The 72,089-nt window shown below is 41.2% G+C and overlaps 3 protein-coding genes and 1 long non-coding RNA gene across 7 annotated transcripts; 2 read left to right on the top strand and 2 right to left on the bottom strand.

Moving 5' to 3' along the window:
- Nucleotides 1–1,627: 1,627 nt before the first annotated feature.
- Nucleotides 1,628–2,345, top strand: LOC147894228 (uncharacterized). 2 transcript variants are annotated; one of them, XR_015542163.1, is made up of 3 exons: nt 1,628–1,831; nt 1,958–2,034; nt 2,189–2,345. It is a non-coding gene; the product is annotated as an uncharacterized LOC147894228 (long non-coding RNA). The 2 variants fall into 2 exon arrangements; XR_015542164.1 differs by lacking the exon at nt 1,958–2,034.
- Nucleotides 2,346–22,859: 20,514 nt separating this feature from the next.
- LOC147894227 (GDP-fucose transporter 1-like) lies at nt 22,860–25,894 on the top strand. 2 transcript variants are annotated; one of them, XM_087384992.1, is made up of 3 exons: nt 22,860–25,003; nt 25,161–25,222; nt 25,384–25,891. In XM_087384992.1, the coding sequence occupies exon 1, from the start codon at nt 23,608–23,610 to the stop codon at nt 24,640–24,642; it is 1,035 nt and encodes a 344-aa protein (XP_087241118.1). In that variant the 5' UTR covers nt 22,860–23,607; the 3' UTR covers nt 24,643–25,003; nt 25,161–25,222; nt 25,384–25,891. The 2 variants fall into 2 exon arrangements, with proteins under 2 accessions (XP_087241118.1, XP_087241117.1); XM_087384991.1 differs by having other exon boundaries at nt 25,161–25,894.
- A 3,725-nt stretch (nt 25,895–29,619) lies between these two features.
- On the bottom strand, nt 29,620–32,676 carry LOC147894226 (uncharacterized). Its single transcript, XM_087385428.1, has 3 exons — nt 32,312–32,676; nt 30,299–30,361; nt 29,620–30,154 (listed from the first exon to the last, which is right to left on the bottom strand). Exons 1-3 carry the CDS (start codon nt 32,615–32,617, stop codon nt 30,038–30,040), a joined length of 486 nt encoding a protein of 161 aa, XP_087241554.1. The 5' UTR covers nt 32,618–32,676; the 3' UTR covers nt 29,620–30,037.
- A 14,269-nt stretch (nt 32,677–46,945) lies between these two features.
- On the bottom strand, nt 46,946–51,241 carry LOC147894225 (light-harvesting complex-like protein 3 isotype 1, chloroplastic). Of its 2 annotated transcripts, none has more exons than XM_087384599.1 (4): nt 50,701–51,241; nt 47,929–48,066; nt 47,542–47,830; nt 46,946–47,339 (listed from the first exon to the last, which is right to left on the bottom strand). In XM_087384599.1, the coding sequence occupies exons 1-3, from the start codon at nt 51,176–51,178 to the stop codon at nt 47,577–47,579; spliced, it is 870 nt and encodes a 289-aa protein (XP_087240725.1). In that variant the 5' UTR covers nt 51,179–51,241; the 3' UTR covers nt 46,946–47,339; nt 47,542–47,576. The 2 variants fall into 2 exon arrangements, with proteins under 2 accessions (XP_087240725.1, XP_087240726.1); XM_087384600.1 differs by having other exon boundaries at nt 46,947–47,292.
- Nucleotides 51,242–72,089: the final 20,848 nt, after the last annotated feature.

Genomic DNA, 72,089 nt, shown 5'->3' with positions numbered 1-72,089 from the left:
TTTTCTTCATATCATTCATGATTTCACAAATGGCGAAAGCCTCATCCCATTTGTATAACTAGGTCTCTATGATATCGTAACTACGGCCAAACGTCTGACCAGAATACTTTTTTGGCCTATAATTGGCAATATTAGGCACCTTAGCCCTCCTAGGCTTTCGTGGTCTTCTCCCGCATCTCCCGTGCTAAGCTTCTATTAAGTAGACATATAAACAAATCTCCACCGCCTCTCCTCCTCCAAGATTTTGTTACATCAACGCACAAAGGAATCTCCCAACGTTCTGCCTCAGAACAACTCCCTTGATCTTTCACTCTAATACCAAATGAAATGGTTAAAACCACTAATCCCAATTTCACTTTCAATTCACGGGTGATGGTTCTAAGATAACCTCCCAGCCTATGTCTGTGTCAGCAAGCTCATGAGAATTGTTTTTTTCACACATTCAGGCTCTTGCATGCTAATCCACAAAGCCCACAAATCCCTAGATGGATCTAGTTTGCCACATGTCATCATTCTAGGGTACCTCTTAAATGCATCATTTACCCCTCTCTTGGGATCACATTAAATTCATTTTCCCCTAGACACTTTTACACATTTAATGCATTTAAGACCCCAAGCCTTAGACCTATCTAGTCCATGCCATATCACCCTCATCAAGGACCTTGACATTGTTTCCTTTGACCATTTGCATGAAACACTGATATGACAATTGGTCCACTAAAGGAAAATGTCCACTGACCCCTCCGAGGTCGTGTTATCTCAACTTGAGCATAACAAGAAATAGAGCTTGATTTGGGAAAGCGCATAGAAATAAGTGGCCTCAGTATCAAAGCATGCTTGACCACCATGGAAGAAGTCCACAAAATGGAAAATACAGATATTGGACACCTATAAAAAAAGCTCAAGGAGAACAAGGATATTATGAATTCATGCGTCTCCATGCAAGAGGAAATGGACAAGTGGAAGGCAAAAATGTAGGTGCACAATGGATCTCAACTAAGCAAGATGCGGAAATGGCTCGAGTGTTGGATGCAACTAGCCACCGTTCCTCACTAATCAAGGAGATGGAGACTCAACTTGCCACACTTCAAGTGGAAATGAGACCTTAAGGACACATACTCAATTCGAAGAAGTGAAGATTCAGCCACCCCTACGATTACCATGCCCTATCTAGAATCCTAAATCTTTGGGAGACCTTACCAACAGTTTATAAGATGCTCCAAATGAGCCCACGCCTGCTCATAGGACACGCTTGGCCCTACTAAATCCACACTATTCTCCACATCAATATCCAATGAAGGCTCTTTAGCAATAGTTGTTTCATCTTTCTTCTTCACCATTGCTCAATGATAGGATAGAATGATCTATCGTGCTGTGAATTTAATCAATACCTCCTCGATCAAAGATCACATCCCTAATAGTAAGGATCTTTCTTAATCTTGTAAGCCTTTTGATTATCACTGTAGCCTATAAATGTATATTTGAATGATTTAGTAGGAATGCATGCGTAAGTTGTGCAACAAAGTATCCTTAGGTATGCTATTTCAGTTTCAGTTTATAAATAGTTCGGTATATTTTGGGACTACTTTTCTCACCTAACGTACGATTCATTCGTTTAGCAACACTGTGTTGGACCTGCGTTGATCTATCCGTCAGGGATGCCCCTTGGCGCCGTTAATTATTTACAGGATTGGTGCCACTAGTCCACTTGCTAAAGCACAGTATGGATGTTGGTGAGATTAGTCGAGTCAACCTTGCGTCGATTGACCAGTTGTGTGTTCAGCTCTTCGCCGATGATATCATGTTGTTCTCCCAGGAAGACGGAGAGAAGGTATGCAGGTTGTTCTATATTTTGGAGAAATTATGTTGTGCCTCCGGTTCCAAGTGTAGCTGGTAGAAAACCTTCACGCTGAGGTCGCAAAGTGGCCAACCACCGGATTGGGTCGGGAATTTGCAGGTGCAGTTGATCCGTCATGGACAAATGTTGCGGTATCTAGGTGCCTTGCTTAGATTGGGGCTCACTGTAAGACAAAGGTTTGAGTGCCTAAGCTCAAGAAATGGCATTGCATTGCATTGGGCTGGAATTCCCGCGTATTGATCATTCAACATGTGTTGTGGGACGTCTGGAATTTGAATAAGAGCCTCAGGTGTGAAATTGAAAGGCTGTTCTGTGCTTTCTTATGGGCAGAAGGAGGAAAGCGCCGGATGCACCACAGTCTTGGGATGCCCTGTCATCCTTAGCTATGTAGCTTTGTGCAGCGTTAGCCTAGGGTTCCCTGCCCAAGTCATGGGCCAGCTTTCGAATCTGGTCTTTTGTTTTGGGATGACCACCCTTTTTTAATAAATTCGGCTTTAAAAAAAACAAAAACACTATTTTGCTACGGGTCTCAATGAATTTTGGAGACTTCTATTCTCTCCTAAGAGCCCTTACATGTTTGTGAATTTTGACAACCACATATTCTTCAAGTATTTAAGGGTCTCATATTTTCCTTTCAGGCAATACATGGACTACAATTTATCCGAATGTATTAGTTCAAGGATACCGATTTCCCTTGAATCTTTCTTTGGGAGTGGTGTTTTTCCATGATACGTCCCTTGCACATCATCTTCTCTTGTCGAAGATGAGATAGCTATTGACAAAGCCTTTAATGTTCATGAAGAACAAGGCTTTGGATGTGTGAGTGTCCTAACGTTTCAAGCCACATGACTTGTTTCTTGTTTATTGGAGAGTTGTTGGATTTGCAACTTGGTATTGAAGATGTTAATTTTCACGAAACTTCTTTCTTAAATTTTTTTGGTATGATCTTATAATCATCAGTCTCGTCTATGTCATATTTAGCCTATTTGTTTTATAATGGCACTATTGGACAAAAGGTTCTTCTTACGGCTTGGAATGTACAAGACAAGATGTACACTTGTAGTATTGGTATCTTAAAAATACCTTTGATTTGATGAAGTGATGTCGAGACAAATCTTTATCAAGAGCGAAATTGCTAGAAGCTTGAGTCAATGGTCCATCACTCATCAACATGACTAACTTGTTTGGTTTCGATATTAATAAATCTTTTTCAATACTAGAAGTTTAGTTATTGCAATGTTTAAAGTGTCTTTATTGTTTGATTTAGACACTTTTACACATATGTTTGCAAGGATATTATCAAGTTTATGAGACTATGAGCCTATTGGCTCCTCTCATCATAACTTGCACTATTTTTCTTTCTCCCTTCAATCATTTTCTAGCTTCGAGAATGTTCTCAAGCTTGCATTTTGGAATGCCATAATTTGATCCATCCAAATGGGTGCTTTTTGAACTCATTGGTCTAACTCAATGTGACTTTCCAGGCATGTAGTACAAATTGAGTGAGTATGTTTTTGTTTTAATTGGGACAAATGATTAGTGCCTTTCCAATTGAAAGAACAACTGAATCATAATTTAGGCCTTAGCCCTTATCTCTTTGTGAAGTTGTTAGGTAATGAGGATGCTCCCCTACAATCTTGCAGTTGTCACCTCGCAAGAACATGCTCTTATCCCAGTGTGGGAAGGTCTTCTAGCCATTGTAAGCCCTTCTTCCAATATGAGAGGATATCAAGGGTGGGAGATTACAATCAAGGAACTTTTGATCTAAGGTTTCAAGTGAACAATATGAGGCCGATGTTACAATCGGTAGTAAATATTGATTTTCTTTGTAAAAATGGAGGATTAGCTAAATAATGAATTAGGGTGAGCACGTACAAGAAGTTGGCTCTTAATGCTAGGTTAAGCAAGGCCACTTACATTGTAGTAAATACTATCCTTCTTCATCAAGAGATGGAGGATAAATCTTCCTTGACTAATAGGCTTAGGGATTGATTGATGCCTTATTGCTTGTTCTTTGGTCGAAGTTGCAAAGTTTGAGCTAATTTTTGCTATATTATATTGTTTACTTACACAAATTCAACCCCTTCCACATACTAGGGTTTTCAATCGAGTTCAGTCGGTTACATGTTTTGGATTTCTTAGCTACATAAGATCTACTTTGCATAGAGAAAACATTGATTGCATGATTGCAAGCTTATTGATTTGCTAATTGTCAATGCTTTTATCACTTCTAATTTGCACTCCATGCTGGTTGAATCTCTCAGAGAAACACTTGATTGTAAGTCCATGATTGCTTTGTTCAAGTTGCATGGACAATTCGTTGCCTGTGTATAGATGCTTTGCGTCATTAGATATGCCAATCCACATTAAAAAGACAACACAAGAAAGCATTGTTGTTATTGTGCTTTACGTTGATGACTTGATCATCACCAAGTCTAATAGACACCTTATTTCCTTTGTCGACATGGATATGGAAGAACTATATTATTTTCTTGGCATAGAAATATGGAGAGATGACTCTTAGTTTATTGGATCAAAACTCCAATAAGGCAAGGTTCTCAATGAACTTGCCAGTAGCTTAACCTCAACAAGTCTTCCACAGATTATTGGCAATATGAAGTTCCTATTGGTCATATTGACTTCACTACGTACTAAAAAAAATGGTATTTTTTCATAAATTGCCAAGCTTGATGCTCTATAGTCAAAGAAAAATGTGTCAAATTGTAACTTTTTTGGGACCACAATGGTGAGCCTTGATAGAAGTGGGAAGGGGGATATTTCCATTTTTCTCATATGAGCTTCATGGTTATTAAAGGTAAGGAAATGATCCTTAATCTAATCCTTAAGGTATCATGCAACTGTAAGAAAACTCCTCTTGGTAAGTTTATTTCTAAATTGTTGCCTCCTCTCCCTTTGAAAGATGATTTTCCCTTGGATTTGGAAAACCACAAGGGGTATCATAATTATGTTTCTTCATTTAAGATTGTTAAAAGGCATCAAGTCAAAAATGACTCAAAAATCATGTCAACATTTTATTAAGAAGGTTAAATGACTCAAAAAGTTTACATGAGTAGGTCTAGGTATGGAAAATGATTTGCTCTTTGCCAAAATGCTATCAAATAGTGTCTCTTCCTTCTTATAGTTAACATTGTTATGGTTATTCAATGGAGTCCTGATAGAATCTAGCAAGGTCAATAGAATGGCTTGGATATTTTTTTTTGAAGGTGGTTTCATTGAAATTACAATTTCTTTGTTTCAAGGCTATCAAACAAAAAGCTTGCTCATGTTTGATCAATAAACTTAGAGTAGGTATAGCCTATTTCCAACAAACAAAGCTAGATGCCTAACAAGGTCTTTCGCTTAGTTATTTTTTCAAAAGATTTCTCCTATACGTTTTTTATTTTTTGTCACAACAATCTATAGGAACAATACATCGGTAAAAAGGGTTGCATGCTGGCTAGATTTTGTGGACCACTATATTTTAGTGACTATTACCGAACAAGATCAAAATTTTGCTTTAGCAATTAGTAGATGGGATGTTGGAATTAGAGAAAATGTGGGCTGTGCATCAGTTTTGGTAAAGAAAGGGCAAGGTAGTTCAAGGCATCCTTTGTAAGATTAGCCAATGCTAAGGAGTTACTTTGGTATGCCCAAAGAACTAATGATGCTCTACATCTTGCTAGATAAAAATATAAACATTTCAACTTTCTCATTCTCTCTATCTTGCTAAGATAAAGCTAGTCTTAGAGGTAGATTATGTTCTAATTACAATGGCTTCAACTTGGGGATTTATCTTCCAAGATGTTTTTGGCACTTAAATACAAACATACCCAAGAAGGACACAATTTGAGGCCTAGATGTTCATCTCGTTACTCAAGAAAGTAGCATATCAAAGATCTTTGCTAATTACTCAAAGAAAATTTCAATCTTGAACCCATTAATTAACCAAGCATGAGAGGAGAATTGCCTATGTTTGTTCTATCATATTTTTGCTCAATTGTCTAAACTTTGCAATTATGCGAAGCTTTATGAGAACATGAGCTTTTAAATGCCCTTTTGGTTATGCAAATTTAAGGGGTCTTAATGGTTTACTTTGATGAGCTAATAAAAAAGTATTGGTGCTTAATATGTATGAATATCACATAAATGGCCAATGTAGCTCGAAGGTAACAAAATCTTTTAATATATCTCAAGTTAGGACTTGTTAGTTCGCTCCCAAAAAGGCACACAAAAGCCAAGTGAGTGGCATGTTATCACGATGGTTTCTCCTTCCTATAAGGTTTTAGCTAAGCCTTGTCATTGCAAATTAAATGGATTTTGTGTAAGCTTGTTAGTCCTAACATGGATTCTTACAAGGAAGAGATATCTTTGATTGAAACTATTTACAAGTTAGAGATATCTTTGAAACTATTTAGAATTTGTTTTTAGGCATTAACTATTCTTGCTTGAAAAAGGTTAATATGTTCTTGTCAAGATAAGGTTCATGATAGGGTTCTCTAGGATTTCATTGTTAGGATACTCAAACGTGTCTATTTTGGGTAATTTTTTGTGAATGCAATCTATGATTTCTTCCAAAACCTTGTTGCAACTGTTATGCTAAATGGAGAGGTAGTGAGATGCATGGATTTGAAACTCTCTACTAGACAAGGATGGCCTCTTACCACTATACTGGATGAATTGGTTTATTGAAATTTTGTTCAATGTTATTAAATCTCTACAAAGGAGAAATTAAAGATCACAACTACGAGTGAATTGCGAGAGGTGTCATGCGTGCATGCATGTACTACATGTAATGGGAGAACTCCAAACTCCAAAGTGAGTGTAAACTGACATAGAAAGGAGGTGGGTTTTAGGGAGTGTTGTGAGGGAGGTTCGATGAATCGCTTGAGTTTCTAGGACAGGACAGGGCAAGGGTCGGGTGAGGAGGTGTGGAATGTTGATTTTGAGTAGAAACCTTAGGGAAATTAGATCCTCTTCCAAATACCAACACAGTGGTGGCCAAGAAGTTGCAAGGAGGTTTTTTCCCACTTGCCAAGGAGGTGGCTTGGAAGCTGCTGAGCAAGTTGACATCCTATGTTGTGTAAAAGAAGCTAAAATAAAGGGTTGTCCAACATACTGCTACTTGTCAGGTACAACTATACATGGTCAAGATGGAATAGAGATGTTCACTGAAGGAGAGGTGTATCATTTTTCATGAGTTGGATCAACTCTTAGCCTTTGAGTGTGAGTATCCTTCACATGATACATAGCTCGATTTTTGGTTAAAGGCTCTTTTTTGCTTAGGTATGTGTTTGAGTCTCTTAATGATCTATTGGGTCCATCATTCTTTACAGCCATTTAATCAATGTTGACAAGATTTTGTCTCATGACTAACATGTGTGGATTGATTGTTCTAATTTGCCTCCGTAGCTAGGTGGAGCATTGAAGGTTTTGGCGAGTTCTTTGGGAAATTTGTTTCTTATTTCTCAATCAGCAAGATCGATGTTTGGTGCTAGAAGGGTGTGGATCCTTTGGGATAGAGGACAAGAGATTCCCAATTGCATTGACGTTAAGTTGTTGAATGATGTGGTCCATGTTTAGTAGGTCCATTTTGGTCCACTCCTTGATGCTTATTTTATCTGTAAGAAAACGTGACATTTTGCATGGAACTACCCATCAATAGAGGACAATGTTGCACTTGCAAAGGGAGATAAGATACTTGGCATGCAAGAAGATACAATTGTGATGGTACAACCTCATGCATGTGGCATGTAGCAATCTCAGGAGTCAAAAATCAACCTCTATGAAGATTGATAAACCTCCAATGGACTTGAAGGAAGAGTTGTGGGGGATTGAGGGTAGCAACATGAAAGAACCTAGTGGCGATGGAGGAGGCATGGGTAAAAGTAAACAAATATCCCATAACCACCAAGAGATTGTAGCTTCTTTACCTCACCTAGATCATGGCCAACCTCAAGAATAGTAGTTGTTGCCATTGAATCACAAGAAGCAACTCCATGAAGAGAGAACCAAGAAGCCTCTCAACGAAGTGCATTTGTTTCGAATATTAGGTTGGCCTGTAGTATTTCTAAATGCCTCAAGCATGTAGCCAAGTGCTCCAAATGAGGTAAAGAAACCAATTTCACTTTTTATGGAATGCTTTACAAGGTGTTAACATAGTAGTACATGAAGAGGAAAAGGGGACTAGTGTTCCCTTTCCTATCATGGAACATTTGGAGTTATTGTGACAAAGGCAAACAAAAAGGGCGTGTTATAGTGATTAGAGATTGGGAGATGGATGTGGTTCTACTGCAAGAATTCAAATGTGATAAGGATGATGGGCTATGGGAAGCCAGATGTTGTTTTGTTGAACATGCAAGAATCAAAACGTGATGAGGATGATGGGCTATGGGTCACTCAATAGTTGGGTTTTAATGCCAATTGTCGGGGGTTTGGGGTAGCTGGTGAGAGGATCTATAGGGTCTGAGGAGTTGTTTTGTGATGAGAAGGGTTCTATTAGGGACTATCCCTTGAGGCTATCCCTTGAGAAGGGCTCTATTGAGAATTCTCCCTTGAGGCTATCTTTTTATTCTATCAAGAGGAAGTAGGTCAAGGAAATCATGGATGGGGTGATCGATTCCAAGGGTAATAATTTGGTTATAGATTTTTGGCATATTGATGAAGTTTTAAGGACTAAGCTTGGGGAATTTTGTGCACACCAAGAGATCAAGACTCAATGTGGAGGGAGAAAGTGCAAAATGTTCTGGCTTAAGTGGGATGATGCAGGGTCTCTGAAGTTTAGCAACTTGCTCTGGCAAGGCCTTTTATAGAGCAAGAGTTGTGGGATGCTGTGAATGGCATGGAGAAAGACAAGTCCTCAAGACCACATGGTTTGATTATTGAATTTTGAGTGGCCTTTTGGAATGTCATCAAAAGGGACTTAGTGGTTATGGCAAATGTTACAGTGCAGAGGGGGTACTTGCTAGAAGATGTGAATGTGGGGCTAGTGAAGTTGTTTCCTAAGTGTTAGAATAGGCTAAAGGAAGGGGATTTGAGGCAAAAAATAATGTGAAATATTTCATACAAGGTCATTGCCAAGGCCATGGGAATGAGAATCACATGAGTCCCCATGTCTATGTGGTTGATTGTTAATAGAATGGTTTTATCAAAGAAAGGGACAATTTTGAAAATATTTTAAATGTTTTTTGTCTGTACTCGACTACATGTTTCCCTTAGTTCAACATTGCATTTTGTTTAGATAGGGCTTATGATAAAATCAGAAATGAGATTTCATTCTTGTTATGTTTGAACACTTGGGGTTTGGCCGTGTGTATGATAAGATGGTAGTCATCTTGTTTGGAAACGCTTCAACAATTTATGCCTCAATGGAGGGGTTGTGGGTTATTTTGAGCTTTGGAGGTTAACCAAATAGGGATGTCATTTGGCTGTGTAGATCCTCTAATCAACATGCTAAATAATTGACTGGAGAAAGGGTTGATTAAATGTGTTACACTACTGTTGGGTAAACAGATATGCTCACACTTGTTTGCTAGTGACATTACAGCCTTCTTGGTGGAAGGCTGACAGAGCGTGGCTAATTTGTGTGATGCCTTTAGTAGATTATGCAATTTGTTAGTATTTTGTCCATGGTTTTCGCACTCAAGATTGACCAGAATGCCTTACTAGAATGGATGGAGGTGCTGCTGTGGTGAAGTGGGTGGAGAGAGGTATGGCTATTAGATAATTGGGAGCTCCTTTGGGGCTGGGCCTTTCCCTTAGGCAATTGAGTGTTTCAAAAGGAAAATCAAGAAAAAAATTAAGTATTGACATGGTTTATACTTGGGTTGGAATCCCCAAAATCTTGTGTTAAGAGTGGCTACCACTTACTTGGCCCTGCTATGGAATTTCAAGAGGAGCCATTGAATGAAGATTGAGAAGCTATTGTGAGCATTCCTTCAGGTAGAAATGGGGGGGGGGGGAAATATGTTATATTTTTGTTGTATGTGGAGCTTACTCTTTTTTTAAAGGTTGTTTTTAGCCGTTCTTTGGACCAAGGTGTGTTTATACCCATTCTATGAAGGGGGGTATAGGGGGGCAATGTCCCGCCTATGGCTATCATCGAGGGGTTTAAAGGTAGGCTAGTGATAGTCCTAGGGGAAGCCAAAAATATATGAAAATTGGTGCATGAGTTGTGTGGTCAAAATATTAAGATAAGGGTGTGGCTCACATAGCAGGAGAGTAGTGGATATACTACTTGTATCTTGCATCTTCTCACTCTAGACAAGAAAAACGCAGGATCAGATGTTTCTCTGTGGACGTAGCCTACACTGGGTGAGCCATGTATATCAGTGTCTCTCTTTCTCTTCCATTTTGTGCCCTTTTTGTATTGTGTATTTTATGCATTCCGCTTCTCACAGAGCTGCTATGTTATTGCATTGCTCCTAATAACTAGACTTATCATAGCATTTGTTTGAGCAACATCCATTGACTCATTTGGAAGGAGGTCCCTCTAGTTTGGGTGGGAGCAATGATGGAGGAAGGCAAGGTCAAAATTGCATAGTTCAATGGAAAGAACTACCTTAATTCTTTCATTGGACACTATCACTGGTGCATGCATATGGAATCAAGAGCTTCATTTCATGCTATACCTCACAGGAAATATTTTCATGCTACACCTCATAGGAGATATTTTCAAGATTGTGTTCAAGGTGATTTTGGAGAAGTTCATTTAGGTGATGATGAAGCATTGAAGGTTGTTTGAAAGGGCAAGGTGCTGATAAAATTTCAAAATGGAAACCGATGGTTACTGAAGGAGGTAAGGCATGTTCTTGATATAAGAAGAAACTTAATTTTAGCAGGATAATTGGATGATGAAGGTTGAACAACTACATTTATAGGACATTCTAAAGGGTTCAATGGTAATAGCAAAAGGACTCAAGGTAGGTATGTTGTATTTATGTAGTGATAATGCTGACTCCTCTATTGCTTTAGATTCTATAGAAGCAGATACAACTTTATGGCATCATAGGCTTGAACACATGAGTGAGAAGGGGATGCAGATTCTTCACTCAAGAATGCTGTTGCTAAGTTTGAAACTTGTTGATTTGGAATTTGTTGAGAACTTTGTTTATGGAAAACAAAAGAATTCAGGTTTCTCAAAGTTGGAAGACAAAAGAAGAGAGAAAAGCTAGAGCTTGTGCATATAGATGTATGGGGTCCTGCTGATGTATCATCTCTTGGTGGTTCTCACTATAATGTTACCTTTATTGATGATGCAACTAGAAAAACTTGGGTTTATTGCATTCAAAGAAAATCTAATGTCTTTGAAACTTTTAAGAAATGGAAAACTTTGGTTGAGACTGAGGCAAAAAAGAAGTTGAAGGGTCTCCAATAATGCCACAAGAAAATCTTCTGGCAAAGAGAGACGATGATCTAAACAATCATAGAGCATGAGACTACATGCAGGATTGCCCTTATAGCTTTGGCCTGAAGCAATTAATACAATGGCTTACTTGATAAAATAGATCACCTTCAAGTTCCTTGGATGGTGGCATTCCAGAAGAGGCATGGATAGGTAAAAAGGTTAGCTATTATTTTTTGAAGGTTTTTGGTTGTGAAGCATTTGTCCATGTTGATAAGGAATTGAGAACAAAGCTTGAGGGAAAATCCAAAAGTGCATCTTTATTGGATATGGAGATAGTGACTTTGGTTATCGTCTGTGGGATTATGAAGGTAACAAAATCATTAGGAGAAGAGATGTTGTATTCAATGTAATTGCTATGTATAAAGATCACTTATAGGAAGGGAAGAAAGAAATGCAAGCATAGATGATAGAGTACACAACTCTTGATAAAATCATAGGAAATTAACATTCAAAGGTTGCAAAAATTGAAATGAGCAGTAGTAGCAAGAGCCTTAAACTCCTCCAGGTGCACTTAGAAGGTCTACGAGGGGTAAGTAGGCCACCTAGGTGATTTTCTCCTTCTTTCAATTATGTTTTGTTTACTAATTCTAGTGAACCAAAAACGTATGAAGAAGCAATGCAGGTAGAATCCCAAAAGGAGAAAGTGTGAGGCATGAAAGAGGAAATGGACTCTTTGCTATAAAACTAGACTTAGGTTCACTTCCCTATGAGAAAAACATTGAACAATAGATGGGTAGCTTAATGTATGCAATGGTAATCACAAGGCCAAATATTGCACATGCAGTGGGAGTTGTGAGCAGATTTATGAACAATCCAGGTACAAAACATTGGATGGCTATAAAGTAGATTCTCATGTATTTGAGAGGCATGACTTCTCATGTATTATGTTTTAAAGATTTAAACATTTTTCTACAAGGACATGTTGATTCAAATATGGTAGGTGATAAAGATGGAAGAAGGAGCACTACTGGGTATTTTTTCATTGTAAGTGGAATAGCAGTAAGATGGGTTTCAAAGTTGCAAAAGGTTGTTGCAATTTCTACGATAGAAGCAAAATAAGTTGCTGTTACAGAGGCTAGTAAAGAGAGGATTTGGTTGTAGAGCTTTATGGAGGAAATTGGGAAGAAGCAAGAAAATTGTAGCTTGTATAGTGATAGCCAGAGTGCTATTCACCTTGCAAACAATTCAGCCTTCCATTCACAAACCAAACATATATAGCTCGATACCATTTCATCTAATCTATTTTGGAGGATGGACAGTTGAAGCGTGAAAAGATACACACTATCCAAAATCCTGCAGACATGTTGACTAAGGTGGTAACTAGGGAGAAGTTGAGTTCTTGTTCAATTTCAATTGTTCTTCAAGAATGAGGAATAATATGAGAGATAGCCATTAGATCCAAAGAATTTTAGTGACTGTAGTAACAACGGAGTAACTATGAACAATCTCCAAGTGGGAGATTGTTGTATGTGGAGTCTGATCTTATTTTAAAGCCATGCTGTGGACCCAGGTGTGTTTGTACCCATTCTATCAAGGGGGGGTAGGAAGGACAACACCCCCACTAGGACTATCACCTAGGGGATTCCAAGGGGTCCTGATGATAGTCCTAGGGGAAGCCAAAAATACATAAAAATTGGTGCATGCATTGCGTGGTCAAATTTGTAAGATAAGCATGTGACTCACATAGTAAGAGAGCAATGAATATACTGCTTATACCTTGTATCTTTAGCTCGCATTGGGTAAACCACGTATACTGATGTCTCTCTTTCTCTTCCATTTTGTGCACTTTTTGTACTGTGTATTTTATGGATTCCGCTTCTCACAATGTTGCTCCATTATCACATTTTTCCTAACAATTTTATCCCTTGGGAGTATAGGGGTTTTGTATGTTGGGAAGAGGAATGTTTCCTTGCTGTGTAAGTGGTTACCATGTCTCTTTGAGTGTCCGGCCCCTTGGGTTGAGATAACTAAATGGTATATTGAGCAACGGAAGGGTAGAGGAGTGGGAACGTGGTGGGGCCTCTCATGGTATGATAAATTGTGTTCATGGTTTCCATTGAAAATTGTGGCATCTAATTTGTATTCATGAGGGAGCCCCTTAGACCAGATTTTAGCCTCGAGCAGATGATAATATCCTCTCTCTCTCTCTCTCTACAATCTTGTTGAGTGAAGCATGAGGAGAAGTTGTTATTATCCATTTTGTTAGATAGGGGAAGAAAGTCAAGGGAAAAAAAAGTACCACCAATAATCTTATTAGCTGGTTTCTAATGGTTTCAAGCCATATATTTAGGTGAATTACTAGCAAAGGAAACCACCATGATCTTGTTGAGTCTTGAATATCCACCCAACGAGTTACTCATTTGTAAGCTTTTAGTATTTCTTAGATCCAACCAAGCTTCTTACTCATACTCAAGAAAGCATAGCCACATAGAGCACTCCATGTGTTACAAGTTAAGAATGGCATAATTTGCTTCCATGCTAGTGCTACTATTTTTGCAAGATCAAAATATTATTCTTTTTATCCAAAAAATACAAAAAAATATTGTCTAACTAATTGAAAACCTTCCATTTCTTGGAGCCTTGGCTAAGCTATTGCCCAAAAGATAAGGCATGAATTCCACCCAAGAAGAAAAGTTATTGACAATTTTAAGCAACCATTTCCGAACTACTAAGGAGATAGACATTTGCTTTAGGAATGCATTCCTAATCCCCTATTTCCCCATGAGTTAACTACACCATCCCATAGAACTTTGTTTTTTTCCTCTTGCCATCAAAATGTTTTGGACACTTCAATCAACTTTCAATAAGCTTGCCACATAACCCAGAACTGTATCCAAGCCAACGACCCCTTTTCTTTGTATACTCTAATCCCTTAGTAAATCTATCAGTGTGAGAAGATTATTGTCAAAATTACTTATGCAAATCCACCAAATGTTTTCATAGACGCTAGCATCACCATGCAAAACCTATTCTCCATTTTTGGCACCACCTACTGACCCCATGTCCACACCTCTACTAGGCCCACATTCAGTGTGCCTATATTGTAGAAGAAGTACAATCAAATATATAGTTTAGATCAACAACAAAGACCTCATCAACAAGACATGTAGGTACAAGGATCTCAATACTAGTCAACCTATGTTTAGAGCATTGCACTACCCTCTCAAGCATTTCAAAGGTCCATCTCACACAACAAGGGTGAAAATTAGATGGTTGGAGTGATTTTCTTCTCTTTTATTTCCTTTAACAATCTAGAAGCACACCGGCTCCAATGTTCTTCACCTAAGATCAAAGACAAGCTTCGTGGATGTAGTTCAAAGATCTTTTCAAGCCTTTCTCATCATTGAGATTCTACAACCTATGCATGGTCCCTTAAGGTGACTTTTGGGTGTTAACTCCTATGTAGCCTCAAAAGGATCCCAATGAAGATTAGATCATTATGTGTGTAGAGTAGCAGCAAAGTTCCGCTTGTAATATCTTGATCTTGAAAGATGGTAGGATGGATCTAAAATGATTAAGATATCCAAAATCCTCTCTAGAAAAAATCCAATCATATTGGCAAAATGAGGATCTAGAGAGAGAGCAACTAAAACTAGAGAGAGAAAGACTAAAAGCCTATAATTTTTAGGTCCCCTACAAAAAGTGTAGAGACCCCAAGAGATCCCTTCAAAAAGTGTAAGAGTTCTCTAACAAAATAGGTCCCACCCTTGAGGTCCCCTATAAAAAGTCTAGAGACTCTTATCCAAGAGGTCTCCTACAAAAGAGGTCCCACTGAGAAGTCTCCTGTGAATTCCGACATGTATAAATCTCTCTCAATGAAAGAAGCTCCCCCTCGTTGGGGTTCAATGTTCAAGTTTACTTTTGTGTTAATGTGATTGATCTTCTTTGCATCTATGCTCCCATACACTATCATGTTCTAGCATGCCCTTACCCTTGCCCTCCCTCCTCCCATCTCCTCCTCCTCCTCCCTCTTCCTCCTCCTCCTCCTCCTCCTCCTCCTCCTCCTCCCATCTCCTCCTCCCTCTTCCTCCTCCTCCTACCTTCTCCTCCTCCCTCTTCCTTTTGTTCCTCTCTCCATCTCCTCCTTCCTCCCTTGATCCTCCTTCTCAACCCTTTATCCCTTGAAGTCATGAAGCAAATAGCTCTCCACTCCTCAACCTTGAACTCCTAAATCATGCAACCCTTTCTAAACCCTAAACTCCTAGTAGCCTTCTCAACCATATCTCCCTTCTAAATCATGCAATCCCCTTCTAAAACCTTGAACTCCCATGGAGGTGGGAGCCTCTTGATGAAGTGGTGTGTGTGTGTGTGTGTGAGAGAGAGAGAGAGAGAAAGAGAGAGAGGAGTGCACATGATATAACTACCTATATACTATGTTGTATTGAACATGAACATACATATATATATGTATGAGAACCTTTTTGGCGTTAGGGTTAGTGTTTGCCCCTAATGCCCTATCTAGATGGTGTAAATTACACCATCCTTAACAGCCCCTCTTAAACTGCACTGGGTAAGTAGAGGGTGCATGTACAAGGTCTTTTTGGATTTCATGTGCTGCATATGATAGCATCCAAAATTGAAAAAAACATGGGAAAAGAATCAGAGTAGTATGTGTGTGTGAGCACAGTGACTATGTAGGGGAAGCATATACAATGCATACAACTTATGAGATTGTGTACGTAGCATGCATTTCCCCCTCTTAAGTTGTGGGTCATCCTTCTCTTTTGGGAATAAAGCACAAAAGATAGGCCAAAGGGAAGAGGAAGGAAACATGCATAAAATAAAGTCCTCCTAGACTGAAGACTAGTCGATCGATAGATGACAGCGTGTCAAAGTTGAACGCACTATAGAAGAGGCATCCGAATGATGTGAAGCTAGTCAATGTAGCTATGAAGAAAGAATCCAAAAGGTTGTTACATAGAAGAGTGTCACTAACCCGCACGGTCTCTGCCTTAAATTGGTTGGGATTTGGGTGAGATCTATTATGGGTGGAGCATGGGCAGGTGCACTCTTTCCTCTCTCCAGCACATAGTCACTCGACAACTCCATGTTTAGCATGTACAACTGCCCCAATCCACTCTCTTGATGGCTGCCGCTTGTGTAGTCTGCAGGCGGCAATTTGTTTGTTGTCAAATATTTTTAAAAAATAGCTATACCCCCCACCTCCACCCCAAAAAACAAAAAAAGCTTTTAAAAACCCCCAAAAAATGAGCATCTTGGCTCTTGGCATAGCAATTGCAATTATGCAACAATTAGAAAGTGTATGTGATTCATGTGAAAGGCAAGCAAGCCTGTAGAAAAACATGAAAACTAGTAAAAATTATATAGAATTTTTGCCGAATAGTAAAACAGCCATAACTTTTGCGTAGCAACTCTGATTTCCAAACTTTTTGAAGGAAAATCGACAACATAACTAGATCTACTCATAAATTTCAAAAATGTTATTTTTTGGAATTCGGAGTGGAAGGTCCTCAAAAAGGGTCGTCTTTGCTAGGGAGTAAAAAATTTAGAGCGAATTTTTTAATTTTTGGACTTTTTTGATGTTTTTTTGGGGATGAAAATAACAAAAAATAGGGCAAATTTGGCACCCACAGGAGGGCACCAACATTGCCCTTTTTTTTGTTATTTTTATTAAAAAGATTTAAAAATTTTAGATTTTTTTTAAAACACATAAATCTCCAAAAAAACGACTTTTTTAAGGAAAAATTTTAAAAAGGGGCCATGTTTGGCACCCTGAGGAGGGTGCGAAACATGGCCCCTTTTTAAAATTTTTTTCCTTTTAAAATTAGTTTTTTTTTAAACAAGGTTGGACCCCATCATTCCAAGAGTGAGGGAAGGTAGCCATTGCACAAGATACACCCAGAATAGATCTCACGGCTAGCCTAGGAAGCTCGAGCTCGAGGCCGAGTTCAAGCCATGTTGAACAACCATTAGGAGGCCATGGCACGGTACTAATCGATGATGACAATGATACAGTAGCCGCAATGGAGGGTCCTAAAGTAGTCATTAGCATGTCGTCGTACATTAGGTCTTCTGGGGGATGCCATCGACATTGTTGCACAATTCAACCACAATGGAGAAGTTGATGGAAGTTCCCACAATGTACAATGGGAACGTTGCGTTCGAAGTGCCGCCCATGCCGCATGGAGCAAGTGTAATGGACGGCAAGGGGCAAAAGTATGATGGCCATTGCTGGACGAAACCAATGTGGACAACAATGACATTTCCTGGCAAAGTTTGTCGCAGTAGGTGTGTGGGGGAACTAGAGTGTACAAACCCCCTTTGTTATGGCAGGTCAATTACCGGATTGTCGAACCGCACTGCATAGATAGGTCGGTCCATACCACACCCATTGCCGAGAAATTGAGTTAGAGAACGTTGACTATGTCTCTTTGATTGCATGTTATAATCTTCTCTCGTCTGGTGTAGGAAAAATGAACAACATTCTGGCTGTTGGAATGTCTGCTACTGGCTTGGGAACCTTGGCTTATTTCTTTTGCAAAAGGTCCCCCATTCTTTTGAAGCAATGTGAATGTGTGGCATACTATGTGATGGCGAGGCCCAAAATGATGAGACTCTTTTCCATGTGGGCATGCATAATCATGAGGTGCAAAGAGGTACCTGTAGAACCCACATAAAAGACTTTAGGTGCACGGTTGAAGAGATGGTGAAGGACTTTAGTGCAGCAGGTCCCAAACACCTACAAATGGTAGTTGCAAAAAAAAAAGTCTCAAGTGCCCTCATCCATGATGCGTACGTCTCCCTTATGGCGGATAATGAGGAGTTGGAGCCTGGCAATGCTTGAGGAGTTGGAGCCTCTTGTCCAAAGGCACAGGTAAACCATACAGGGCCAACCCAATGGCAACTACACGCAAATGTGTCTTCTTTGCATTCTTAGAAGCAACATAACGCATAGTTGAATGGACAACCTGGCTTAGGTTCAAGCATATGGTATGTGGTGCTCGTGCTGAAAGTAATGAAGGCATGGAGTCTAGACTCTTGAAGCTGAAGCAAAGATGTGCTTATAGATTTTTCCCTGGGAGCCTCTTCCCCGAGCAAGCGGTCGATGATGAAAGCAGATGCTTTATCTTCAAGATGTCGACAACAAGGCTTGCTTCGAGGGTAGATCTAGTGAACCACATGTGTCGCACTGGTGGTGGAGATCTATGAAATAGTTGGATATGTTTTGACCATGTACGGCACGTATGCGGGTGGACAACGATGGCTGCTCACGTATATGATCCGAGGTAAGGCAAATGCTAGTATTCCTACATTCCCTCTAGCACCAAAAGGATGATGCTTATGCCTAGCTTTAGTTGTATGATGTAGCGTCCAAGAGTTGATGACTGTTGCCGTGTGCGAGATGAAAGAGGAGGACACTGAGGCTCATATCATTTTCTCGTCGAAGCTTGAATGATGTCAAGGAGAAGTGTGGGCATCCCACTGCGGACTTTAAAGGCTTCATGGCAGACGAGGCTGGCGCGAATTGGAGGGCAATACGAATAGTATTCAAGAATGGACTAGAGAACATGATGCATGGTCAGGAAAGGTCTTGCCTTTTCCATTGGGAGCAAAGCCTACAGATACACACCTCGCAGTACGTGAATAGGAGCTTCCAAGACGAGCACAAACGCCTGTGCTGATTATGGAGGTGTGCATTGACAGAGGAGGATGCAACCACATAGAGAAGGTACATTCGAGCTTGGTGGGCCACAAGGAAGGTTTTTCATTCAAAAATCCCTGTGATGGATTGTTGGCTGAGCTAGTAGCATGTTCGATATCCGCGTTGGTGGAAGCACTTTGTTGGTGTGAGTATCCATTCACAAATACAAAATTTTATTTTCCCACCAAATTTTGCAAATGAACCACTCACTGTACTTCACTCTTGATAGGACACAGAGGACATAGCGCACGTGCCCACGACAAATCTTGTTGAGCCTGTACATGCAAGTTGGCTGGTTGCCGACGAAGGATTCAAGGGGATGTTGAATCTATACGATGCATGTGTCAGTGACTTGGCCAATGTGTTGTTGCAAAGCACCAAGAGACACACATTCATTGGAGGGAAGTACCATGGCACCAGCCCTAGTAAAGAGAACCTTGCGAGGCGAGCTCAACAAGAGAAAAGCCCAACCCCTGCAGCAACGTCGAGGATGGTGGAGGGTGCCATAAGCGCCACTCCTATGCATCAAGAGCATGAATTTAGGGGCGACAACATAACAATGGCTCGTAAGCGTAAAAGCATCAATAAGGTGACAACATAGGAGGAAAATGCCACTCACAGGCTAGAATTCGTGGCAACAAACCAGCCTCGCAAGAAAGGAGCAAGACAACTCAACTTTGAAAGTGCAACGGAAGAAGTGGAAACGGAGCCCATGACGGTCGATACATCTTTGGAGAAGGTGGTGGAGATTGAAGTTCACAATACCATATGGGCAATTAGAAGGATTCCAGCACGCAGCAAAGTGCAATGTCAAGGATGGCTAGGGGCATGATAGGGGAAGTGCAAGAAAAATATCAAGAACACAGTAGTAGGAGTGCCAACTCCATCCTTTTGGGGGATGATTGAGTGGTCCATCTCGCAAGGGCAACCAAGAATCAAGCAAGCTCACGAAGGCAATACATGTGATTCTGCAATGACCACGTGGACCATACCTGGAATATATGCTCCTTGATCAAACATTCCCCAACTAGAGTTTCACAAGTATGGCTAGTAGCTCGTGGAACAAATCTCACTGAGAATGAGATAAACTCCCTAGAGACAGGAGGATTTGTTCTACATAAGGCACCAATAGAGTGTCATTCGAATGCATCTGCACCAAGATATCAACTGGGAGTCTCGGAAGTTGCAGGTACAAGGATCAATTCCACCCTTGCTCTAGAAGCAACAATAAAGGACCACATAATATTGAAAGCCTTGAAACATGAAGTTTTCAAGATAGAGATTGAAAACTCTAGAGTGATGGGGGAAAGTTATAATGTCGATGTTGCCAAGAACCCAGCATGTAGTTGTTGGGATTTCATGGATCAAGTGATGAAGGGGAAGGCATTCCTTGCATGCAAGCATTTGTATTTTGTGTATCTCCACGTGTTTGGGATGGATGCCAATGCGAACATGTTCATACACCAACCCATGCTTTAAGATGACAATTTGCAAGTCATTTTCGGCAACAGGAGAACATTTCCCAGAACCTCAAATATGTAGCAAAACTATTTTTTTGCTTTTTTCCTTGGAATATAATTCTAGGCGGAATTATGTATCATACACCAATATCGTGGAGAAATTTGGAGAATTGTGTCCTTTGTAATGTTGGGTTCGATTCACCAAAAAAATGTGTGATTAGCATGGACTTGAATGCATTGGTTGCTCTTCTTTCATAGAAGTATTGTTGTTCTTAATGGTTTCTTCTTCTTACACAAAACTGGAGCAAAAACCCTAAACCATCATTGTTAATTGGCCAATGATTGCAAAACCCATCATGCAAAAATAGAATGCAAGGCTTTTGAGTTTACAAAGCACATGCCTGTACAATTGCTAAAGACGAGAGAGAGAGAGAGAGAGAGAGAGAGAGAGAGAGAGAGAGAGAGAGAGAGAGAGAGAGAGAGAGCAGTTTTAATATGGTAGGAATAATCCAAAGATGCCTCAAAGGCATATCCCACGATCCAAGTGTTGGACATAGGTGGACTCAGCCTTGAATAGTTGAGAGAGATGTCATAAAGAGAGAGAGAGAGAGAGAGAGAGAGAGAGAGAGAGAGAGAGAGAGAGGACTAACTGGAATAGGTGGGATAAGAAATAGTGGGTTGACAAAAAAAAAATCGCTCCTCACACACACTCCAATGACAACCATTGAAAGACAAGGTTTTGGATCTCTTAATGAAGCTACCAAAATCATCATTATTGTCGATGGACTTAACATGTCTAAGTGCATGCAAAACTATACATGATAAAAAGCTTGATTAGAAGTTTTAATTGAATATTAGTATCACTAATTTATTAAGCCCCCTAAATTAAAACGATGTTGGGCAATACTTTGATTCCAAAGCACAACCAACATATTTGTGGATAGCTTGCAGATCTAGATCTCCATATTTTATCAACACAAAAGTATAGGTCTAGTAACATATAAGAGGCATACGAGAAGCTAAGCAATTCACCTCTATTTAAAATGCTCAACATGGTGATTTTACTTTTAGTAAGTAGGATCATCCATTTAATGATCGCTCGAGATGCAAGATAGCATGTATGCTAGGTTGTGTAGATGGCAATCTTGTGCATGGAACTTGTTGGCTACTACACCTACACTAATCTTACAACTTGTCCAGACGCCAAAGCCATGCATTTCTACGATCATAACATGTGCTTCTTATAGTTTCAAGGAATGCAATTGATATTAGAAAATTGCAACGTCTTGGAGCTAGTTTCAAGACGGAAGTTAAAAAAAAATTTAGAGTTCTTCACATGGTCATAGTTTCAATGTGAGGTTTGAATACTTCTTCACATGGTGATATTTCCAAGGTGAGATTTAAATGCATGCATGACTACATGGTATCAATGGAATCCTCACATGTAGGGCGTTGGGATATCAATGTTCCTCCTCGTGTTGATGATATAAAAAAAGTATTTCTCGATCACGGGTGGTAGTACCCTACAAGACAAGCAAATTCACCTCCAAGTTTGTGATGTGCCTTCAATTGTTCGTACAACCATCAATTAATGCTGGTTGACCTTGGCCCTTAATGATGAGAAGAACGTTTGCCTTCAGTTCATTCCCTCATGTGAAGTGCCTAAGGGAGGTGGGTGAAGATTGATGAACCTCTTGAGATTTAAAAGAGTAAAATGGATGTTTAGTTGGTAACTAGAATAATTATGAATTATTATTATTGACTTTTGGTAGAAAAATGAGTAATGATGACTTACCCAAACCTTTGATAAAAATGGCTGTTGTAAATGGGGGAGTGAGGGGGGCTCATTCTGAAAACGGGAACTTAAGTATTTCTAAATGGCCCATGGGAGGCCAATCTTCTAAAAGATTTTCACCTTAAGAGTAGGCCATGCTATGAGTTTGTTTTGCTCGTGATGGGATGATGTTAAAACAATCAACATTTTTGCCAAAAAGTGGCAACACAAATGGTTCCCTCTTGAGTGGCTACGCGAGTTCAAATCCCCCCAAGGGACAATGTATCTTTTTTCCAAGGCCCCTCCTTGGAAAAGCGTCAAACTTTTATGTGACAACCCACATATATTTTGGAGGAAGTATCATGATGTTTTACACTATTTTCCATAGACTTATTTATAATGAAGATTAGTTAGGTTTTTGGTGATAGCTCATCAAACTATGGCCATGTTCAAGATAGGCCCAACGCTCCTAGGGCAATGTTGCTTCATAATTAATCTGCCCTAACGAAAGTTTTGTAGCCTTTTTCAACGAATGGCATCTTAGGCCGGGGGGGCCGGGCCGGGCCGGTGTCTCAAAAGAAAACACGCTATTCCTTGTGTCAGTAGAGAGTGAATTCTAAAAATTTTAGAAATCCATTCCACCCAAGTGAACATATTTTAGCTGCTTGTGGTGAAACTCCCAATGCCCAGTGTCTTCGCAATGCCAAAAAAGTCCCTCTTCACAAGAGACCCTTGGGTCTTTCAAAGACTTTTAATAAGAATAAATGATCTGTCCTTCCTCTTTTGTGCAGAGTCCTCCCTCCTCCTCCATCTTTTTGGCCGGCCTTTGCTTGCATGGAACTGGGTTTGAGCTACATGGCAAGGTCCATCATCTTCCCGTGCATCTGGGCTTGAGATGCGAAGAAGAAGAAGAAGCAAATAGGATCCTGTGGAGAGAGGCTACAAGTTGAGAACCCAAAACCAGAAAAAGGGAGGAGAAGATGCAAGGTTTGAGCTCCATCATCGTCCCTTGCATCTGGGTTTGAAAATAGGACACCTGTGGAGAGGCTACAAGTTGGGTTGATCAAGAGGACGAGCCCCCAAAACTAGAGAAAGAGAGGAGAAGATGCAAGGTTTGAGATCCATGGCAAGCTCCATCATCTTCCAGTGCATCTGGGCTTGAGATGCGAAGAAGAAAAAGAAAAGATCCTGTGGAGAAGGCTACTGCAAGTTGGTTGATCACAGAGGACGAGCACCCAAAATCAGAAAAACAGAGGAGAAGTGAAGTAGTATCTCCTTGCTGCTGCTGCTGCAAACAAACAGTTTTTGATCCTTCCACACAGCTCTCATCCGCCATCGCTGCACACAACAGTAGACCTTGCTCCATCACCACTTGGGTAATCTTTTCGTAGTCGCAGTTAGCCCCTTTTCTTCCTTCGATTTTACTCCAGTTCCTTCTTCTTCATCACTATGAAAGCAAAATCAGATTCAAAAGTTCTTGTAGCTCCCCTCGTCCTTGGCTATGCCCTCTGTTCTAGCTTGCTCGCCGTCATCAACAAATACGCCATTACGCAGTTCCGGTACCCTGGCCTCCTCACGGGCCTTCAATATGCTACCAGTGTTCTCGGCGTCTGGGTTCTTGGTCGGCTGGGGTTCTTGTATCACGACCCCTTTGTCTGGGACACCGCGAAGAAGTTTTTGCCCGCTGCATCAGTATTTTACCTTGCCATTTTCACAAACACAAATCTTTTGAAGCACGCTAATGTGGACACCTTCATTGTCTTCCGGTCTTCTACTCCGCTTCTGGTGGCAATCGCTGACACAACTTTTCGGAAGCAACCCTGGCCTTCTAAGTACACATTTCTTGCTTTGCTACTGATTCTAGCAGGCGCTGTAGGCTATGTCTCCTCTGACTCGGCTTTCAACCTTACAGCCTATTCGTGGGCAGTGGCTTATCTTATTACAATCACGACAGAGATGGTCTACATTAAGCACATCGTCACAAATCTTGGCTTAAATACTTGGGGATTTGTTTTTTACAACAATCTCATCTCGTTGATACTGTCTCCAGTGTTCTGCGTTCTTACAGGGGAGTTTTCTGAGGTTCTTCATGCCGCCTATAGTGCTGGAAGCTGGTGGAACTTCGATGCTATAATTTCAGTAGGTCTCTCCTGTGCTTTTGGTCTTGCTATAAGCTTCTTTGGGTTCGCAGCTCGGAAAGCTATTTCGGCAACAGCATTCACCGTAACTGGCGTGGTCAACAAGTTTCTCACAGTAGTCATCAACGTCCTAATTTGGGACAAGCATGCCAGCGCCATGGGGCTATTCTATCTCATCATCACTCTTATTGGGGGAATTATGTACCAGCAATCCACAGTAAAGCCTGCCCCATCGGCCCAGATTTCTTTGAAAGACGACATTGAACTTGCTGAAAAGGGTGCTTCAAACAGAGACTCCTCCCAAATAGATGAAGAAGCTGGCATTCTCTCAAAGACAGAAAAATGATGGGATTACTGGTGCTATGTAGGCAGGAATCAGTGGGTTTTGGGATGTGAGAGTACCCCCCCTCCTCCCCCCATCCCTTCTCTCTCTCTCTCTCTCTCTCTCTGTCTCTGTCGCTGTCTCCCTTCCTCAAATTTCTTTATTCATATCTGGTTCTTTGGGCAAGGTATGCTAATACTTTTCCCTGGTTATCGTTAGCACTCTTTTGTGTGCGACACTGAAGATGGTCACTTTGAAGATTTGTTGTCCTGAAAGGATTGTATGCTTTAGAAGTTCATCTGGAGGGCAATGAATGAAGAACAACAAGAGGAAGTCTTCAGGATAATATGAGATCTAGAAGCTTTCCTGTTTTTCCAAGAGTGTGGTGAGTTCAAAAGCAGTTTTAAGTCTGTGTCTTCCAGGAATGTTTCATGCACTCTCGTTTAAAGTGCTCTCCAAGTTTTTCAGGGTGAGCAGGTTTTAAAATGGTGCATTTAACGCTCCATGTTTTTAAACTTTCTATGTCTCACTTTTCCACTCAGATTTTTAAAGGCAGTGTCAACCTTTGCAAAATTTATGCACAGTTGGTTGTCCTCAAATTCAGGTAGTGAATTTATTCCTATTGTGATCGTGGTTCATACATAGGGTAGCCTGTATTATTCGTTTCAATCATGGTTGGAACCTGAAATCGGCCAATAGATTTGCTGTGTACTGTGTATGGCTCTCATAGGGAGGCCAGATCAGCACGTTGTTTCCTTGTTTCAGGAGGTTGGAGGCATTTGCTTTAGCATTAAAGCACTGTAGGGGAATAATGGGTGGCGGGAGGTGATAATGCATATAAGAGAAGAGCAAGCTTGTCTATGTACCAGTATATGACTTCATAGAAGCACCTTTGGGTTTTGTGAAGGGACGGCTGTAACGAACTTGCATCAATAAACACCATCTGATTGGCAGTTTTAAATAAGGATTTTAAGACTGGAGAGAAAGCTATTGAGCGAGGCTGACATTTCAGTTGATTAATTTGGAAATTTGAGTGAGTGGATGGGAGTTGTACAAGTCTGAAGGTCTAGACATAACTCCTTGAGAAGCTCACGGATCTTGCTGAAAAGACATTATTTTAAATGAAGGCTCTTAGTCTAATTGAAATAAACTTGAAACATCAAAAGTGACTGACAGGAAGGCTCTTAGATCTGAAAAAGGGAGATGCAATGTTCTTCAGTGTTAAAATCAGCTTTACATTGTCAGTTTTTGTTGGCTGAAATGCAGATACAGATGCCAAAGATCTATATACTCTGGCTAAGCTTTCTTCTAGATAACTGTTTTATAATTGTGCGAGCTCATTATTCCGCCAAACATTATTCTGCTTCTGTAGCAAACTTCAATCTGTTCTTTAGCATCTGAGTTTATACAACCATTGATCTTTGGTCAAATTAGGATGATGTATTAGTCCCATATACTTCAAAGCTTGATGTAAAGACTCAAATGTGTTTGGCAGATCCATTTTTGGAACTTAATTGTACAGCATGATGTCAGTTTGAATATGCTATTGTGCTCGTCAATTCGTCACATTAACTCTAGCATTTCTGAATTGGGTAAATATTGAGTGATTGCGTTATAGCTTTTTACAAAGTGCATTTTATTTCTCAGTTTAGCAGTTTAAGTGTTGCCCTTTATCAAAAGGGCAGTGATTTAGTGCAAAGTAATGAATAAAGTCCACCCAGCTTATCATATGTTCAGGACCCTCGAATGCAAAACTAAGATGTAAAATGAGGAGTTCAAAGACCCAAGTATTTATTTTTGATGCAGTACTTTTATATCCATTAGGAGTTCAAAGACCTAAGTCTTTATTTTTGATGCAGTGCTTTTATATCCATTATCCGTGTACTTGCCTCCTAGAATGGGCAAGGCAATGGCAGCAACAAAGTAGTAAGCATCATGTTGTATATCTTTCCATAGGAGAAGAATGCACACCTCTCAAACGCCCAAAGTTCATATTGTGAGTTTGTAGCCAATGTTCTCAGCCGAATGCAAAACTAAGATGTAAAATGAGGAGTTGGAAGACCTAAGTCTTTACTGTTGATGCAGTGCTTTTATATCCATTATCCGTTTACTTGCCTCCTAGAATGGGCAAGGCAATGGCAGCAACAAAGTAGTAAGCATCATGTTGTATATCTTGCCATAGGAGAAGAATGCACACCTCTCAAACGCCCAAAGTTCATATTGTGAGTTTATATCCAATGTTTTCAGCCATTATGCAATTTAGAACTAGATGATTTTGAGACTCGGGTCTTGCAAGTGTGTAGATATGGTAATTGTCTTGAATCTAAACATCGAGTCTATGGAGACATAAGATAGACTGCAAGCGCACATTTTGGCTGTAACACATTTTCTTGTCCCTTGTTGTATTCAATGTCAAAGTTTGAAGATTGCATTGAAGCCAATTGCCTCTTATACTTAATTGAGAAATTTGGTTACAAAGTGCATGAGTTTTATAGTTTTTCTTGGCTTTGATTGTGCTGATAATTATGTCAATTTTTTAAGGCATACATGATTGCTAGCTTCTCTTGGTCATACACATGGTAAGTGACCTCTTAGTTATCAATCTTTTTGTTATACAACATGGATTTGCCTTCTTGTTATAGTCCACGAGTTTGCCTTACATATTTTTGTTATATCCTATGTTTTTGCTTTTGCCATCTGCCTACACAATGAATGTTCTTGAAAAGTTTAAGTAAACTGACATTGGCAAGGTTCACTTTCTGTAATGTCTTTGCAATATGTGGGTAATCCCACCCGTCTTGTAATATATGAATAATGTTGTTATGGATGTTGCTTTTCAGTCCGAGTGTCTTGATTGGCATCTTTGGCACCCCATCAATGCATCTTGGGATACTTAAATAGTGCATCCCAATGTTATTCATCAATGTTACCCTTAACATCATCTGTGCATCGAATGGCAATGCATCATGATGCTCAACTCTTTTGAAAGTGGTCTCATCTCTAGAGGGCACATTATGCAAACATTAATGAGCATCATCTCTGATAATGGGGACTTCATCCCAACCAACTTTTTGAAGATTCTGTGCTTCCAACAACAAGATTACTGTCAAGGACTGGTACCCTTTGCCAAGAATTTCACATATCTTGGATCAATTACAAGGTGCCACTTTTGTCTCAAAGCTGTATCTCAAGTCAGGGTAATCGTCGAATCAAAATCAAAGAAGATACTTGGAAGATAGCCAAGTAAGGAAAGACTATTACATGGAAATGGTCAGTCTTGCTAATGTTTGTTGACACTTGCAAATAATGTCACCATTGCTCGAGAGATTGCACAAGGGCATAAAGCTCCTTGTCATAAGTAGGATAGTTCACCTTACCACTGTTTAAAGGCAAGCTTTGAGATGCTTAAAGGCTTGATGTTGATTTTTAATCCACACAAAAGGCATTTCATTCTTTGAAAGCACAAAAAATAGCTAAGAAGTTGTTGCATAATGGTGAATATGTTTACTATTGCAACTTGGAAACTCCTTAGCTTATGAATACTAGCTAGAGTTAGCCAATCAAGAATGACCTTTTCCATCAATGCTTAATAATCTAGAAGAGATGATGAAACCCAAATACTTTAAAGGAATCATAGAAAACAACACTTACATACAAACTCATGTAGAATGGGTGATTAAAACGAAACCTAAATACCTTGTCCAAACCTTGGAGATGATCCTCATGGGTCTTGAATTAGATGATGAGGATGTTTTCAAGGTATGCAATCAAAAACTGCTCCAAATAAGGTATGAAGGCATATCAATCATTCTTTTGTGTTGTATAAAGTTTAAGTGGTTCGGAGTGTTATCTTGGTGATGGAGAGTAGATTGCTAAAAGATAAAACTTAAACAAGGATTGTATACCCTAAGAAAAGGCATATTCCTTCGTGATGGAGGGAAAAGATGGTTGATCCAATTGCAAGACTATCTTACCTCGACAAGTGACGAGACCTTTGAAAAGCTGTGTTCCCAAATCACCTAATAACTTCAATCTGTGCAAATCACCTGATAACTTCAATCTGTGGCAAAGGTGTGGGTGCAAATTTCCAACTCACCCATCACCTCACCTACTTTGTAAGCTCTGAAAGCTTGAAACGTAGCATGGACACATAAACGAGCTTACAAGATACAACTTGCCTCTTCGTTCAACATGGATGACCTCAAATGCAACTAGCCAAGTCTTTTCTGAAATCATCCCCCCTTGTCCAACAGCATGTAGATGGGTGTTACTGCTTAGAATAGTTGCTTTGTTTGTCAATGACTAGCTGATGTGCCATTTTTTATATTTTGTGAGCCAAGCGATAGACTCTTATTTTCCTTTCAAAATCTCACATTCATATGCCTACAAGCTAGCTAATCTATAAAATTTTGAATCGTGGCATGGCCACGGACAAATAAACAAGCTAATAAACTTGTCAAGTAGTTGCAAAGTACATGGATGGTTTCAAATGCAATTAGTTACGTCTTTTGTGATGTTTTCCCCTTCTATCTAGCAAGAAGTGGGTATCACTTCCGTTGCTTAGAATACTTGCTTTGTTTATGAACGAAGCTAGCAGATGTGTCATATATATGCTCTGTGTCTACTGAAAGCTAACCATGCAATGCTTATTTTCCACTAGGAGTTTCACATTAATATGCCAACATGCTAGCTCGCCTATAATGTTTTCCTGCTCCTCTCCAACACTAGGTGGCTAGTTGGAATTACCTCCATCTTTCCTTATGTTCTTCATGCAACAAGCAAACTGATTCTTATTTCCATAAATTGGCTAGTTCATTATAAAGAGATTCTCTCTACTTAAATGCAACAAAACGATTGGATTTTCTTCTCATCCTTTATGCACCTAGCTAGCCAATGTGTCATGTTTAATGTTCTTTGCCTAGCCAGGCGCTCTTGATCAATCCAGTTCTGTGCAAAGAGCTTCATAGAAATTTCACAGAACACAAAAAAACAGGTCTCCAAAAAATAAGGCATGCAGTTTCATTGCTGATTTCCCAGGCCAAGTTGTTTGAGTTGACTTATTTGCACAGAGATAGATTTACACGGGTGTCTCACTATCCGGGGCTCAATTGGAAAACCACCATTACATGGTGAAGAGGGGCCAATCAATGCTTGTCTAAGCGTAAGTACAGAAGGTGGGCCAGCTCATGCCCATCAAAGCGAGTCTTGATAGACCCAGGGGATAGGAATTCTTGCTGATGAACAGATGATGTCTCAAGAATATGATCTGTCCAGTTTACGAGAAGAACACTGGTTCCACTATCCTAATGGCTTAGATTTTATGATCCACTCCAGAGTCCAGGACCACATGAAGTAAACCAAAGCATCCAAATTACCCCTTGATGTGGAAAACTAATGACCATTGGAAGAAGGCCATGCACTAAACTAATACAAAGTCGTCAGACTCATCCGAGAATACAAAAGTGCCTTTGCTCATACCCTTGGCCTCCTTCAAAATGGAATCTACATCAAGGAACGTCTCCCCTGATTCAGAAACCTGCATTCCAAAAGTATCAAGAAACATTTAGCTGTAATGTCACCATACAACAGGAGAACACAGCAAGTATGTGTGAAACAGTCTCACAAAACATGAGTACGCAAACAAATTTAAGTATACTGAGCTCAGGGAAAGTGGACCAACCGATGCTTCTGGAACTGTCTCCATCACATCTTCGATAATATCGCGTGAAATAGTACCTTCCATCTGTCATTTAGGAGAAACAATAAATCAAGAGACTTGGAGAAAAATAGAGGTAAATTGAGAACAATGACAAATGCTTTGCCTTTCTGTCTCTGTCACAGAATGAAAGTATGTAACTAGAGACTTTCTCTGTTATATAAGCAGTAATTGCTCACCAGAGCTCCCTAAGTTGCAGTGTTAAAAAACCATATTGAAATCTTGTATCCATGCTCCGAGGATGTCATTACTATATCACAATAAAAGCATTTGTGTTGACTAGCTGTTCAGGAAAATTTTGATCTAAAAGACGAGCAAGCCTGGAGGAAGAGAGCCATTGAAGGAAACGTCACATTTTGATGTGACATCTACTGCCTCGGCCCTTAATGCCCTTACTACACAAATCCAAACCTATATCACTTACATATTACACCAAAATGAGTCCCTTAAATTCTTCTAAAAAGCACCTGTAATCTCAAAGCTTGATTTTCATGTACTTGTTAACAAGTGACTAGCTCTTTTTCATTGCCCTTTTTCATCTCATACCATATGTAGCATTTGATAACACTACGATGGTGCTACTGAGAAACTGTAGACTACAAGAAACACAGAGGCAACCCTTCGATACAAAGAGGCACTCTTAGAGATATTGACAAAGTTGGATTACTGTCGTTTGCTTTGGACATTTGTGCCATATTGGAGAGTTTGGGGCTTTTGGGCATTGTAAGGAAAAGAATGAGACAGTCTGGCCTAGTATGCAACCTGATGATCAATTGCCAGATACAAGTGCCAGTCGCGTAGGACCTTTTTGTTAGTTAGTTATAGGCCATTTCAGAGCAACATCTCTGATGCCATAGAACAGATTTTCTGCCAGGGTTAGCTTCTAACAGTACCAAAACAATGCAGCTTCACTTATCATAACAGATGGATTAAAAAATTTCCCATGCTTATCTATTGCAAGGAATCCATCAATTTTTATTCCAGTTCGCCGATGTCCTGGCTTCGGTGTTTCCAAGGGATGCCAAGTCCAGAAGCCATTGTTGGCAGGCTGTGTTAGACAATTTTGAGACTAGCCAGGGATGGAGGTCTACAAGATTGCTTTTGATGTCCTCACATGCTATGTAATATCTGTTGGAGGAGCCTTGCTATGAAACCAGGGTGGACTCCATAAGGCCTTTGTACACCAACCCAAGAAATGTGCACCTGATATCATCACCAGACTGATAATGTCACAAGCAGAGTGGGATATGGAGGAAAGTATCATTTGCTCACTATTTCCCCATCCTCTCAGCTTATAACGAGCTAATGCAGCAGACAGGCTTTCAGAAGCAGAAAAGGGTGTAGTATGCATATAGCACACCATGCTACGACATGCTACTTAACTCCGACCTAGAGCCTTTGCAAGCTCGAGAGGGCGGATGTACCCACGCGAGCTATCTAGACATATCACTCGACGCGGTCTAATAAAAGACTTAAGAATCCAGCTGTCGCTTGAAGTCACCGGCCAAACAGCAAGGCCAACTCAGGCAACAATCGACGTGCCCCAACGCCAACAATGTGGAAGGCTAAACCAAAAGTTATGTAAGGACCTCCGCTGCAGCGCTAGGTGCGGACTAACACCTAAGTCGCTCACATGGCACATGTAAATCGACCACAATGATCGGTAGTCACTTCTCCAATATATTTTGGCCTATGAGCTCATTAGAATCAAAGAAGTCAGACCCTTCATTACTTCCTACTCATTGGAGCTCAAGATGCCTTCCATTTACGCTGACGTCGCCTCAACAGATTGCTCCAGATAGCATAATTTTATCAACGTTACATGCATTGCCTTCGTTTCGAGACAAAAATTCGAGCTTCAATCGTGTGCACTAGATATCTGTAGCAGCGGAAGGGCGGATTCCTCCATTGGATATTGTAACAAACAATCGCACGATAATCCCCTACCGAACCAAAAGAGAGAAGCCAAGCACTGACAGGCTTAGAGTCGTAGTTTTTCTCGAATTCCATCAAAGTGGAAGTAGCGACGAGGTGCTCGAATTCCTTTCCGAGGTTGGCGAGGCTAGGGGGCTTTTGGTGGCTACTGCAGCTACTACCACTACTGCCGGAGCTGCCGCTGCCACTGCCACCGCAACAACTGCCACCACTGGAAGGAGGAGAGGGGGAGCTATGGCAAGAGATGCGGAGGGGGAGGGAGGGGCGAGGAGAAAAGGCAGGGAGACGGAGGGAAGAGGGCAAAGAGAAGGAAGGGGAGGGGGCGATCGCCATAGCCACCATCGCCATGGAGCTCCAGCTTACTACTCAACTTCAGAGTGAGTTAGAGTGCCAAAATTGAAGTAGTGTTGTTATCCATTTTGTTATTATTATATTTTGAAGGTGGTCCTCTTATTTTTGTCTCTCTTTTTTTTCTCGCATTTTCCTTTTGTACACATATCTTTTGTTTCTCACCCATAGGTCTTCCAAGATTTCATTCATATCCGCGCCCACATTTTAGCCCCCCCCCTCTCTCTCTCTCTCTCTCAATTTTAGCTTTGCCACACCTCCACCCACAGACCAATTTCTACATTTAGGCCGGTCTCGGACTACAAGCCGCCCGCTTCACCCCTTGGAAAGCGTTACTTGATAGATGTTTGCCCAACGAAAGCCAGCTATGAGAGTTGCAAATGCGAGACATTGTTGACAGTAGGCCCTACAAAACCGCAAGAATGTTTCCATGTACTAGACTATGATTGGTCTTGTGGGGGCAAGGGTGCAAGGTCGAAAGCAATCTCCTCAAATGAGGCTCTCGGGTGTGCTAGACATGGCCGTCGAACATTCTAAATGGAGATTTTTGACTACATGAGTTCGATTGGCCCTTATGACAATGACATACTTGACATGTTGACCTCTTCATTTGAACCCAACCTTAAGAGTCTCACACTTTAAAACTTCTTGCCGTGCAACCCCATGGCAATGGCTTCCTCCTTATACTTCATTAAATTCACTATAATCTAGTGCTTAGGTCACTAGTTTTCTTTGGGTAGCTTGCTATAGCAAATCGCAAATGTATGTCCTCACAAAGACAAGTCCCACTATTGAAATTGGATGACTTGATGATGCAATAAGGTGACATGTCCCATTCTTCAATAATGTGGCCCAACTCACCTTATCAACTCTCCAATGCCCATGATGGTGGAAGGGAAAGGAAGGGACATGGATGAGGTTAGCCTCTTTGTAGATAAACAACTCTCGATTATCACAAGGAGATATTCATCTACAAAGCAAGGACTTCACCTTTCAACTCCACGACACAGATGATGAGGACTTTGATGAGCTCCCCAACCAAGTGCCTTTTATGCAAAAGAGGGCTTCCACTTATCCCTCCTTGCCCTCAACTTTGTCATCCAACTCACACTTCACGTTGTTGTCCTCCATATGTCGTCGTTGTAAATGAAGTCCTCCCTACCTTGCCTATATCCAATCCCTTTGTAGTTACGCTTACTTTTTTTAGCCCTCTGCCATCCTCTTGCACGAATGGAGCAACCACCTACAAAAGAGGCCAAGCAATCAATGGGTTTTAACAACCTATAGATGGAGTAGCCTCTGCTCCTCTAGCTCGATCTAGAGCCATGTTCCTTCCTCCGACCCAATCCATTTCTCACATGCCTGACACTCGTATAGAGGGTGTGAATAAATCAAGAGGAAGGCCATGTGAGGTCCTAGCCATGCTTATTGTCATAGATTGGAGATAGCTTCTCCTATTTATTTGCATTGGGTTCTAATGCATTTTCATTCTACCCACTTGTAAGATTGAGCGACCATCAAAAATCGATCCTTGACATGACTGGATATCTCTGCCTTGTCAAAGAAAATGGGCCACCTTTTTGACTTCTACAATGACTGTGACCTCGAATTTCCTTCAACTTGATTTGTTCATAAGATTTACGAAAGCATAAAGCATAGGAGAGAGCAAACATGTGAGAGATGGACGAATTGGAGGAAGGAGTAGGGGCTCCAAATTTTTCTAAAGAACTAGAGGTCTCTCCATTAATAGGTTGTGAAAGTCCACTGATTTCTCAACCTCTTCTATAGGTGGCTACTCCACTTTGTTTGAAGCTTAGTTTGCAATTTGACCTTAAATGATGGGGGTGGGCCAAAAAAAAAAAGCACAACTAGGAAGGAAGTGGACACAAGCAAGATAGGGAGGGCTATGTCTATAGTAGCAACTTAGACTACGATTGGATGACAAAATTACGGCCGAGGGACAAAGAGGGATAGGTACGAGCTCCTCTATATGGAAGACACTTGGTTGGGAAGCTCATTAGAGTCCTCCATGGGTGAAGGGGAGTTGAGAGGATAAGTGCAAGGCGAGTTGCATAGAAGAAAATGCACTCTAGAGAGGACAAAAATGGAGGGATATGAGGAAGCCTCTTTGTAAAATGGCAACTTGCGATAGCAGTGAGCCATTTACCTACAAAGGGGCTAACCTCATCCCTCTGGCTTCCTTTTCCTTCCATATTCATATGCAACCCATAAAACTAAATAGTTATCTGCCAAATATTCAATTGGATAACAGAGCTGAGGTCGAGGGCAAGGAGGGATGGGTAGAAGCCCCCATCCATATGGAATACACTTGGTTGGGGAGCTCATCAGAGTCCTCCTCATCCATGTTGTACCACTCCTCCTTGGGTTAAAGGGAGTTGAAAGGAGTGCGTGAATGGTGACTTTCAATAGCAAGGCATTGTTTACCTACAAAGAGGCTAGCCATGTCCCTCTCTCGGAGGACTAGTACAACATGAATTAGGACTCTAATAAGCTTCCCAACCAATGCCTTCCATACAGATGAGGGATTCTATTGATCCCTAGTACCTACTTTCACTTGACCTCAAGTGTCACCCATCCATGTTGTACCACTCCTCCTTGGGTTAAAGGGAGTTGAAAGGAGTACATGAATGTTGACTTTCAATAGCAAGGCATTGTTTACCTACAAAGAGGCTAGCCACGTCCCTCTCTCGGAGGACTAGTACAACATGAATGAGGACTCTAATAAGCTTCCCAACCAATGCCTTCCATATAGATGAGGGATTCTATTGATCCCTAGTACCTACTTTCACTTGACCTCAAGTGCATCTCATGTTCCATGTCAAGACTACAAATGAAGCCCTTCCTACGTTGCCTATGTTTAATATATGTCCAATCTCTTCCCACCCTCATCCGCTAATGTCAAATTGCATGAAGTGGAGCAATCGTGATACAAAAGTGGTCGAACAACCAATGGATATTTGCAACTAATTGTTGTTGAAGCAACCTTTTCTCCTCTACCTCGAATCTCGATCTAGAGCCTTTGGTCCTTCCTTTAACCCATCCATGTCTCACTTGCTTGCTTGATGCTTGTATAGATATTGTGAACAAATTGAGCTGCAAGTAGCATGAGATCCTAGTCATGCCAGAAGACACAAGTCCTAATCATACAGGTAGCATAAGGTCCTAGTCATGCTAGAAGGAAAAATGAAAGTGGCCCATTTGTTCAAGAAGGTAGAAATGTCTGATCATGTCAATTTCTAAGTATTCTAATTAGGAGGGTGGTACACCATAAAAGCATCCAATGAAAATAGGACTGAGAAAATATGTCTCCCATCTATGATCATGTACATCACATTCCTTAGCAAGAGGGTGGTGAAAATGGAGCTGGGAGAAATTGTCCCCCATTTGTGATTGCATACATCAAGTTCTTTAGCAAGAGAATGTGCAAGGAGGAGGGGTTTGAAACGTCCAACAAATCACATCTAGGTACGTCTATGAAAAGATGGTTGAGCACTTCCACAATGAACCTCAATAGCACCCACAATCCATGATAGAAGGGAAAATGAAGGGAGAAGGATGAGGTTAGCCTCTTTGTAGGTAAATGACTCCCTACTAACACAAGTCATCATTTAGTGGCTTAGTGGACAAAGTGCCAATTTCCTGATTAAAGCTCAAGGATGTGCAGCTAAAATTCATAGATAAGGCCTTCAAAATATTGGCAATAGAGAGATGAGCTGCAAGCCAAAGTGGAGGACCTATTGCTATTGTTGACCAAGCCATCGAGCTCTCCCGACTTGATGCCCTCTTAAAGGACAACCAAGTCCCTAATTCGATCCCTAGAGGAGTGACGAATATAAAGATACCCAAGGGAGTGACAAGTACAATTTGGCATTGGAGACCTAGACAAAAAAATTCATTTTGAACCAACCAACTGCCAATAGTACTAAATATACACTAGGAGGGAGGCAAAAAATCTTTCTCATTGGGTAGATCACGACAATGAAGCCTTGATGGAGCAAAAATGCCTTATAGAGCAATGAGCACAAGAGCCAATTTGAGCAATCACCCTCACAAAGGATGAACCCGAAGCTAAGCTCAAAGTCGAGGGCCAAATGTCCACCTTATTGCACCTTGCATGAAGTTGTAGACTCTGCTAGTGGCCATCGGCTGAGGCCAACCCAAGAAGCTTATGTCTCCCATTACCCTAAAAGTATCAATGGATATAGGGCACCATCAAGCGAGGCAAGAAAGATTAGAAGGGTGGCATCATGCCATTGAACCACAAAAGAGGAATTGTATGAGCTCCCCAACCAAGTGCCTTCCATATAGAGAAGATCTCATACCCATCCCTTGCCTCAACCCCAAATTGTTGTCCAACTCTAGGTTTGGCAAATAGCCTCCTCCTTATTTGTAATGTGGCCCATCTCCTTGTCTTGTACTAGGGGCCTATGGCCTAGCTCACTTCATCATCTTCTTAAATCCCACCTCAAAGAGTCTTCCTCCCTCATCACACCTCCCTACTCTATATCCCATGATTTTCTCCTTCTTCTGCATGCATTATTCTCTTACATAGCTTCTTCTGGAAATTTCTTATCAACTCCCTTTAATCAAGGAGGATTGGTCCAACACGGATGAGGAGGTCTCTGATGAGCTCCTGAACCAAGTGCCTTCCCTATACAGGAGAGATTCTACCCATCCCATCGTGCACTCGACCTTAATTTGTCATCCCACTTGAGCTCCAATCGCTATTTTAAATGAAGCCCTTCCTACCCTTGTTTGCATCCACTACCTTCCTAGTTGTGCTTGCTTTTTTGTTCCAGCCCCCATCTTCTAGGCTACTCCACCAACAATTGTGAAAGTCCATCGGTTGCTTAGCCTCTTTTATAGGTGGCAACTCTACTTCCTACAACTTGGTTGTCTCTTGACACTCCAGTCCTCGAACTCAATTTAGAGATCTTGCTCCTTCCTCCCATCCATCCATCTCTCACATTCTTGATGCTTCTATAAAACTTGTGAACACGTGGTCCTAGTCATCTAGAAGGAAAAAAGAAGGTGGTTCATGTTTGGAGAAGGTAGAGATATATAGCCCTATCAAGGCTCAATCGCTACTAGTCACTTAATAACCTCCCTTCAAGAAAATGTCAAATATCATGTATTGAGTATCAAGTGTCATGTACAAAGTAGTAACTTTTATCATCTAACTCCCATTGAGGATTCGTTATATACACTACTACTTGTATGGCCTTATCTCATTACTTGGTGTATCTTATATTTGATGATCCACAAGTTATACTATACATATGCATGGTCATTTTCCCAAGCTTGAAATGAAACAACCCATGATAACAAAAAACAAACTTCTTCATATGTTTTGATTATTAACAATTATTCGCTAGTAATTGACACATGCTTTGGCAAGTAAACAGCAGATGCCTTGGCAAATAACCATGAACATTTATAGGAATATACACTATTTTATTTCATGCTATGACAAATGACCATGCATATGGCTAGTATAATCTTAGTGTATTAACTAGCAAATGGTCTCCTTCATGCTATGACAAATGATCATGCATATGGCTAGTATAATCTGAGTGTATTTCTTAGCAAATAGTCTCCTTCATGGATAATACTCATTCATATTTATATAGATAGATAGATATAGATATATTTGGTAAATGACAATAGACATTAACATTCTAGTTATATTCAAGCATGTCAAATCAACTACTCCTTGGAAAGGCTAGGGGAAACTAAGTCATATAAAGAAATATATTAAACCAAATAAACATGATGATTGGTCTAAATATGACATACCTCCACCAAATGTTGCATGCCTCTCTCTTGAAGCTTCTCTCGAAGAGCCTTTTAAACATGAGATTGAGTAGGCTACTCTACTAGAATATCCTACCAAGAGCAAGAAATCTTGCCAAAGGCTCCATGCCTCTCTCTTGTAGCCTCTCTCCAAGAGCCCTATAAAGATGAGATGGAGTAGGCTCTACTCTACTAGATTATCTTGCCAAGTTCCAAATGCATAAAATGATCGAATTAAAGAAGAAACATAAAACTATACTTATACTTACAAATTGAGCAACTAACGTGTGCCTTTGTCCTTTGCCTAAGTGTGTCAATACTCCCTTCTGCATTCTTGCGTTTGTTGCATTCATTTGGATTGTCAATCTACATTTTTTTAATTGTTTGTCAATCTACATTTTTTTAATTGTGAGAAAGTTGTCAATGTAGTTCCTAAAAAAAGACAATGTTTATGATGTGTGGAAATAATATGATTTCAATATGCATATGTGATATGGAAAAATAGTATTAGGGGATCTAGATTAAATTACCTTTTTATATCTTATTTTTGTTTTAAAGATACTCCATAGGCCTTTGATACACTCAAAGATCTCATGGGCTTCTCCATATGCTTTTTTCTTGCATTTGATTGTAATTGAAAACTTGTCAATTGCTAGTTTGCATATAAGACATTCCCAGGTATAACAATCTATTTTCATAAAATTTTCAAATTACAAGTAGCTTTAATATACAATTAAGTGATGGATTTAGAGAGCAAGTCATTAGATACACCATCACCACCACTATTACATGTGCGCATTTAGTGACTAGCATCATCATCATCATAATCAAAGGATTCTCCATGAGGTAGTCAATGTAGATTTGACAAGAAGAGCCTTTGGTGTGTGGATTGCAAAGGCAAGCTCCAGCACATGCTTTTGAATATGGCAAGCATGAGATGTTTACAAGAAGATGGCTAGGGGCTCTAGAACATAGTAGTGTTGCACAGGTACCCGTGGTATGTAAAACAAAATTCTTTTTTGGTACTTTGTATTTCCGTGCTTTTTTAATCATGAAATGGATATAACTGAATGATATTTTAGATTACGAAGGTGATTCAACATCTAATCATTGTTGAGGAAGATGAAAACATGTCAATCATCATGATGAGGTGCATAACAGATCTAATGGATCCATGAATCATTATAGGTGTGAGAAGATGTCATCATCGATAGGTATTGATCATGTTGCAACTAAGACCTCTAGTATCCTTGATTAAGAGCACTTGCCAATTCCGACTACATGCCATATTGTGCTCAGGTACATCCTAATATTTCTCATGAGCACAAGGAGCTTTCTTATTGGGGTCATCAACATATGATAGATCCATCTACTTTCTATATTCTTCACCGCTTTAGCCTTGAGTATCCATGGGGTGATTGGCAATAGATGTCTACTTACATCCTTAGTTTGTCCACATGACATGTGTATAAGCCGATACATGGTGGTTGTAGCCACCAAGAGTCTATGGAGTATACTTCAAGCAACTACGTGGTGTTTTCCATTAAAACATCATGGCTTATCGAATGCGCGAGGATCAAATAGCATAACCCACATAGGTGAACCAAATTCACTATGCCCATACTACATATGTACATGTATTTTGGCCACGTTCATTACTCTCCTCTGTAACTCTTCATCCACCATAGACCACCTTTTTAGGAGAGGAATTTTTATGAAATTGAAATTCAAATTTCCCTTATCCCTCCTTGCCCTCAACTTTGTCATCCAACTCACACTTCACGTTGTTGTCCTCCATATGTCGTCATTGTAAATGAAGTCCTCCCTACCTTGCCTATATCCAATCCCTTTGTAGTTACGCTTACTTTTTTTAGTCCTCTGCCATCCTCTTGCACGAATGGAGCAACCACCTACAAAAGAGGCCAAGCAATCAATGGGTTTTAACAACCTATAGATGGAGTAGCCTCTGCTCCTCTAGCTCGATCTAGAGCCATGTTCCTTCCTCCGACCCAATCCATTTCTCACATGCCTGACACTCGTATAGAGGGTGTGAATAAATCAAGAGGAAGGCCATGTGAGGTCCTAGCCATGCTTATTGTCATAGATTGGAGATAGCTTCTCCTATTTATTTGCATTGGGTTCTAATGCATTTTCATTCTACCCACTTGTAAGATTGAGCGACCATCAAAAATCGATCCTTGACATGACTGGATATCTCTGCCTTGTCAAAGAAAATGGGCCACCTTTTTGACTTCTACAATGACTGTGACCTCGAATTTCCTTCAACTTGATTTGTTCATAAGATTTACGAAAGCATAAAGCATAGGAGAGAGCAAACATGTGAGAGATGGACGAATTGAAGGAGTAGGGGCTCCAAATTTTTCTAAAGAACAAGAGGTCTCTCCATTAATAGGTTGTGAAAGTCCACTGATTTCTCAACCTCTTCTATAGGTGTCTACTCCACTTTGTTTGAAGCTTAGTTTGCAATTTGACCTTAAATGATGGGGGTGGGCCAAAAAAAAAAAGCACAACTAGGAAGGAAGTGGACACAAGCAAGATAGGGAGGGCTATGTCTATAGTAGCAACTTAGACTACGATTGAATGACAAAATTACGGCCGAGGGACAAAGAGGGATAGGTACGAGCTCCTCTATATGGAAGACACTTGGTTGGGAAGCTCATTAGAGTCCTCCATGGGTGAAGGGGAGTTGAGAGGATAAGTGCAAGGCGAGTTGCATAGAAGAAAATGCACTCTAGAGAGGACAAAAATGGAGGGATATGAGGAAGCCTCTTTGTAAAATGGCAACTTGCGATAGCAGTGAGCCATTTACCTACAAAGGGGCTAACCTCATCCCTCTGGCTTCCTTTTCCTTCCATATTCATATGCAACCCATAAAACTAAATAGTTATCTGCCAAATATTCAATTGGATAACAAAGCTGAGGTCGAGGGCAAGGAGGGATGGGTAGAAGCCCCCATCCATATGGAATACACTTGGTTGGGGAGCTCATCAGAGTCCTCCTCATCCATGTTGTACCACTCCTCCTTGGGTTAAAGGGAGTTGAAAGGAGTGCGTGAATGGTGACTTTCAATAGCAAGGCATTGTTTACCTACAAAGAGGCTAGCCATGTCCCTCTCTCGGAGGACTAGTACAACATGAATTAGGACTCTAATAAGCTTCCCAACCAATGCCTTCCATACAGATGAGGGATTCTATTGATCCCTAGTACCTACTTTCACTTGACCTCAAGTGTCACCCATCCATGTTGTACCACTCCTCCTTGGGTTAAAGGGAGTTGAAAGGAGTACATGAATGTTGACTTTCAATAGCAAGGCATTGTTTACCTACAAAGAGGCTAGCCACGTCCCTCTCTCGGAGGACTAGTACAACATGAATGAGGACTCTAATAAGCTTCCCAACCAATGCCTTCCATATAGATGAGGGATTCTATTGATCCCTAGTACCTACTTTCACTTGACCTCAAGTGCATCTCATGTTCCATGTCAAGACTACAAATGAAGCCCTTCCTACGTTGCCTATGTTTAATATATGTCCAATCTCTTCCCACCCTCATCCGCTAATGTCAAATTGCATGAAGTGGAGCAATCGTGATACGAAAGTGGTCGAACAACCAATGGATATTTGCAACTAATTGTTGTTGAAGCAACCTTTTCTCCTCTACCTCGAATCTCGATCTAGAGCCTTTGGTCCTTCCTTTAACCCATCCATGTCTCACTTGCTTGCTTGATGCTTGTATAGATATTGTGAACAAATTGAGCTGCAAGTAGCATGAGATCCTAGTCATGCCAGAAGACACAAGTCCTAATCATACAGGTAGCATAAGGTCCTAGTCATGCTAGAAGGAAAAATGAAAGTGGCCCATTTGTTCAAGAAGGTAGAAATGTCTGATCATGTCAATTTCTAAGTATTCTAATTAGGAGGGTGGTACACCATAAAAGCATCCAATGAAAATAGGACTGAGAAAATATGTCTCCCATCTATGATCATGTACATCACATTCCTTAGCAAGAGGGTGGTGAAAATGGAGCTGGGAGAAATTGTCCCCCATTTGTGATTGCATACATCACATTCTTTAGCAAGAGAATGTGCAAGGAGGCGCGGGGTTTGAAACGTCCAACAAATCACATCTAGGTACGTCTATGAAAAGATGGTTGAGCACTTCCACAATGAACCTCAATAGCACCCACAATCCATGATAGAAGGGAAAATGAAGGGAGAAGGATGAGGTTAGCCTCTTTGTAGGTAAATGACTCCCTACTAACACAAGTCATCATTTAGTGGCTTAGTGGACAAAGTGCCAATTTCCTGATTAAAGCTCAAGGATGTGCAGCTAAAATTCATAGATAAGGCCTTCAAAATATTGGCAATAGAGAGATGAGCTGCAAGCCAAAGTGGAGGACCTATTGCTATTGTTGACCAAGCCATCGAGCTCTCCCGACTTGATGCCCTCTTAAAGGACAACCAAGTCCCTAATTCGATCCCTAGAGGAGTGACGAATATAAAGATACCCAAGGGAGTGACAAGTACAATTTGGCATTGGAGACCTAGACAAAAAAATTCATTTTGAACCAACCAACTGCCAATAGTACTAAATATACACTAGGAGGGAGGCAAAAAATCTTTCTCATTGGGTAGATCACGACAATGAAGCCTTGATGGAGCAAAAATGCCTTATAGAGCAATGAGCACAAGAGCCAATTTGAGCAATCACCCTCACAAAGGATGAACCCGAAGCTAAGCTCAAAGTCGAGGGCCAAATGTCCACCTTATTGCACCTTGCATGAAGTTGTAGACTCTGCTAGTGGCCATCGGCTGAGGCCAACCCAAGAAGCTTATGTCTCCCATTACCCTAAAAGTATCAATGGATATAGGGCACCATCAAGCGAGGCAAGAAAGATTAGAAGGGTGGCATCGTACCATTGAACCACAAAAGAGGAATTGTATGAGCTCCCCAACCAAGTGCCTTCCATATAGAGAAGATCTCATACCCATCCCTTGCCTCAACCCCAAATTGTTGTCCAACTCTAGGTTTGGCAAATAGCCTCCTCCTTATTTGTAATGTGGCCCATCTCCTTGTCTTGTACTAGGGGCCTATGGCCTAGCTCACTTCATCATCTTCTGAAATCCCACCTCAAAGAGTCTTCCTCCCTCATCACACCTCCCTACTCTATATCCCATGATTTTCTCCTTCTTCTGCATGCATTATTCTCTTACATAGCTTCTTCTGGAAATTTCTTATCAACTCCCTTCAATCAAGGAGGACTGGTCCAACACGGATGAGGAGGTCTCTGATGAGCTCCTGAACCAAGTGCCTTCCCTATACAGGAGAGATTCTACCCATCCCATCGTGCACTCGACCTTAATTTGTCATACCACTTGAGCTCCAATCGCTATTTTAAATGAAGCCCTTCCTACCTTGTTTGCATCCACTACCTTCCTAGTTGTGCTTGCTTTTTTGTTCCAGCCCCCATCTTCTAGGCTACTCCACCAACAATTGTGAAAGTCCATCGGTTGCTTAGCCTCTTTTATAGGTGGCAACTCTACTTCCTACAACTTGGTTGTCTCTTGACACTCCAGTCCTCGAACTCAATTTAGAGATCTTGCTCCTTCCTCCCATCCATCCATCTCTCACATTCTTGATGCTTCTATAAAACTTGTGAACACGTGGTCCTAGTCATCTAGAAGGAAAAAAGAAGGTGGTTCATGTTTGGAGAAGGTAGAGATATATAGCCCTATCAAGGCTCAATCGCTACTAGTCACTTAATAACCTCCCTTCAAGAAAATGTCAAATATCATGTATTGAGTATCAAGTGTCATGTACAAAGTAGTAACTTTTATCATCTAACTCCCATTGAGGATTCGTTATATACACTACTACTTGTATGGCCTTATCTCATTACTTGGTGTATCTTATATTTGATGATCCACAAGTTATACTATACATATGCATGGTCATTTTCCCAAGCTTGAAATGAAACAACCCATGATAACAAAAAACAAACTTCTTCATATGTTTTGATTATTAACAATTATTCGCTAGTAATTGACACATGCTTTGGCAAGTAAACAGCAGATGCCTTGGCAAATAACCATGAACATTTATAGGAATATACACTATTTTATTTCATGCTATGACAAATGACCATGCATATGGCTAGTATAATCTTAGTGTATTAACTAGCAAATGGTCTCCTTCATGCTATGACAAATGATCATGCATATGGGTAGTATAATCTGAGTGTATTTCTTAGCAAATAGTCTCCTTCATGGATAATACTCATTCATATTTATATAGATAGATAGATATAGATATATTTGGTAAATGACAATAGACATTAACATTCTAGTTATATTCAAGCATGTCAAATCAACTACTCCTTAGAAAGGCTAGGGGAAACTAAGTCATATAAAGAAATATATTAAACCAAATAAACATGATGATTGGTCTAAATATGACATACCTCCACCAAATGTTGCATGCCTCTCTCTTGTAGCTTCTCTCGAAGAGCCTTTTAAACATGAGATTGAGTAGGCTACTCTACTAGAATATCCTACCAAGAGCAAGAAATCTTGCCAAAGGCTCCATGCCTCTCTCTTGTAGCCTCTCTCCAAGAGCCCTATAAAGATGAGATGGAGTAGGCTCTACTCTACTAGATTATCTTGCCAAGTTCCAAATGCATAAAATGATCGAATTAAAGAAGAAACATAAAACTATACTTATACTTACAAATTGAGCAACTAACGTGTGCCTTTGTCCTTTGCCTAAGTGTGTCAATACTCCCTTCTGCATTCTTGCGTTTGTTGCATTCATTTGGATTGTCAATCTACATTTTTTTAATTGTTTGTCAATCTACATTTTTTTAATTGTGAGAAAGTTGTCAATGTAGTTCCTAAAAAAAGACAATGTTTATGATGTGTGGAAATAATATGATTTCAATATGCATATGTGATATGGAAAAATAGTATTAGGGGATCTAGATTAAATTACCTTTTTATATCTTATTTTTGTTTTAAAGATACTCCATAGGCCTTTGATACACTCAAAGATCTCATGGGCTTCTCCATATGCTTTTTTCTTGCATTTGATTGTAATTGAAAACTTGTCAATTGCTAGTTTGCATATAAGACATTCCCAGGTATAACAATCTATTTTCATAAAATTTTCAAATTACAAGTAGCTTTAATATACAATTAAGTGATGGATTTAGAGAGCAAGTCATTAGATACACCATCACCACCACTATTACATGTGCGCATTTAGTGACTAGCATCATCATCATCATAATCAAAGGATTCTCCATGAGGTAGTCAATGTAGATTTGACAAGAAGAGCCTTTGGTGTGTGGATTGCAAAGGCAAGCTCCAGCACATGCTTTTGAATATGGCAAGCATGAGATGTTTACAAGAAGATGGCTAGGGGCACTAGAACATAGTAGTGTTGCACAGGTACCCGTGGTATGTAAAACAAAATTCTTTTTTGGTACTTTGTATTTCCGTGCTTTTTTAATCATGAAATGGATATAACTGAATGATATTTTAGATTACGAAGGTGATTCAACATCTAATCATTGTTGAGGAAGATGAAAACATGTCAATCATCATGATGAGGTGCATAACAGATCTAATGGATCCATGAATCATTATAGGTGTGAGAAGATGTCATCATCGATAGGTATTGATCATGTTGCAACTAAGACCTCTAGTATCCTTGATTAAGAGCACTTGCCAATTCCGACTACATGCCATATTGTGCTCAGGTACATCCTAATATTTCTCATGAGCACAAGGAGCTTTCTTATTGGGGTCATCAACATATGATAGATCCATCTACTTTCTATATTCTTCACCGCTTTAGCCTTGAGTATCCATGGGGTGATTGGCAATAGATGTCTACTTACATCCTTAGTTTGTCCACATGACATGTGTATAAGCCGATACATGGTGGTTGTAGCCACCAAGAGTTTATGGAGTATACTTCAAGCAACTACGTGGTGTTTTCCATTAAAACATCATGGCTTATCGAATGCACGAGGATCAAATAGCATAACCCACATAGGTGAACCAAATTCACTATGCCCATACTACATATGTACATGTATTTTGGCCACGTTCATTACTCTCCTCTGTAACTCTTCAATCACCATAGACCACCTTTTTAGGAGAGGAATTTTTATGAAATTGAAATTCAAATTTCCCTTATTAATGTATCTATTGTCACGTTCAACATTTTTGTATGATGTGACAATCATAGTTTTAGCTTTTAAGCCTTAAGAATTGAGCATTAAATTTAGTAATTTAACATATCGAAATTCATGGTTCAGCCTTGGCCTTTCATGATCCATGAGCATTGCTCAAAGCCTCCAACCTGAATGTCACCCCCCCCCCCCCAAAAAAAAAAAAAAAAAAAAGAGGAGGAAACCTTCTAGGTGAACAAAATAAGATACAACACAACATGCCAAAACATACTGATATGTGTGCCATTCTGTACATTACATGCCATTCTGGAAAGAGCCAACAACTACATTCTCATCACTTGGTTCAAAATCACCCGACCTTTCTGGGATGTATAAACTCATTGAGATACAACGTTTTCATTACATAAGACAAACTGTAACGCGAGAAGCTATCCGATTAAATTCTGATGTATTACAAGGCAAAAATAGCCGAGGACGTGAGAGAAACTTATGGACCACAATGAACCAATACACACTAAAGGCTACATGACTCTCTTGAGAAAACCAAAGGATCATTTTAATGCATCTCTCATAAGGGTCTAGAAAGCTCAGTTTGAACACAAAATCTCTCATCTCTGGTCAAATCAACCGTGGCTTACAGCCAAAGCTGCATGCAGAAAAAGAGGCAATTAACGATACTTCTGTAAGCCACAGCTGCATACAGAAAAAGAGGCAATTAACAATATTTCGCAAAGGTACCAAGGGAGTCGTAAGTGTGCTTAATATCTAGCAAGAAACAACTCTCCAAAAACATCAAGGAAGAATATGGCTCTAGTGCCCCACTTCAGCCCCAACAAAACTTAAGCAGAGACACAAACCAAGTACTGCACTACGTGCCACTAGTTGGCTAATTCACCTTCATTTCAAGGAACAGCAGAGAAACTGCACGCTTTATTGTTCATTCTTGGAGCTCGGTGTCTGCTCATCTTGCCAGGTTGCTTGCCATTGCTTATCGTAGAAATTCCATTCCTTTGCCAACTGTCTCAAATTTTCCACATCCTCATTCTTTCGAATAAATAATATCCCCAAAACAGAAATTAACAACAGAGTCTTGCCAAAAAAACTGTTTGTTTGATCTACGAGTCCAACTCCTGTCAGACTATCAACAACATAGCCCATGAAGAATCCCACCATTGCAGCACGTCCTGAAAATCCACATGGAAGCAAACAGTTACAGATGTACCTGTTCCTTAGTTTCAGGTTGTCATGTATCAGCCAATGAAGCGATGAGAACTAAACTCACCATTGAGGAGCTCTGCCTCTGGTAAATGAAACCTTTTCACCCATGCCCACCAAGGAATTGTTGAAGTTTCAAAAACCACAGGATCATCATTGCGAGATGCCTCTGGATTCTCTTCAAGCCATTTTCTTCTAAGGACCTCTACAAATACATGCAAAAATAGGGCACATATTAGCTGATTTCATATCTTGGTGGTGCCAGTAATTTCACCTTACAAAAAAGCCTTACTAAAATTCTTAAAAGTTATTTCACACTTTGCAAGACCAGAGAACTGTCAAGTGAACAGGCAACATGGGAGAAGAATAACCCCAACGATATTGGTAAGACCCATGGTCATAGAATGACAATTGTGACACAAAAGCACTCTAGAATAAGAGTATAAATAAAATGACGAACTCCATCAGAACTGAAAACTCTCAAATGACAAGTGAGTAGGTAACATGACATTATTGGTAACACCGATAGTCATAGAATGACGATTATGACACAAAAGCAGTCTAGAATAACTGAATAAAATGACAAACTGCATCAGAACTGAAAACTCTCATACAAAGTTAAGGTTTTTCCATGACCGAGGCTCCATGGGAGCTACATGTTCAGCATCCTCTGTTAAACTTGCGCCTGTGTTGCAGCTGCAGTCCTGCTGTCAGCTGCTGCGCTTCGGCAGCCATGCCTTGGGCAACAGATGCCCATGACTCGTCCACGTCTATTGACTCCTAGTCAGCTAGGAAGCACAATCACCAGGCCAGCAGAATGCACACCATGCATGATTGCATCCTGACCACTCATTGAAGCAAACCTTGGAGCAAGACCTCACACAGATGTGCCAGCAATAGGGCACTAACTTCACATATGAGTTTTGCATCCACTTCAGTAATCCAGGGTAACCAGACATGCAAAGAAGCAGATAGGATTCAATCGAAGAAGCACATGCACAACCACATGCAGAACCTCCTGTCATTTCATCTTAACTCAGAAACAAAAGGTAACAGCAGGGTTATACTTGTACCCAACATTCAAAGACGATGTCGCTCAATACTCCCTTCAGAGTGGAGGGACATTGGCAACCTTTACTGGTGTCCAAAGTGATTGTGTTCACTCTCAGACTCCCATCTAAGCAATTAATTCAATTTTAATAGCTCAGTAGCTAGCATGTCCATGCATGAGATATACCAAGTAGATCTTGCACTGTGCACAGGTTGTCCCCTGCTCCTTGGGAGCCATATCTTGAACAGCCTCTGTTAAACTTAGGCCTGTGTTGCTGCTGCAGTCATACTGTCTCCTGCTCAGCTTCGGGAATCGGCAGCCATGCCATGGGCTGCAGATGCCCATGACTCATCTACGTCTATTGATTCCTAGTCAGCTAGGCATGAGCAAGCAGCAAGCACACCAGGCATCAGTGAAGCAAACCTTGGAGAAAGGCCTCACACAAAAGTGCCAGCAATGGGTCAGAAATGAGTTTTGCATCCACTTCAGCAATCCAGGATAGCCAGACATGCAAAGAAGCAGAGGGCATACGATGGAAGGAGTACATCCACAGCCACATGCAAACCTCATGTCACTTCATCTTAACTCAGAAACAAAAGGTAACAGCAGGAGTATACTTGAGGATTGACCTATCTTTGTACCCAATGTTATATTGTCAATACACCTTTCAGACTGGAGGGACATTTGCAACCGGTACTTGTGTCCACACTCATCTAAGCAATTAATTCAGTTTTAGTAGCTCAGTAGCTAGCATGTCCATGCATAGGAAATACCAAGTAGTCCTTGCGCAGGTTGGCCCCTGCTAGATTTTAATCTTGCTTGCAGTCTCATTTGATTGACCTCTTCAACTTACCTTGATTGTGGTTGCCTCGCTTCTCCTCCTAGTCGCTTGGTCAATTGAGGACGAAAATCAAGAAGCATCCTAGTCCCTTGGTCAATTGAGCCTACTCCTTCGCACACCTGTGCCGTCTCAGCACCAAGTGCCAGGTTGGAAGCATGATCACACGCATCTGGTTCATGGCACCTGCCATGACCAGTTACAACTCCCTAAGTGATGGGTTCACCGTTGAGGTGCATGGATGGAGGATCCGCTTCTCTTTCTCCACCTAGAAGCTATCACATTCATTAATCCATGATTGCTATGTTCTGGTCGCAAGTGAAAAATAGAGCTCTTTATTGTTGCTGCCTGAGAAAGGTCAAATTGTCCCAACCGCAATAACTTCGTAAACGTGGCCTAATTTGGAATGTGAGAAAGGGACGGGAAAGAAACGGAGAATAGGTTCAAAATAGCAGCAGGATGGAGATGGACGGGGGAAGCAGAAGGGGACAGTGAGATAATTGAGAAGGGAAGATGGGGAATAAGGGGCGACGGGGAATATGCACAGTTCTCATTGTAGGCCCTTTGAGGTTTTCGCGGACATTTATAAAGCTTCCTCCTTTCCCCTCTCTACATCCCCATGTATATATATTGCATGCATAAAAACTATCAAATGCCATGTATAGCATATGTTCATGGGACGTTTAAGAGACGGTTATAAAGCTTCCTCCATTTCTTTCTTTATCCTCTCTACATCACTGCATGCATGAAAACACATCGAATCCCCATGTAAAGCATAAGTCAAACTCCTCCTCTTTTCTTCATTCAAGACCTTCGACTTCGATTCACATCCTTCCCAGAAGGGTTGTGATAAATCCAAGCACATTCTATGGCAATTTGAAACACAATTGTATTTGACTCAGCAGATGTACAATGAGAGGTGTGGGCGTTGGGAGGCAGAGGGAGCCTACCTGCGTCGATGACGGCATCCCAATTGACTTTGCCCCCACTGGAAAACTGCTGCAGGTCCCAAGTCCCACTCCGCCATCTGGGGTCTTGAAAAGCCCCCGAGAGGGCGACTCGTGGGGCAGGTTTCCCCAGGGCAGAAGGGCTAGGATCCTTGCCAGCAGCCTTCTCGCCAGAGAGGGTACCACCGCGCTCGAGGGGGGAGAGCTTCTTGGGTTTGGGGGAGGGGTCGACGCCAGGGGTGCTGGGCTCTTCGTCGAGGAGGGCGACTTGGGAAACGACGGAGTCAGAGGAAGGGCCAGAAGCACTGTTCATGGGGTCATCGGATTGGGCACGAAGGGGGGGAAGGGAGGGGGAGGAGCGGGAGGGGAACCAAGGAAGAGGGTGCTGTGGGAATGTGAGAAGGCGAGGGTGGCGAGAGAGCAGGAGGGAGGAGGAGGAGGAGGAGGAGCAGGACGCCATAGCCATCAAGGCTGAAGCCATAGCTACAGGCTACAGCTACACCTCCTCAATTGCCCAGCTTTGAATCACACAGCCACAGTGTGTGTATTTTGAGTGGGAACTGGTTTCACAAAAAAAAAAGTGTGTATTTGAGTAGGCTCTCATCATCTTTTGTTTTTACGAGTAACCTGACCCGTCTACGACCGGCTAGTGACCCGCTCCGCCGGGTCTCATGATGCTAAAATGTCTGAAACCAGCAACATATTCTAACCAAAAAAAATGTCTATGACATAGTACTTCAAAATATTACATCCGAAAGTAAAACCAGAGAACTCATTGATATGTCCAAATACACATCCCCATACAATGTCATAACTAAACATACAAAATCTACAATAGACACACAAACATCCCTAAAGGGAAAAGTCTGCGGCCATGTACTATAGGGAAAAGCTTGCGTCAACCATATACTCCACATCCACCATGTCCAAAAAATAATTCTGTATGACAGAGTACTTCAAAATATCACATCCAAAAGTGCAGACAGATGTCTGAACATGCAATAGCTACATCAAAGAACTGATTGATATATCCAAATACACAGCCGCAAATAAAGTCATAACTGAACATACAAAATCTACAATAGACACACAAACATCCCTAAGGGAAAAGTCTACGGCCATGTACTGCACGGAAAAGCTTGCGACGGCCATTCACTCCACGTCCACCATGTCCACCGCGTCCACCACGGCTACGAACATACAAACGAAGTACCAGCAATCGTATATGGACCAGCATCACATAGAAAGATAATTGAGGAACTATAATTATTGAGCCATAAAACTTTTATACATGTATGTTGGTAAAACCCAACTCATTCTTTAGAGTACTTACTCAGACGCAAAGGGCTGTCAACAATGCTCACATAGGTGTACGTGTAGTCCCCATTTTGCCCTCGATAGAAAAAATCGTGTCTCCTCATGTCGAATGGGAGTTTAAGGTTGGTCGGAATGAATGTTATCATTCGAATAAACGTTCTATCACCAGCATTGGTACCAGTAATGATTTCAGCTTCTAACACTTTCGTGTGAAACTCTTTCCAAATACATATCCGCAAACAAAGTCATAACTGAACATACAAAATCTACAATAGACACACAAACATCCCTAAAGGGAAAAGTCTGCGGCCATGTACTATAGGGAAAAAGCCTGCGCCGACCATGTACTCCACATCTGCCATGTCCAAAAAAAATTTCTCTATGACAGAGTACTTCAAAAATATCACATCCAAAAGTGCAATCACATGTCTGAACATGCAATAGCTACATCAAACAACTGATTGATATATATCCAAATACACAGCCGCAAATAAAGTCATAACTGAACATACAAAATCTACAACAAACACATAAACATCCCTAAGGGAAAAGTCTGCGGCCATGTACTGTAGGGAAAAGCCTGCGACATTCGCCACATCCACCGTGGCTATGAAAATACAACGGGGTACCAACAATCGTATCTGGGCCAGCATCACACAGAAAGATAATTTGGGAACTATAATTATTGAGCCGGCAATCTAGAACAGTGTAATATCCCAAATGGACTCGTCCATCCAAACGATTATGGGCGTGGAGATTCATTAGAAACCTTGAATCAGGAACAGTCCTAAAAGACAAACAATAGCATGTTTTCCCACTCAAATAAAAACTTTTGTTTCAACAAAAATAAAGCAACAAACAATGTACACGGTTCTTACCCAAGGTAGCTCTCCAGCTCAAGCAAAACCAACAACAGTTGCGTGCTCTCCAGAGATCCCAGTGTTTGATGCTCAGATATGTGAAAATGCCACGCATTGATGGCCATGACTAAATACCGGTGTCGCCAAGTACAGCCCTAAAAACAGACAATGTTTGGCCCTGTGACTTATTGATTGTCATGCCAAATGCTAATCAGATAGGAAATTTCCATCTCCTCATGTCGAATGGAAGTTTAAGGTTGGTCGGAATGAATGTTATCCTTCAAATAAACGTTCTATCACCAGCATTGGTCCCAATAATGATTTTAGCTTCTAACACTTTCGTGTGAAACTCTTTCGAGTAACCTGACCCGTCTACGATGGGCTAGCGACCCGCTCCGCCGGGTCTCAAGATGCTAAAATGTTTGAAACCAGCAACATATTCTAACAAAAAAAAAAGTCTATGGCATAGTACTTCAAAATATTACATCCGAAAGTGAAACCAGAGAACTCATTGATATGTCCAAATACACATCCGTATACAAAGTCATAACTGAACATACAAAATGTACAATAGACACACAAACATCCCTAAAGGAAAAAGTCTGCGGCCATGTACTATAGGGAAAAGCCTAAAGAACTGATTGATATATCCAAATACATAGCTGCAAAATAAAGTCATAACCAAACATACAAAATCTACAATAGACACACAAACATCCCTAAGGGAAAAGTCTACGGCCATGTACTGCACGGAAAAGCCTGCGACGACAATTCACTCCACATCCACCGCATCCGGTGCATCCACCATGGCTACGAACATACAACGGAGTACCAACAATCGTATCTGGACCAGCATCACATAGAAAGATAATTGAGGAACATTAATTATTGAGCCATAAAGCTTTTATACATGTATGTTGGTAAAACCCAACTCATTCTTTAAAGTACTTACTCAGACGCAAAGGGCTGTCAACAATGCTCACATAGGTGTATGTGTAGTCCCCCTTTTGCCCTCGATATAAAATTCGTGTCCCCATACATTCATAATATCCCAGCCGGCGAACAGTGATGGTCTGTGGTCCATCATCCCTATGAAGCCAACAAGCCAGGACAGCGTAATATCCCAAATGGACTCGTCCATCCAAAGGATTGTGGATGTGGAGATTCATTGAAAACCTTGAATCACGAACAGTCCTAAAAGACAAACAATACCATGTTTTCCCACTCACATATAATCGAAAAAAAACCTTTTGTTTTAACAAAAAAATAAAGCAACAAACAATGTACATGATTCTTACCCAAGGTAGCTCTCGAGCTCAAGCAAATCCAACAACAGTTGCATGCTCTCCAGAGATCCCCAGCCCGCAGGATCTGCAATTTTCTAAAAGTGAGTGACTATACCATTAAACATGTCAACATAAAACATGGTTGTCAAGCAACTATGTACCGTGCACCTGCGCTCCTGTCGTCTCCTCATGTCGAATGGAAGTTTAAGGTTGGTCGGAATGAATGTTATCCTTCGAATAAACATTGTATCACCAGCATTGGTACCAATAATGATTTCAGCTTCTAACACTTTCGTGTGAAACTCTTTCGAGTAACCTGACCCGTCTACGACGGGCTAGCGACCCGCTCTGCTGGGTCTTAAGATGCTAAAATGTCTGAATCCAGCAACATATTCTAACCAAAAAAAATATCTATGACATAGTACTTCAAAATATTACATCCAAAAGTGAAACCAGAGAACTCATTGATATGTCCAAATACACATCTGCATACAAAATCATAACTGAACATACAAAATCTACAGTAGACACACAAACATCCCTAAAGGGAAAAGTCTGCGGCCATGCACTATAGGGAAAAGCCTGTGCCGGCCATGTACTCCACATCCGCCACGTCCAAAATAAACTTCTCTATGACATAGTACTTCAAAAAATATCACATCCAAAAGTGCAGTCACATGTCTGAACATGCAATAGCTACATCAAAGAACTGATTGATATATCCAAATACACAGCCGCAAAATAAAGTCATAACTGAACATACAAAATCTACAATACACACACAAACATCCCTAAGGGAAAAGTCTGCGGCCATGTACTGCATAGAAAAGCCTGCGACGGCCATTCATTGTACGTCCACCATGTCCGCCACATCCACCGCGGCTACGAACATACAACGGAGTACCAACAATCGTATTTGGACCAGCATCACATAGAAAGATAATTTAGGAACTATAATTATTGAGCCATAAAAGTTTTATATATGTATGTTGGTAAAACCCAACTCATTCTTTAGAGTACTTACTTAGACGCAAAGGGCTGTCAACAACGCTGAGAAAGGTATACGTGTAGTCCCCATTTTGCCCTCGATAGAAAATTCGTGTCCGCACACATTCATAGTATCCTAGCCAGCGAACAGTGATGGTCTGTGGTCCATCACCCCTATGAAGCCGGCAAGCCAGGACAGCGTAATATCCCAAATGGACTCGTCCATCCAAAGGATTGTGGATGTGGAGATTTATTAGAAACCTTGAATCAGGAATACTCCTAAAAGACAAACAATAGCATGTTTTCCCACTCAAATATAATCCAAAAAAACTTTTGTTTTAACAAAAATAAAGCATTAAACAATGTACACAGTTCTTACCCAAGGTAGCTCTCCAGCTCAAGCAAATCCAACAACAGTTGCGCGCTCTCCAGAGATCCCCAGCCCGCAGGATCTACAATTTTCTAAAAAGTGAGTGACTATACTATTAAATGTGTCAACATAAAACATGGTTGTCAAGCAACTATGTACCTTGCACCTGTGCTCTTGTTTCGGTGACAAACGTGAATTGCCTAGACATCCTATCACATTGCAAAAAAAGAATGCACGTGTCAATCTACATATACTGAAAAAAAACAATAGGCTTTGAAGAGAAAATAGCCTCTAGTGTATTACAAACCCATAACTCAAATGAAAAATGAAATCCAAACATTATCAAGGACAAAGTCATGAAATATTACGTCTCACTCTATCTTTGTATAAATAGCCAACATTCCCAAAGACCTATGATAGTTGGAATATTGAAAGAACTTAAAAAAAGCTATACAAAGATTACTGAAATGAAGATTTTCCACCCAAGAAAGTCTGAGGAGGGTTTGAAAGAGCAATGTCATACTCCTAGGCTCTTGCTGTTGCCAATTGCAAAACTTCCTTGTACACAACATTTGTGGTAGAAGTATTATCCATCTCCTCACCCCTGGCATCAGACGCACCCTGCGAAATGAAAACCTTAACATCGTTTGATGCTCGGATACGTGAAAATGCCACATATAATTGGCCATGACTGAATACCGGTGTCGCTAAGTACAGCCCCAAAACTGACAATGTTTGACCCTGTGACTTATTGATTGTCATGCCAAATGCCAATCGGATAGGAAATTGCCGTCTCCTCATGTCGAATGGAAGTTTAAGGTTGGTCGGAATGAATGTTATCCTTGGAATAAACGTTCTATCACCAGCATTGTTACCAGTAATGATTTCAGCTTCTAACACTTTTGTGTGAAACTCTTTGCATATCAACCGTGTCCCATTGCACAAACCCTGGCGAGGATTCAAATTACGCAACAAAATTATAGGAGCATTCCTTTTCAAAACCAACCGATGCGGGGGATATCCACCACCAAGATCAAGACTGTTCAAATACTCGACTGCAAACAAAAAGGAATCTCCCCCTAAGTTGTCCACTGAGTCTGCACTTAGGTACTCCCTTTCCTCACCGGGCATTGCCTTCAATGCCATAGCATTAATTGCATCAACCTCGGTGTTTTGAGGTGCAAGAATAGCGCGCTCTCGAAAGTATGTTGCACAGTCCAAAACAGTTGCAAGCCCTCAATACACCCATCCACCAATGAGGCCTTCCATGGACTTTGTCTCTAAAAGCATATGCGATGGAATCACAACAGTATCTTCTTTTGTACATCTATTTATCCCATTGCCAATGTCCAGAACCCATTGCATGAACTCTTGCTCAGCACAATTATCACCATTCTGAAGGACCCGCATATTTTGCGTCAACTTCAATATTGTAGTGTGACCCCAAATCCTTGAGTGGCATAAGGTAGCATTGATAATGTCCTCTCGTCCTGCCTTTGGAAGAACTGGCAAGACTTGCCTAAAATCCCCCCCCAACAATACCACCTTCCCACCAAAAAGTTGCTCATTGGACATGATATCTCGTAAAGTTCTGTCTAGTGCCTCGAAAGCAAACCGGTGAGTCATGGGTGCCTCATCCCATATTATCAGCCTAGCCATCTTCAAAACATCTGCGAGTTGACTATTAACCTTAATATTGCAACTGCTAGTACCATCCAGCTCCAACGGTATCTTGAATCGTGGGTGTGCCGTGCGTCCATTGGCTAGTAGCAATGCAGCAATCCCAGAAGATGCACATGCCAAAGCGATGAGCCCCTCCCCATGCAATCGAGAGAGCAAGCAATTGTAGAGAAAGGTCTTTCCAGACCCTCCTATACCATCGAGAAAAAAGACCTCACCACCATCTCCATAGACCCTTGCCAAAATCCGATCGAATGCAGCACGTTGACAGTGATTCAAGGACATTTCCATTTGCTGGGCAGTCTGTGCTTCTTTCACACAATCAAACATTCTTTCTTCTTGCAATAAGCCATTTCCAGCTTCTAACAAAGATGTTCTATCTACAACAGGCATTCCGTCAAACTCAGCCAACCTTCGCCCATGTTGTTGAAGAATGTGCTCCAAGTGCAATACAGCCTTCTTTATTGCTAGTTCACGATGACCAATTAAATTCCCCATACTTGATTCCAATATATTAAAAAAATCATCCGAAAGCTCAAGGGAAAATTTTTCCCACAAAAGTCGAGGAGACGTTGGCTCACAAAAAACCAATATTGTCACAAATAGGTGTCTCAGTTGTGCACTATTTTGATAAAACACAGCCTCTTGCATACACACAAACCATTCATCATCACTCTCCAACAATCCCCGTGCTATGCATGCTGCCTTGAAAGTAGGGTACACTTGGCTGTCAAAAGTACGTAGCTCATCAAAGGACTTGCATCCCGTGCACACATTAAGAAGCATACGCATGATTTGTTCCAAACCAACTTGTTTGGCAAGTCACCATACAGCAAGTTGCTTGTGTCAGATTGCAACTGATTATAAGTGAACCATTCTGTGAGGGTGGTCTTTTGATTTTGTTCCCTGCCTACAACATTTTGCAAATCATCATCATCTCGAAAGATGACATTATTGCGCATTGGAAGATGAACCTGCAATCTTTGCACATCGGGTTTTTCATCGTGCGTGGCATACTCATAAATCCGCCAACATGCTTCTGATGCTGACACGTAACGTGCATCTAAGTAACTACTAATCTCATCAATGCCACCGTCAACTATGTTGTGCAAATGCCCTTGCTCTCCTGCATTATTTACCTGCATCTTGATAATGGCTCTATCATGACCTTTGTACACATAGTTATACAAATACTTAACTGCAGTGATTGTGGAGCATATTTCAACATTTATATGTGCCTTGTACTTCACGGAGAGGAAAGGATTAAATGGCACAATCCAACGATTATCAATCACACCCCCTTTCACTTGTATCTTTCTACCATCATCACGACGCCGCATGTAAACTGGATAGCCATCATTGCCAATAGTAGTCGTCTGTGAGAATCCACGTGGATAATGACGAATGCATTTTCCATCAACCATGCAAGCTGCAGATGGATTTAGTGCACCACATGGACCATGGACATTACACTGCACAATAATATCATGCAACTCTGGGAACATAGCCTTATCTGGCAACTCCGCACACACTAATCGGTCATAGTGACCGATCTCCACGGGTTTGAAACCACTTTCTGATATCAACAATATGTGTGAGTGTGGCAGACCTCTCTTTTGAAACTCTATGACACTCACATATCCAGCCACCTTCCCAAACAAATTATGTTTTGTAATTGACTGCATCATGTCCTTATGCTTTTGGAAAAACACACGGGCTGTCAAATCCAGACGGTCTTGCGCAGTTTGCCCCGGCAACAATGCTATAGATATTTCAGGCCATTTGGGATTACAGGTGAATGTTATGAATAAATCAGGTTTGCCCCTTTTTCTGACAATTGCCATAGCATCTTGGTATAGCTGACACATATACCGAGGCCCTCCCGTAAAAGAAGAAGGCAACACCACCCTACGCCCTACAGCATTGCCAAGCACAGTACGTGTCCCATCAGCTGTATTCACCATGTCCATCAACCCTTGATAGACTTCAGCACGTAGGGAAGCTTGGTTGTTTCGTATCCACACCAACCTGGACTCTTCCATGCTACTGTAGGCATCAACCATGTATTGCTGCAACAATCTACCCCCACGCAAAAGACATGCATTTGTATCATATCTCACTTGCAAACGATATGCGTAGTATTGTCTTTGGGTGACACAACTCTGTCCACGTATCTCGTGCAATGGTGTGTGATTAGGAACATCACTATATGGGATATATGGATGCCAACCATCTTCCCCCCGAGGGAACAAAAGAACATACATGAGAGGCATGTATGATCGGTGCAAATTAGATATTCTACGCACAAACCCATTGCGGCTAAAAATCTGAATGTCCCGATTTCCAATATCGAAGTCATCCCCTTGTCCTGGCATGATTGCAGCAACCTCGCTAGCCATAGGAGCCAAGTACTGCCTTGAGGTGGAGCGGCTCTCACAAATAACCATCCTCAGGTTTGTATGTGGATTTGTTCTTAGCACTTGCCCAATAGCCATCAATGCACTGGCATATGGATTGCACTCGTGCATCATCCTCTGCAACAACTCCAAAATGCCTGGATCCAAACCAGGCATCCCATGTAAACGGTGTTCTAGTTCATGATCAGTGTCATACACGTACAACTGTGCAAAACGTGGCATCTCTTGCCTAGCCTCATCGGGCAATAAATTTCCAATCCGATGATACACACTACCATGGACCCGAAAGTTTTGTATACCCCCATTCCCATGGAACATTTGATCAACATGAGCTCCCAATGAAACAAATGCCATGGCACTATTATAAGCCCTAATGTTTTTCTTAAATAGTTTGCTTCTAGCATCATGTCCGTGCAATAGAACTCTCAAAATCTCTGGTGGTTCTTCTAACGGCAACAATGACACACGACCAACTTTGCAACAGTGCTTGCCCACAACTTGATGCATATGCATTCGCGTCTCTTGTTTCCACAGTTGAGCTTGGCAAAAGCTGCATGTATGATCCATGGATCCAAGTGCATGAACAGAAGGAGCATTGAAGACCAGTGGATACAAAGAAGGATGCTCTACATTTTCCTTTAACGGAAAAGTATGCAAGATAGAGAGGCTCCCCCCTGCACCCAAAATCACAGCCCTGTTGTGAATAACACGCCTTCGGGCTCTTAAATGAGTAGCATCCCTGCTTGCATCCATTTGAGTAGTTGTACATACTACTGGAGCAGGTTCATGCTCATTACGTACTATTGGTGAAGTATGGAGGTCCATTGTATTTTCAACAGTGCATGCTACATTACTGTGCCCATGCATTTGATTCTGTTCTCTGCTTCTAGCAACTTGTGTTCTCGACCTTGTTCTTTGTATAGCATAAACACGACGGGCCACCCGCGTTGAATCCATTTGAGTAGTTGTACCTATTATTGGAGCATGTTCATGCTCATTATCTACAGTTGGTAAAGTATTGACGTCCATTGTATTTTCGACAATGCACGCTACATTACTGTGCCCATACATTTGGTCCTGTTGTCTGCGAAGGCCGTCTTCTACATCCATAGATTCCACAGCCACCCTCACGCTTCTAACTCCTTGTGTTTTCGACCTTGTTCTTTTTATAGCATAACTACGATGGGCCACCCGTGTTGAATCCATTTGAGTAGGTGTACCTATCACTGAAGCATGTTGATGCACTCTACCTACTGTTACTGAAGTATTGAGGTCCATCAGCCACAATGCACGCTACATTACTGCATCCATGTGTCTGATTATGTTGACTGCAAACTCCTACTTCTACACCCATAGATTCCACAGCCACCCTCATCCTTCTAGCACCTTGTGTTTTAGACCTTGTTCTTTGTATAGCATAAGCACGACGGGCCGCCCGCGTTGAATCCAACAATCTTCTCCTATGAGAACGTATTGAATGTAGCCTCTCTTCTATTTGTCTTGCCATCTTCTGTATCCACTCAACCAACTACATAAATATCTATTCCTCAAAGGGAAAAATAGCTTAATCAAAAAACTTATGCATCATCCCTAACCATGACAAAATTGATGGATCTCAACAAATGTGCCCTAGGAAGAAAATAATTTAGAAAAGCAAGAAGCAAGGTTAATTAGCAAAGCCATCCCTTTCCCATCTATCTAAAATTGAGAGCGGACCATCTATGCATTGAACTCATAGTGTCCCATGACCAAGTTTCAGTGTCTCACTATCTTTGGTAAGAGTAATGCTCATATTTTTTCAACATGTGAGCAAAATACAATACCATATGTGCAACCATCATTTGAAACATAAAAACCAAAGCTAACATATCTAAAAAAACTCAAAGTTGACCATCTCAAAAAAGTATAAGCATTGCATCATCATTTATGCGAATACATGATTCAAAAAAATCACAAATATTTGAGTATATCTTAAATAAAACGAAAATGGGAAGGAACGATAGGCAATTCAAATATCGAATTAAATTAGCTTCCATTGCCATATATACGTCAAATGAAAGCAACTCAACTACATGAATCCCATAGAAGCATTTGGGATTCCAATACAAAAAGTGACATAAAAGTCTCAGGAGTCAAACTTGTCTTGCCAAATAACATAAGGGCAACCCAAGTACATGAATCCCATAGAAGCATTTAGGATTCCAGTACAAAAGGTGACACAAAAGTCTCAGGAGTCAAACTTGTCTTGCCAAATAACATAAGGACAACCCAAGTACATGAATCCCATAGAAGCATTTGGGATTCTAGTACAAAAAGTGACATAAAAGTCTCAGGACTCTCTTAATTGTCACGAGTTGCGACCTGCTCTAGTTTACGGCTCATCCTGGTCATTAAAGCAGTTAGCCTATTTAAACCAACTTTGAACATTGACACCTCAGTGGACAGTAGCTGAACTTGTTCTTTCAGCTTATCAACTTGTAGTCTACACCCATTCTCACATACAACTGCCCCTTCTCCACCTCTCCCCAAAATCTACTGCATCCATTGATTAGAGTCCTTAACGCTATTCTCAATTTGAGAAATCCTTGCAATGAGAGTTCCAGGCAATTCTGCCATGCCCTGCGCTATTACTGCAGCACCATCTGAATGGACTTCTCCCCACAAAGAGCCCAAATATCGTGTGTTCATGGCACATGCATCCTTATTATTCTCGCACATGGCTTGAATGGACTTTAAAAGATTGTAATGACTTGAATGCTCAGTTGCATGGGTTGAAGCTCTCCCCCTTGTAAGTCGTTTCATTATATTAGCAGTGCGACGTTCACGGCTAGACTTAAAACGCTTTGAAGGCAACTTGGGACCGTGATTTGCTCCATGGGTTGAAGTCTCGGCCCTTGCAAAAACTTGATTTATCACATGAAGGCTATCTGGCTCAGGAAAAGATGACAACACAATGTCAGAAACTGCAGAGCCCTCCACCCTTGCAGCTCGCTTTATTGCTCGAAGGCTTTGTCGCCCATGGAAACCCGAGTCCCCAAGATTTGAAACAACGGTAGAAGCCATTTTTGGAGCTGCATCCATAATAAAATACAAAAACCTTTTCAGGTATGTATTGGCTCAATTGTATAATTGGATCACATAGATTCCATAGAATAAACATGAGCAGAAATCAATTGGCATAGGAGGTAGATACCCAAAGATTGTAGCCCATCTCCTCTCAACAAAGAATTTGGAATCAAGTTAGATGGATTGAGATATTTGTGAATGAGCTCTTGCCAAGCACTCGTGCAAATATTTTCCGATTCAAAGGCGGTAAGTTGCTTAGAGTGACCAAGGATATGGTGGTAGGAAGTAGAAATCACAGGACATATCAAAAGGAGAAATCGACATGGAGGGCACATGGCCCTAGCGTCTATTTCAAAAATCAAATCCCCCTAACCTCCCCTTGCCATGCATTCTAGCCTCCTCTACCCAACCCTAAATCTGAAACCTTAGTCCTATGATCATCACCAAGAAATCTTACTGCAATCTTATTGTCTACTCATGAAGGTGTATGCAACCACATCATGGACTTATTTCACTTCTGTCCACCATTATATTTTGCTCTGTGTGTGTGTGTGTGTGTAGCCCCATCTATCATCCAATCGTCTCACCTCTCGAGCTTAGTTCTCATGGCTATAAAGCACATGACGTGAAACACACTTAATCCTTTACTCTCCTTGAGAAGCAAGGCTAACTTTTGAAAGAGGTTAGATTAGATCACTTAGGGAAGAGGATGCTGGCTTATCTCTAGACATACTGCCAGCTCGATGCTCCTAAGAAAAATACAAATACCTTTAATGATTACTGGTCCAAACACATCATTGCCTTGTCTTATTTCACTTCTGGCCTACCATCATATTTTTTCGTCCCCCCCCCCCCCTCTCTCTCTCTCTCTCTCTCTCTCTCTCTCTCTCTTTCTCTCTCTTTCTCTCTCTCTCTCTCTCTCTCTCTCTCTCTCTCTCTCTCTCTCTCTCGGTGTAGCCCCACCTATCATCCAATCGCCTCACGTCTCAAGCTTACTTCTCATGGCTATAGTCCACATGACATGAAACATATTTGATGCTTTACTCTCATTGAGAAGCAAGGCTAGCTTCTCAAAACGAAGGTTAGATTAGATCACTTAGGGTAGAGGGTGCAAGCTTATCTCTAGACATATTGCCAGGTCATCAAGATGCTCCTACGAAAGATACAATCACATTTAATGATTACTGGTCCAACCACATCATGGCCTTGTCTTATTTCACTTCTGCCCTACCATTATATTCTTTCATCCCCTCTCTCTCTCTCTCTCTCTCTCTCTGTGTAGCCCCACCTATCATCCAATCGCCTCACATCTCAAGCTTAGTTCTCATGGCTATAGTCCACATGACATGAAACATATTTGATGCTTTACTCTCATTGAGAAGCAAGGCTAGCTTCTCAAAACGAAGGTTAGATTAGATCACTTAGGGTAGAGGGTGCAAGCTTATCTCTAGACATATTGCCAAGTCATCAAGATATTCCTAGGAAAGATACAATTACATTTAATGATTACTAATATCCAATCGCCTCACCTCTGGAGGTTACTTCTCATGGCTATAATGCACATGACATGAAACATACATAATCCTTTACTCTCCTTGAGAGGTTGATTAGATCACTTAGGGTCCAACCACATCATCGCCTTGTCTCTAACTAATACACTAACTTAATTCACTTTTGTCCATCAATATATTTTCCCTCTCTCTCTCTCCCCCTCTCTCTCTCTCTATCGCCTCTATTATCTTTTAGTTCTTCCCCGTCTCAATAATATAATCATCTAGAAACTATAACATCATAATGGTTTGGATGATTTTAAAAATGTAGCTTACATTTAATGATTACTGGTCCAAACACATCATGGCCTTGTCTTATTTCACTTCTGGCCTACCATTATATTTTTTCGTCCCGTCTCTCTCTCTCTCTCTCTCTCTCTCTCTCAGTGTAGCCCCACCTATCATCCAATCACATTTAATGCTTACTGGTCCAACCACATCATGGCCATGTCTTATTTCACTTCTGCCCTACCATTATATTCTTTCGTCCCCTCTCTCTCTTTCTCTCTCTCTCTCTCTCTGTGTGTGTGTAGCCCCACCTATCATCCAATCACCTCACGTCTCGAGCTTAGTTCTCATGGCTATAGTCCACATGACATGAAACATATTTGATGCTTTACTCTCATTGAGAAGCAAGGCTAGCTTCTCAAAACGAAGGTTAGATTAGATCACTTAGGGTAGAGGGTGCAAGCTTATCTCTAGACATATTGCCAGGTCATCAAGATGCTCCTAGGAAAGATACAATTACATTTAATGATTACTAATATCCAATTGCCTCACCTCTGGAGGTTACTTCTCATGGGTATAATGCACATGACATGAAACATACATAATCCTTTACTCTCCTCGAGAGGTTGATTAGATCACTTAAGGTCCAACCACATCATCGCATTGTCTCTAACTAATGTGTCCTAAGGAAGCAAAGAATTCATGAATTATCAGATCGGAATGGTTTCAATGATTTTGAAAATGTAGCTTGTCTTAAACGATGCAAACACACACACACACACACACAACGTATCCTAAGGAAGCAAAGAATTCCAAATAGAAAGCAAAGTCAATTGAAAAGCAAGGCTAGCTTCTCAAAAATGAAGGTTAGATTAGATCACTTAGGATAGACAGTGCAAGCTTATCTCTAGACATATTGCCAGGTCATCAAGATGCCCGTATGAAAGATACAATTACATTTAATGATTACTGGTCCAACCCCATCATCGCCTTGTCTCTAACTAATATACTAACTTAATTCACTTCTGTCCACCATTATATTTTCCCTCTCTCTCTCTCTCCCTCTCTCTCTCTCTCTCTCTCGCCTCCATAATCTTTTAGTTCTTCTGTCTCAATAATATAATCATCTAGAAACTATAAGATCATAATGGTTTGGATGATTTTAAAAATGTAGCTTCTAAGTTTCTCTCTCTCTCTCTCTCTCTCTCTCTCTCTCTCTCTCTCTCTCGCCTCCATTATCTTTTTGAAAAAAAATGGTTCTTAGTTCAATTTTCCCCTCCCAAGAATCTAAGCGTCCACGAATTACGATCAGAATGGTTTCATGAATGTAACAGAGAATTCATGAATTATCAGATCGGAATGGTTTCAATGATTTTGAAAATGTTTAAGATGCAAACACACACACACACACACAATGTCAATTGGAAAAAAAGTGATCACCTACCTGGATAAACAAAAGTTGTGGAGAGAAGCTAGTGCTAGTCCAACAATAAATTGAAGCACCTGCAAGAAAAACAACCCCAAAAAAAAGTAAAGCTAAGCGAACTATACATCTCTCTCTCTCTCTCTCTCTCTCTCTCTCATAGAAATACGTAATGACATACACCCCCACGTATAAATTAAGCTTTTGGGCCGATGATGCTCAGTTACGTCTCAAAGTGGATGTTTGAAGTGATTTTTGTTATGTGCTAGAGGAGCATGCGATGAGGCAAGGAAGGGAAGGCAATAGATAGAAGATAGATGCTCAAGGGCGCTCGTATAACTGTACATCTCTCTCTCTCTCTCTCATAGAAATACCATAGCTAGAGAGAGAGAGACAGGGGAGGGGGGCGGGGGAGGGTTTATCAAATGACTAACGACACTATCTCTCGAAATGCACATCTCAACACACACACACACACAAAAAAAACCCGTAGCTAGAGGTGTTAACACATACACATACACACACACACATACACGCACACACACAATTGATTAGATATGCATATAGCTTGTAAGGATTACAAAACTATCTCTCGAAATGCACATCTCAACACACACACACACACAACACACACACACACATACACGCGCACACAACACACACACACACACATACACGTGCACACACACACACACAATTGATTAGATATACATATAGCTTGTAAGGATTATAAACGTTATGTTTTTACATTTGTGTGTGAATGTGAGCGCCATGCAAGATTTGTGAATGCGAGAGAGAGAGAGAGAGGGGGGGGCGAGGGGTTTATCAAATGACTAACGCCACTGCCTCTGGAAATGTGTATCTCAACACACACACACACACAAAACCATAGCTAGAGAGAGAGAGAGAGAGAGAGAGAGAGGGGGGGAGGGGGGAGGGGAAGGGTTTATCAAATGACTAATGACACTATCTCTCCAAATGCACATCTCAACTCACACACACAAAAAAAAAACCCGTAGCTAGAGGTGTTAACACATACACACATAATCTCTCTCTATCTCTCTAAAAATGGCACGTACACTTCTATGCATGCTATAGATAGAGGCTAGAGGCACAAAAATACACATTAAAAAAACTCGTAGCTAGACGTGTTAACACATACACACACACACACACACACACAACACACACACACACACATACACGCGCACACATACACACACACACAATTGATTAGATATACATATAGCTTGTAAGGATTACAAAACTTCACATGCCACTATCTCCCAAAATGCATGTAAGATTGGCACCAGCATGTACCCTAACTTAAGGAATATGCTAAAATCAGTTAATTAGTTGAAGGGAAAGGAGGGTGTAGCATATGTGTCTACATGCAAGGTTGCACGATGGCGATTGATTGACCTATAGTAGGGTGCACACTACCTCTTTTCCTTCAGGAAAATCTCTCCTTGCTTGCTCAACTCTACCTTCTTTCGTTCCTCCATTATCTTCATTTTCTTTCATCTCCTTTCCTTAGATATTCATGCCCTTTCATCTTCCCCTAGCATCGATCAACCCCTACACCTCTCTTTCTCTCCCTCTCTCAAAACCACATATAAAAATTCTATAAACCTTGCCCCCCCTCTCTCTCTCTCTCCCTCTCTCACAAAAACACAAAAGCACACACACACACACACACACATACACACACACAAACACACACTCTCTCTTTCACACACACATATAATCTCTCTCTCTCTCTCTCTCTCTCTCTATTGCACATGCTTAAAAACCGTCTTGAGGGATGATCCAATGCAAGAGAAAGATAAGTGGAAGAGGGGGGGGGGGGGAGAGAGAGAGAGAGAGAGAGAGAGAAAGAGATTGCAACACGTCCACTATCTCTCGGAATGCAAAATAAACTCGCTTAGCAGACCAATCAACTGAAAGTAAACCATAGCAAATCGACCTGGCAATACAAATGGTTGTTGAAGGAATTGTCCACCAAGACGTCGAGCTGAGGATGTCTACTTCAAGTCTGCACACAGGAGCAGAGGATGTTTGCTGGAGCCTACTCGTGTACGTGAACTGAGGACGTGAAATCCTTGGAGCTGGCTGCTGTGGTCGACGGAACTACTGGAGGTCGAGATATAGAGCAGATCAGGAGCTGCTGGAGGTCGAGATATGGAGCGGATCAGGAACTGCTAGAGGTCAAGATATGGAGAGGTACAAAAGGCTGCACAAAGGTGGCGATCGATATCTTCTATACTTCTATATGGAGAGGTACAAAAGGCTCCACAAAGGTGGCGTGGCGATATCTATCTGCTGGAGGTCAAGATATGGAGGTCGAGATCTATCTGCTGGAGGTCCAGATATGGAACTGCGATATCTATCTGTTGCAGGTCGAGATCTATCTGCTGGAGGTCAAGATATAGAGCCTGGAGGTCGAGATATGGAGCTGCTGGACGTCAAGATCTGGAGCTATCAAGAACTGCTGCAGGTGGCGACTGGAGGTCGAGATATGGAGCCTGGAGGTCGAGATATGGAGCTGCTGCACGTCGAGATCGGGAGTGATCAAGAACTCCTGGAGGTGGCGACTGCAGGTCGAGATATGGAGCTGCTGGAGGTCGAGGTCGTGATCGAAATGGAGGTGGCGATCGAAACGGAAGGTGGCACAGGTCGAGATATGGAGCAGGTCGAGATATGGAGGTCAAGGTCGTCTAAAGGTGGCGAGTGGTGATCGAGCTGGGAGCTGCTGGAGGTGGCGATAGAAACGGAAGGTGGCGCAAGTCGAGGTCGTCAAGGTGGCGAGCGGCGATCGAACTGGGAGCTGCTGGAGACGATCGAAACGGAAGGTGGCGCAGGCGCAGGTCGAGGTCGTGATATGGAAGGTGGCGAGTGGCAATCGAAATGGAGCTGCTGGAGGTGTCGAAATGGCGGAGGTGGCGATCGAAACGGCAGGAGACGATGGAGGCTCGCACGATGGAGGCTACAGCAGTCATGGCAATTCATGGCGTGACGGCTCCGACGCTCCAAAAACATTAACGCTCCTAGCTCCCTCCCAGCTCGACACGTGGCTCTCTCCTAGCTCCCGACACGTGGCTCCAAGTTCGGTCTCTCCCTCCATAATAGATAGTATAGATATTTGTTTTGGGATGCCATGATATGACATTTTGTGCTAGTTACGGTCCTCACGAAGTAGGGAAGGACTCCCGAGGTCCTGAGATTGGAGCCAAAACCCGACGAGATAAGGGCCACCACGTGGCCTCCCCCGGCTGTCAAGGTAAGCGGGGAGGTGCCACGTTGATCGCATCTGTCGGATTTTCAAATTTCGTGTCGTCGGATTTTGGGGGTCACTTTTTGGATTTTAGAGAGACTTAATTCGATGGTGGAGATTAAATTTCCACCGACCGTCGCCGACCTTCACGGGGAAGGGAGGCTCTCCACACATGCTCTCTAACATGCACCAGCGTCTCGATGTAGACACTCTAAACTAAACTCCCCAATACCGGATCCTTCTTAGCAACTAACATCCCATAAATCTCAACTAACTGATTCCGAACAGTCCATACTACCATCAATAACGAGGCTCTAAAGAATGGCCATCAGCACGCAAGGGAAACCTAAACATCAATGTATATCATATGAACTGTTTATAATATAAACCTTTTTTTCCTTAAAAAACCTAATCATTTCCCCCTAGTAGAGCCAAGCTTTAGCTACCAACCCTGCAAGGATTGTAGCTCCCAACCTCCTCCAAAGCTCATGGACTTTCACCCACGTAGAACCTTCCACCACATGAAAAATATAAATCAAGGTGAGCTCTCCACCAACAGCAGATTCTGGCCGAAATCTTTGAGAGCACCGTCCAACCTATCCTCCAATGATTCTCCCTCCACATGAGTGAGGGGTAGGAGTTCGTGGGCCAAGGCAACCTAGCCTCTTTTTTGTATCTGGTTTCTTTTTTCGGGATTGACCACCTAGTAAATTCAAGTCAGAAGTCTTTTGTTTTTTGTTTTAAAAACATGCATCGGTGCCCCTTGGTCCCCCACCCTTTTTTTACCACACACCCACTTAGCACTTGAGAATGATAATCTACCACACACAAAGTGTAGTCATTTGGTCATTAAAAAAGACCAATCATTTGGTCCTTAAATCTATCATGTACATGATGTGTGGTAGATTATCATCTACATAGGGAGTGTTAAAATGTCATGGATTTAGGTGGCAAGGATTTAATATCATGTGCATTAGTCTAGGTGTGTGATGACTAATGAAGGCTTCATGAGGTGATGAGATAGTAATTGCGGGTGAGTGCATGATTGGGTATAGCCAATCGGGGAACCATTTGCATGTCACAATGCCACATGCAGGCGCAGGGATTACAAAATTGGTGGGTGGGTCACGATGCCATGGACTAGCACACATGCTCACCTGGTTTTTTTTCCACAGTGAAAGGGAGGGCCCGAGTTCTCACCACAACAAAAAATTTACCAACTACCATCTTGTTGTAGCCTCCTTTATTGCACCAATGCTATTACAGTCATCAGATCTCTTATGTGATCATGGCATACCACATGGACTTAAGCTATTGTGGCCACCATGTTCGTATCTGCACTTGGCACTGCTCACGCATCTTTGAATCCATGGATAGGATTCTTGGTCGAGAACATGTGCCCATGCCAACCATCATGCTTGATGGACCACATCCATAGCCAAGTCATGTTTACTACAACCACATGGCATTGATAACCACAAAGGCTAAAATTATAGTGTAGGCAAAGTGGCCTATGTCAATTCACTGCGATGGTCAAAACTAGCCACACCCACCACCACAATGGCTGCAACAAGCCATCTGAAACTAGACACATCAACTTGCTTGCAAAATTTTTTAGTTTTGGGGCAATCCTAAAGCTAAATTTTATGATGGTCAAAACTAGCCATGCCCACATCAACCATCGCAATGGTAGAAACTAGCCACACCCACTACCATGATGGCTATAACCAACCAACTGAAACTAGACATGTCAACCCACAAGCTTGGGCAATCCTAAAGCTCACCCGAGATTATATCTTAACATTTCCCAAAAATCATATAAATATCAAGATTTTCAAATAAGCGCTATGCATCTTAACGTTTTCCAAAAACCATATAAATATTGGGATTTTCAAATAAGTGCTATGTACTACATTGGGTTAAGACTTAGTCGATCTTTAATCAACAGCAAGGAAACATAAACTTAAATCCAATGAAAACACTAAAATCTCAATACTCTGAAAGATTGCTAGGAGATATTTTTAAAGACCAAAATTCATAATAAGTTTGTATCTATTAGCAAGTTTGTATTAAAAAGGAGTGCTTTTGATACAAGAAAGCACTTGCTACAAATAAGTTCAGGTTTTGATACAAGAAAGCTCAGCAAACTACTTGAGTTGCTCAATCTTTCTTTCACTTGATGAAAAATCTCTACTCAACTGTTGAGCTACTCAACTTTTCTTCAAATTAGAATTATGGTCATCAAGTTGATCAAGTGTCTCACATCGCAAAAACTCTTGCAAGATGACTTATGTAGCATGGGCATGCAACCCATATAGAATATACATAAACAACCTTGGCATTGGACTCATATGTGTTGTTTGCTGATACTAAATTGGGAAGATTGCCCATCCATGAAACGTTTAGCAACTTTTCGCCCAATATCTGGTCATGGGAGACAATTGCCACTACCTTGATGATATCTAATGTCAAGAATGGAATAAGGTGGAACTAAGACATAGCAATTGGTGGATCCAAAGATTGGAGACGAGCAGGAGGTGCACTAGCATGGTGGAGCAAGAGATGAGGGTGGAGCAAAACACAAGGGTGGAGTAGGAGATCAAGGTGGTGGAGCAAGAGATGAGGGTGGTGGGAGATAAGGGTGGAGTAGTGTGAAGTGGACGAGGACTTGGTTGGCCACATGGTACTTTAAATAGCTAGCACCCAAGGGGCCACCACGCTAGAAGGTGATAAGCAATTAAACAATCGAAGAATAATTTGGACTTTGAAGGGCACTACAAGGAAATTTTTCCAATGTGGCACTTCTATCAAAGGCTGGGGGAAAGGCCAAACCCCCTTTGAAGGGTCAAATCTAGGGGCAGGGTTACAATAATATCGAGGTCATAGTGGAAATAATTTGAGATCTCAATGGATTTGATGGTCATCCTATCATGC

This window comes from Dipteris shenzhenensis, chromosome 14, assembly GCF_047967505.1.
Source record: "Dipteris shenzhenensis isolate YYH24624 ecotype China chromosome 14, Dip_SZ_1.0, whole genome shotgun sequence".
Taxonomy (NCBI): domain Eukaryota; kingdom Viridiplantae; phylum Streptophyta; class Polypodiopsida; order Gleicheniales; family Dipteridaceae; genus Dipteris; species Dipteris shenzhenensis.
This window is presented reverse-complemented; position numbering and strand designations above follow the sequence as displayed.

Bases quoted from the DNA above. Each gene is read 5' to 3' on its own strand.
- LOC147894227 (XM_087384991.1), top strand. From the start codon at position 23,608: ATGAAAGCAAAATCAGATTCAAAAGTTCTTGTAGCTCCCCTCGTCCTT.
- LOC147894226 (XM_087385428.1), bottom strand. From the start codon at position 32,617: ATGGCGATGGTGGCTATGGCGATCGCCCCCTCCCCTTCCTTCTCTTTG. The intron at 30,362-32,311 runs GTCAGTGCTTGG...CCTAAATGACAG, and splicing joins AAAACTACGACTCTAAGCCT to ATGGAAGGTACTATTTCACG. The intron at 30,155-30,298 runs GTTGGTCCACTT...TTTGGAATGCAG, and splicing joins AGACAGTTCCAGAAGCATCG to GTTTCTGAATCAGGGGAGAC.
- LOC147894225 (XM_087384599.1), bottom strand. From the start codon at position 51,178: ATGGCTTCAGCCTTGATGGCTATGGCGTCCTGCTCCTCCTCCTCCTCC. The intron at 48,067-50,700 runs GTAGGCTCCCTC...ATGTATTTGTAG, and splicing joins GGATGCCGTCATCGACGCAG to AGGTCCTTAGAAGAAAATGG. The intron at 47,831-47,928 runs GTGAGTTTAGTT...GTGGATTTTCAG, and splicing joins AGAGGCAGAGCTCCTCAATG to GACGTGCTGCAATGGTGGGA.